The sequence below is a fragment of the Primulina eburnea genome, chromosome 6 (assembly GCF_022965805.1).
Source record: "Primulina eburnea isolate SZY01 chromosome 6, ASM2296580v1, whole genome shotgun sequence".
Lineage (NCBI taxonomy): Eukaryota > Viridiplantae > Streptophyta > Magnoliopsida > Lamiales > Gesneriaceae > Primulina > Primulina eburnea.
The window spans coordinates 31630495-31702583 of NC_133106.1; the positions used below are offsets into that span (position 1 = coordinate 31630495).

General features: G+C 32.2%; 5 protein-coding genes and 1 long non-coding RNA gene across 6 annotated transcripts; 3 read left to right on the plus strand and 3 right to left on the minus strand.

Moving 5' to 3' along the window:
- The first annotated feature begins 4130 nt into the window (after positions 1-4130).
- LOC140833476 (reticulon-like protein B14) lies at positions 4131-6132 on the plus strand. The gene is made up of 5 exons (XM_073197817.1): positions 4131-4298; positions 4992-5172; positions 5252-5381; positions 5598-5667; positions 5769-6132. Exons 1-5 carry the CDS (start codon positions 4199-4201, stop codon positions 5936-5938), a joined length of 651 nt encoding a protein of 216 aa, XP_073053918.1. The 5' UTR covers positions 4131-4198; the 3' UTR covers positions 5939-6132.
- Positions 6133-26768: 20636 nt separating this feature from the next.
- On the plus strand, positions 26769-29811 carry LOC140834271 (receptor protein kinase-like protein ZAR1). Its single transcript, XM_073199027.1, has 2 exons — positions 26769-28649; positions 28771-29811. The coding sequence occupies exons 1-2, from the start codon at positions 27176-27178 to the stop codon at positions 29442-29444; spliced, it is 2148 nt and encodes a 715-aa protein (XP_073055128.1). The 5' UTR covers positions 26769-27175; the 3' UTR covers positions 29445-29811.
- A 1943-nt stretch (positions 29812-31754) lies between these two features.
- LOC140834273 (auxin-responsive protein IAA32-like) lies at positions 31755-34398 on the minus strand. Its single transcript, XM_073199029.1, has 4 exons — positions 33259-34398; positions 32339-32584; positions 32142-32250; positions 31755-32013 (listed from the first exon to the last, which is right to left on the minus strand). Exons 1-4 carry the CDS (start codon positions 33473-33475, stop codon positions 31917-31919), a joined length of 669 nt encoding a protein of 222 aa, XP_073055130.1. The 5' UTR covers positions 33476-34398; the 3' UTR covers positions 31755-31916.
- A 137-nt stretch (positions 34399-34535) lies between these two features.
- LOC140834272 (uncharacterized) lies at positions 34536-39687 on the minus strand. Its single transcript, XM_073199028.1, has 10 exons — positions 39322-39687; positions 38905-38982; positions 37717-38370; positions 37455-37557; positions 36343-36443; positions 36069-36243; positions 35464-35634; positions 35273-35373; positions 34984-35182; positions 34536-34879 (listed from the first exon to the last, which is right to left on the minus strand). Exons 1-9 carry the CDS (start codon positions 39643-39645, stop codon positions 35108-35110), a joined length of 1782 nt encoding a protein of 593 aa, XP_073055129.1. The 5' UTR covers positions 39646-39687; the 3' UTR covers positions 34536-34879; positions 34984-35107.
- A 2564-nt stretch (positions 39688-42251) lies between these two features.
- On the plus strand, positions 42252-43928 carry LOC140833477 (uncharacterized). Its single transcript, XR_012118490.1, has 3 exons — positions 42252-42482; positions 43023-43201; positions 43324-43928. It is a non-coding gene; the product is annotated as an uncharacterized lncRNA (long non-coding RNA).
- A 3486-nt stretch (positions 43929-47414) lies between these two features.
- LOC140834274 (uncharacterized) lies at positions 47415-49698 on the minus strand. Its single transcript, XM_073199030.1, has 2 exons — positions 48442-49698; positions 47415-48317 (listed from the first exon to the last, which is right to left on the minus strand). The coding sequence occupies exons 1-2, from the start codon at positions 49635-49637 to the stop codon at positions 47573-47575; spliced, it is 1941 nt and encodes a 646-aa protein (XP_073055131.1). The 5' UTR covers positions 49638-49698; the 3' UTR covers positions 47415-47572.
- Between the last annotated feature and the right edge of the window lie 22391 nt (positions 49699-72089).

Genomic DNA, 72089 nt, shown 5'->3' on the forward strand with positions numbered 1-72089 from the left:
TAGATAAATATCATCGGTGATGTATTAACACATGTTGTAGTCGTTTTTGTTCACCTCAAACTGCAATGGGGGGGCTTTGTCCTTTGATAAGATTAAGAACAAATTGGATATCTCTAGCACGTTAATTTCGTATTTGCATCCCGTTACGTCGAAATATGCATGTCAAACTCGTAAATCTCTCGATGCAACCGCCTTTAGTATGATTGAAGGTTATTTTTAGTGTCCACTTTGAAATTGTTAGACGATTATTCCAAGCCCGGTGTATGCAACCAATGCTTCCAAGCGTCCCGGGAAATCCTCTTTCTGCATTTTCGGCAGTTGTTCGAGCAACGTCCGCATGTATTGATTGTCTTAAATATTGCTCAGTAAATATATCATACACCCCCTACAAAATCTTTTCAAACATTCTAAGGTGTCAGATGCACCCATCCTATGATCATCAACTGCATCACCTACAATATCATATGCAAGTAGCCGGATCACAACCGAAACCTTTTGAATTGATGATAACCAAAGCTTCCTGGTAGCGTTCCTCCGTTGGACAAAGTAAAAACGTGGGACGTTTGTAAAGTTTTCACAATTTTTAAAAACAAAGATCTCCTAATTCGGAATTCATCTTCGAATTTTTTATCCTCAGTAACACGTTCTCAAATATATATATATTTTTTCTATTTGTAACCACAAACATGGCTTGACTCCTCTACTTCAAGTGATACATTAACACGTGTCAATAATTTTTGGGTTGGTCATCTTGATGACATTAATAATCGATCCATCACAGAATATGATACATTTTCATCGTTTGATGATGAAGAATCCCTGTTTGACATGAGAAATATTGAAGAATGCTTGTTACAAAAAGCATCGAGATTGTGTATGTGGAAGAAAATACAGATTATGTGAAAATAAAATCAAAATAGAGGTTTATTTATAGTTTTTTTTTAATTTTATCAAACTTTAATTTTTAAATAAAATTTAAAAAAAACAATAAAATGGGTAAATTATCACGTGAAGAGTTTCCGCGCAGAACCCACCTTAGGCCTTAGCCATCACACGCAGAAGAATATGTGTGCTTCTTCCTCACCTCTGGAAGGTTCGATCCTGGGTGTGTGGGCAGTGCCTACACTCTATATCAATGGTTGAGATTCCATCTCATGGGAAATAAATTTTTTTTTTTAAAAAAAATTGGGCTAGAAAAAATTCCGGCCCTTGGATGTACCCCTACAGACAGTGCCTGCAGGGGTAGGATAGAATAATCCCTCACCCCTGAAGCTAGGCGATGACGCGTGTCTTTCGTGTCCATTGCACATGCTCTCGGGATGGTCACTACAATTTTTTGAATGTTGGAAAATAAATAAAGTATATAAAATCCGAAATTATTACATTGTCTAGTCCCTTTTTCATATAGAAATTTGTTAAATGATAATCTAACTTCAGAATTACAATTTAATTAACAATTAACCCCTCAGATTCAATACTAAAGCATTTAGTAATATTAAAAAACACACTTTATGAACCCAAGGAAAATTCTAAGTAGTTTTAGCGTACAACACTTGAATCTCATGTGATCGGTAAAATATCCAACTTCGTTTAGTGATGAAAAATCCACGCAGAGTCACCTGCTACTCAATTGTGCTAACAATTAGAATATTTTTATTTGTGATGAAGTCTTCGGTTCATGACATAATGTAACAATATCTCTCCCCGAATTCAAAAAATATATATTTGTCAGATTTTGCGCAAAAACTTGTGTGAGACGGTGTCACGGGTCGTATTTGTGAGACATTTTCCTATTATTTGGGTCATCCATGAAAAAGTATTACCTTTTATGCTAAGAGTGTTACTTTTTATTGTGAATATTGGTAGGGTTGACATGTCTTACAGATTAAGGTCCGTGAGACGATTTCACATGAGACATATATAAACCATGCTTTAGATGGCCAACTAGTATTCAGAATTGGAAGTTCTGCAATACAAAAATATCAAGTAGTTAATTAATAAATTACAATCATTGAAAGATTAAACAGTTGAGTCTCCTATAGTCCTATATTAGGGACGAAAGTAGGATCCTAAGGTCAAAAAGTGATTTTGAAAGATCTTTAAAAAAGTGATTCGATATTTTCATCTAGTCCTTTCGGATGATAACCAAGGGTGACTATGAAATGCACATTTTTTTAAATTACTTGATATATATGATGTCTTCGTTATTATTCAGTATGTACTGAGCAAATTTTAAGACTGATGTGCAAATAAGCTAATCATGTAAACTATACTGGATAATTCGTGTACGATAAGCTCGTCTAAAAAAATATTGATATGAGAAATCAAACTACGATCATTGATCATATATTCACCTATTTCAACACCTCGTGCACCCTAAAACGACTTTCTTCGTAAGCAACATAGCATTGATATTAATTACTACAATAATTGTTATTAGTTCTATTTTTTTAAAATTTATTTTTATCATTTATCCAAGCGCATGCATTTTCATTTTGAGTTTTAATTTTTTGTAGTGGTCCTCAAAATATTTCATTTCAAATATTGTAGAAGTTTGAATTCATTATCAAGATTTTGTGTGAGAATTCAATCATATATGCATCATCCATCAACGATCTCATTTGACTTTTTGTCTGCTCAATAATTGGATCTGTGCCTTTCGGTGGTTAGATGCGGCATTAATTGTCTGCTCCATAATTGGATTTTTGTTGTTTTATTTCTATTTTTTTTCATATATCTTTCACTGTTTTTGTCTTCATAACGTAAGATTCTAACAATATGTCTATTTTTTAAAAATTCTTTTGTATAACCGATTTTTTGGACCGAAATAATAATTATATTCTATGTTATATCGAGAGGTCGAGAAACTTCTTTCAATGTATTTATTATTTTTATGTCACAGATAAATATTCGTGAGACCGTCTATAAGAGACCAACTCTATTATGATTATGTATCTATTTAAGACATCATCTTAAATTTGAAATCTCACTTGGAGATATACTCTAAAATATGAGATCTCGGTGTAAGATATATTATAAAATATTGGTTATTTTTATTATTGGAAAAAGGGTCTATGCCGGTCCAATTTTTATTTTTATTTTTATTTTTAAAAGGAGTGATTTATTTTTTAAAAATAAGCTGTTCACTTTTAGTTTTTAAAAATATTTCTTATATTTTTTTAAAATATTCGGTGGAGAAAAGTTGTGTGTACAATAGATCTGACACAAAATACATTAATTTATTAATTAATTTTAGAATTCTAATATTTATACCATCAAATCATATGAATTGAGTTATGTCAAATTATAATAATAGTTTTTGTGAAATTTAATTTTATGCTCAGCATCCCCAACCTTCCGAATAATAAAATAAAGCAAAAATTTGTGTGAGACGGTCTCACGGGTATTATTTGTGAGACAGATCTTTTTTTGGGTCACACATGAAAAAGTATCACTTTTTATGCTAAGAGTATTACTTTTTATTGTGAATATGGGTAGGGTTGACCCGTCTCACAGATTATGATCCGTGAGACGGTCTCACATGAGACTCACTCATAAAATACATTCTAATCTCCTTGATTTAATGGTTTACTTATTTTAAAATTATTATATTTGTGTCAAATCAATTATAGAGAGAACAATTATTCGGTCACCAAATATTTAAGAAAATAAAGTGTTTCCAAGATAAATTTGAAAAAAAAAATGAACAAAAATACACCATTTTTTCGATAATATAAAATAAGATCATGACTTTTTTATCCATAAAAAATTTGTTAATCGGGAGAAACCCAGCAAATTTAAATTATATCTAAAATTTAGTTCAATTTAAAAATAGTAAAACCAACTATTCTAATTAGATCTAAAAAATTTCAAATTTATATTTAAAGAAATTAAAATTAAAATTTATGAAGGTTCTTAATTTATTGTTCTTGCTCTCTATCAGGTTACGGGCCTTTATTTTAAATGGTCCAATTGCCTCTGTGTAGACGCAGAATCGAATTGTTGATGCAATCTTTTTAGTGATGCCAAAGCTATTCCTTTCCTTCCAGAGTCATTACAAAGTTACTTGGCATCAAATTAAAGTCTGCTATTCCCAACATGTATTAGCTTATTATATAAACGTCGATGCATCTATATTTTCCGAGATACAAACAGCTATCTTTGTTCTTTCAAGAGTTCCAAAAACATCAAAGGAAAAATGCCCGTTTATTCGTCGGATTCCGATGACGCTTCGGCCCCTCAAAGAAGATTGTTTGGTCGGGAAAAGCCCTTGCATGCCATTCTTGGTGGAGGAAAAGGTCAAATTTCAACTCCTTTTATATCAGTTTTAACTCTTAAGGCTGAATATATAGTTGCATGATTCTACAGGGAAAAATAAGAAGATTAATTCCAAAGATGTAAATTGCTAGTGTAGTTTAAAGATTATTTAATTAATTGATAAAATAAATTAATAAATCATAAAGGAAAATGGTTGCTAATTAAATTTGATATGGATTGTATTTTTCGTCAACTTATATTTTAATTTATTTTTCACTATTCTCCGCAGAGAATTAACAAAAAGGCAGTAGATGGTAGGTTTTATGATTCTAAATTTAATTCGTTTCGGGAAATTGTAGTTTTAATTCTGTATGCTTGTCTATTTGTTATTTTATTCATCTGTATTGTCGAATTTCATTTTTTTTTGTTCTTACAATTTTATTCTTTTTTTATGTGACGTTGTTGTATGTAATGTCACTTCAACACTCTAAGAAAATAGATTAAAATTGTCATAAATTGAAATATAAATTAAGACTTAAATTTGACAATATAAATTATCGAAATCGTGAAAAAACAAACATACATGACTACATTTAGAATTCTCCCTTTTATTTCAACGATTATTGATATTAAAAAATTCTTTATTCTAATATTATGTAAGTAAATGAATACAATTATTTGCGATTTATTATAAATGAAATAAAATTTGTATGTGTTCTTGTTTTTTGCTGCAGTTGCTGACATACTACTGTGGAGAAACAAGAATTTATCAGCAGCAATACTCGTCGGATGCACAACTATATGGTTTCTATTTGAAGTGCTGGAATATAATTTCGTCACACTTCTATGTTACATCTCCATGATTTTGATGATACTCAGCTTCATCTGGTCTTCTGGAGCTGGACTAGTTCACAAGTAATATATTATATGCAAATCTCTGAATTGCAACAAATTTTTTTTTGTTTGATAGTTTTCCGATATCGTCTATATCCAGAAATCCTTCGGAGCTACGAGCAATCACAATACCAGAGTCCACATTCCGATGGTTTTACGCCAAAATCAACACGACAATATTAAAACTGTACGATGTTTCGTCGGGGAAAGATTTGAAGACCTTTTTAATGGTACATTATTATCTAAATAATCTTTCTGCATATATTCCCTGTGACCTATCATTTTCATAACATGGCTCAAGTTTTACAATTATTATAGTAAACAAATCTATGTTATCCTCATCTTTTCAATTTATTATATATAATATCTTCATCTCACGAGCCAACCAGTCTATTCAAACAAAAACATGAATATATGAGTAATGTGATGGTTTATATAATATTTAGGCAATGGCATTCCTATGGATACTGTCAGGAATTGGAAACTACTTCAGCTCCTTAAATCTTTTATACACCGGTAAGATGATTTAGACGCCACCCGAAATATGTCGCTAAAACTGCTAATTACTCGCGAAAATTCTTCTCACCATCTTCATTGTTTTCTTGTTAAATTTACAGGATTTATTTGCTTGTTAGCTCTACCGGCATTATATGAAAGATACCAAGATGAGGTGGATTATGTAGCAAGCAAGGGGAATAAGGATATGAAGAAATTGTTCAAGAAATTTGATTCCAAAGTTCTTAACAAGATTCCAAGAGGACCTGTCAAAGAAAAGAAGAGATTCTGAATTTATTTCACCAGGTTTCAGTATCATAATTGGCTCGATCGGATTTGCCATCTATACATTGTCCAATTTACTTGAAGTAAATCACTGTACATAAATGTTCATTTCCAAACATGGTAATATTTGATTAAATTTGTTGTTGGATTAGTTTAAAAATTATGATATCAACTTTATAAAATCCTCTTTTCGGTCATGTATGTTTGTCTTTTTGCACTTTTGGTCTTCTATTTTATAATCGTAACGTGCTGTTATAATATTACACACGCTGCATAACATCAACGTTGTATGAGTGCTACATCGAAAAAATGAATAAAATTGACAAAACAAAGATAACATATTGAAACTGAAATTTGATAATATAGATAAAAAAAATCGTAAAATAAAAAAAAAATACAAGACCAACAATGCAAATTTTCCAATTCTAAATCTATGCTCTTGTTAGTAACTGTCGGAGTGCAAGAATTGTCTCATCTGAGAGAGCGATCGAACCATGGTTCTGAGTTGTGTTGTTTTCACTAGCTATAACTTTTGACAAGAATAAGACATGTCTTCTCGGGAGTTCTTTTCTTCTAATCGTTGTGCATACTTATTACCTTTAATTGTAAGCATGAACTCTTCAGTAAAAAATAAATAAAAATTCAAAAGGCGAGAATATAAACATAAACGACATTTTCTATGCATTAAACCTTATGAATATACACTTCCTAATCATGCCAAAAATAAACCCAAATGAAGCCTTAAACTTTTGGGACCTCTCCAATTTTATTTCATTTTTTCAAATTTATCATTTTGTATGACCTAATTACTTTTTCCTCTAACAAAATATTCATTTTCTCATTCTTCACCTATTTCATGAGCAGTGGTGTCGGCGTGGATTTGAAGCTTCAATTCGAAGTCTTTCACCTTCTTCAAAATCGTTCCGAGTTATGAATTTCTGCAAGTTAAACCATTGTTTACGAGCATATTTTAGTGAAATTCATAGAATGGCTGATTCTTTATTGAATCTTTTTTTTTTTTGATACGAGGATGAGTTATTACTTATTAGGACATCCACGATGGGGTGTTAAATGTGTGTTATACCCTCTCCATTGTAAGTGGGCGTTATAACACCCACTCACAAGAGAGAGGGTATGGAGCGTTCAATTCTTTGAACGTCCATGTGTCAGTTTATTTTTTTTAAAAAAATTGGACAATAAGCGACGTTTTTTAAAAAACGTCGTTATTTAATACCCCTCTCCATTGTGAGTGGGTGTTATACGCCCACTCACAGGAGAGAGAGTATGGGGAGTTCAATTCTTTGAACGTCCCTGTGTCAGTTTATTTTTCAAAAAAATTGGATAATTAGCGACAATTTTTAAAAAACCGTCGTTATTAGCGGCTAATTTTTAGAAACCGTCGCTGATTTTCTGACACGCGGGCCCCGCGTGTTTTGAATTATTTTAATTATATTTTATATTTTATGAACGCCCCTCTGTCCGGTTATTTTTATGCAAGTGTTATTTATTATTATATGTTGTACCGTTTTATTTTAGATTTATAATAAATTTTTAATTTTAAAGAAGTGACACTCATAAAAGTAAATTATTTTACGTACTAAATATATAAAAACATATTATTATTAATATAAAATAATAATAATTTAAATTTCTTAAAAAAATTGAAATTGAATTTATTTAATTTAAAATAAGAATAAGATGAATGAGTGGACAGCGAGACAAATAATGAGTGTGAATGTTAAAATGAATATAGGAGAATAGATGTGTTAATATAATGTGTATGTGGCATGTGGACCCTACGATTTTTGATGAGGTGGTGGGTGTTATAACAATAACACCCACCAATGCGGGTGCTCTCAGTGTTCTCATGGGTGTGTGATGCAGTTGAAAAGTCAATATGGGTATTTAGGTCATTGAACAAATCATTCATACTTTTATCCTAAAGACGAAATCATGTAAAACAAAATATAATTTTATCTCAATTGCCACACATCTTTACGTAAAAATTACTTTATCACTCGAATTTGGGATATAAATATATAATACTAATCTCACCTCACCTATCAAACGGGCTCTAAATATACAATACAGAGTATAACAAAAATGGCATGTAACACAATTCCAAGAACGAGATGTGCATTAAGGTACATGGATTACATAGTAAGGGTAGCTTCAAACTTATGAATTTTAAAACGAATGGAAATGATTGAAGGATGAGCTAAATACCTGGTGATAATGTCAGACTAAATTGGGTGAGCTATGTGGACAATTTATTTAATTGAGTTATGTTCATTTCTTGCGAATACTGGCCGGTGACCGAGAAAAAGGGTTCTCGGGCTAGGTAATCTCTACCCATTAAAGTCAGTCGAGTATCCACGCAAAGGAAAATGTTGTGTAGAGAATATATAGCGGGCGCGCCTTGGTTTGTTTTACGCCATCGATCAGAATAATATATAAAAATTTAGTAATTCGTGAAAAATCATATTAGTTCAAAAATTAATTATAGATAAATAATAAATATTTTTTAAAAAATATATAAAATAATAAAATGTATTGTTATAATAATATCGCATAGATGTACTCCCTTCCAATTCCCACCGCCCCATTTATCCGACCACCTCGATTTTCTTTTCTTTTTCTGGCCATGAATGGGTGGTCCAACTTTATGCTTAAATTGTAACATATCTTACCAAAAAATCATATCATATATTACGGAAAATTGTTTTTATTTAAAATATGTATATCAATATTGTACCGAAATTTTTAGTATATCGAGATTTTCGATACATATAATTACCATATCGATTATACTGACATGTTGCGATATACCAATATTTCGATACGATATCGATATATACATACATTTTATATATACAAAACAAATATTTTATATTATTTAGTTATATAACAAAAATTTTAAAATTCAATATTGTTATCGTATCGAAAATTTCACTACCGATATCATACAACAACAAAAATTCAATAAATTCGGTATCTTTCGATATGATGACATCAATATACCAAAAATTCGATATTTTTTTTTCACTTTTGACTATTTGTAACAAAAGTTGCATAGGACTGCAAATTAATGAAGTCAGACATTTTAAAAATTACTAAATATGTATTTAAAACATTTACAATAGAAAAATTCACACTTGTATCAAATATTTTGTGTTGTTATATCAGTTGATAAACTACAATCAAACACTTTTATTTATAAAACAGAAATCCTGCAACCGATATATTTTAGTATGTCCAAGATAAATTCTCATGCTAATATAATATATTGCAAATCATGATAGCCAGATAAAACGCATTGAACAAAATCTTGCGTTACAAATTCGTCTAAAAATATATTAATAGAAAGAATCACAGGAGAGGGGAAAGAAGAAATCAAAAAGAAAAAAAAAAGACATGTAACATTATTTGAAGCCATGATGGGACAACTCAAACCGCCCTTAGCCAGTGACTCTCTCAAGGGCCAACTGTCGCCACACAATGAAATGCAGGGGGCCATGCACTGTGATATCAACTTACCCCCACATTCATATACGACGATATCTACGAATTTGCAAGAACGAAAAATATATATCGCACGTACCATAGATGAGTTAGACCATCTCCAACCCATTGCACTACATTCTGCACTATATTCTGCACTACAATAGTGTAACACTAAATTCATCTCCAACCTATCTACACTACATTCTACACTAAAAAAAATATTCTCAGAATATTCTTATAATATTAATTTTAATTCAATAATAACTATTTATAATTTCATTACACAATTATACATAATAAATGTAATTATATTATTTCATTATTTATTAGAAAATCGATTAAAAAAAATAGAATTATACAATCTATTTAATTTTTAAAAAAATTTTAAAAAAATTTAAATTATTATTTATGTTTCAAGAATAAATTATTTTAAAAATTTAAAAATAAAAATATTAATTATATAATTAATATATAATAGAATATTAAATATTTATAATTATTAAAAAACAAAAAAAAAATTTAAAAAAAAAATAAAATAGATGTGAAAGTGCTGCGCCACATGTAGAGTTGCTTTTAGAGCAACTCTAGTCCAGCACCATTTTTGGTGTTGGATTGGAGTGAAAATCCTTGCTCCACAATGGAGCAACTCCATTGTGGAGCAAGGATTGGAGTTGCTCTTATACTCCATCTCGCACAAAGATTTCAAATTTGACATGACTCGACCACTAAAAAAACAAAATATATTCTTACCGTCCATAGGACGTGCAGACATATTGTTGCATCACTGCAATGAATACTACCATAGAAGATGTCGACTTCTTAAAATATCTTATGTTTGGTGGGGGAAGCATGCGCCATCCACATATATATGCACAAGCAAGCAAGACTTTTGCTGCAGTTTAAGACTCTTGCTGCAGTTTAATTGTCATTACATTAAATGAAATCATGCTAAAATAAATCTGGCATTTACTGTAATAATTGGTAAAAAAGCACAAAAAATTATGTGAGAAGATTATTTTATTTGGATCGTTCATGAAAAAATATTATTTTTTATGTCAAAATATTAAATTTTATTGTAGATATAGACAATGTTAACACGACGAAAAACTCAGTCGATAAAAATTCTCTCCAAAATCAAGGACTATATATTTTCCCAATAATTTGTAGCGTTACTGCGATGTAACTGTATATGAAAAACTAGGATCTTTGCTTTCATGGGTCAAATTCTGTATTATTTTTAGTGGGCTAAAACTCTCATCTAAAGTGGGAGGTCCCAACAGCGGGGGAGTAGGCATCGCCGCCACAGACTAGGACGGTGGAGTGGTCATGTTGTTGATGTGGGCAACTCTGCTCAGCCTGCTTGATTTCGTCGCCATCGGATTTTCATGTGCAAGCTGAGCGTCACGAGACGAATTATGTTCCCCAAACGCACACAACTGCATTTCATTGCATTAAATTTTTATGTTACATGCTTTTATTTGAAAATTAAAAATAATTATGTTATTATCACATCTTTATTTAAATATTATCCTATTGTTTTTCCACGACCCAATTATACACTGATCAAGCACTCAGGGGCGGAGCTACAAGGTAATATATCCCGAGCTTTAGCCCGGGTGGTCCGATTTTTTTTAAAAAAAATTTATATGTAAATTTGGTATAACTTTTAGAATAATATGATATTAGTCCAGATTGATCAATTTAAAATATTAGAAGATTCTAGAATTTAAAATTCTAGCACGGCATAGCCATATTTCTGGCTCCGCCCGTGCAAGCACTATTCGAAGATAATACTGGATCAAACTAAAACAGGGCTGGATACAGCAAAATTAGGTGAAGAGAGGATTGGGACAAATTAATTAATTTATTATATAAAATTTGTATAAATCTGATGTCCTCCCTTCGTTTTTCAGTTGGTAGTTGGAGTGGGGGTACCACCGACCAAACAATAATACTAAAGTTATCTGGAAAATATCTCAGGTTCATTAATTTATTTTTGTTTGACTACCCTATTTAGTGAAACAAAATAAAAGTGGAATTGGACCATTAACGGACACGTGTCAGACTTTGTATTTCTATATTTTATATTTTATTAATGGTTAAAATTTCATTTTAAATTCACCTGTAATTTTCACATCCCACCACATGAGGAAAAAACAAACAATATAGGTGTTATCCTTGCACGTACGCGATATGTGGATATAATAAATTTTAATATAAATTTATTATATTTTATTTTTTGGTGGATAATCATCAGTGATAACCGATAAGCAAAAGATGAAGCATTCATTCGGTCACTAACTTTCTGTAAAATACTTCCGAAGCATATCAAATATTCAGACACATGGCTAGAATCTCTTGGTCAAGTTAAAAGGGCGAGAGAGAACCCCAGACCCATGTGGTCCTATAATTCCACCTATGCAGATTAGATGGGAGATATCTCTCTCTCATTGCAACAAAAAAGGAAAAGTTTTGACACATTTTTTTTTACTATAATGGATACATTATTTGACCTTTTTAAATATAGTTTCAAAATATTTTTTAGTTGTTCCACGTCGATTGAATAAAATATCTGGGAGTTCCATATTTGAACAATCCTTTCATTTTGAGCTAGTTTTTGGGATTGAATTAGGTTCAAGTTTTAATTTTAACATGGTATCATTGGACTGCCTATAGTTAAGTCATTTACAAATTTTCACACTCCAACTGTTCATTTTTTAGCGTAATGTGGTGTGTTATTGTCCAACATTAGTTATATAAAATCTCTGGGAGTTGCATGTATAGACTTGGACAATCTTCTTAGTATCTATAAAAATATCCCAAAAGTCAAATATCTCATTCCCAGTTAGAGAACCAAAATGTATCCCATAAAGTAAGAATAAGCTATATTTTGATTATCAAAATATCAAAATCCTTATCAAAGTACCAAATATCAATCATCCATGTCGGCATGCCTACGCCTCTCTATATATATGTAGACTACCACTGTGAAAATATTCAACATAGTCACGTATTTACGTATAATACAAACGGAAGTGAGAACAAAAAATCCGCCGTGGCTGCATATCGAAGATGCGACAACTGAGAGATTTTAGCAGCTGGCACGGAGGCGCCGCCAGAGGATACGGCGGAGAGGTGTTGGTGCTGTGGGGAACTTTTCTCAGCCTCTTTCTCGTCATAGCCGTCCTATTTTCATGTGCAGGAGGGTCGTCACAAGACAAGGCGTCGAACAATGATGCTTACGGTGGTGCGACGTGCGCTGCCGCTTGCGGTGGCTGATCATGAATCTGTTTCTAATACAGCGGGCGGCATATCCATTCTTGTGGTTTGTTTAATGTTTGGATCGAGCAAGGTGCAGTTTGTGTAATCAATCTTTAATTTTACACAAACATGTGTCCTAGAAATGAACTCACTGCAAGTGTTATAATTTGTACATCATGTTTTGAGGAAAATATTTGCCAAGTCATTATTTTTCGAAGTTTAAGCTCAAGTTCATGATCGTATAAGTCGAAGAATTTTTCATATTTATATTTCAATTCTCGCTCGCCAATAAAATGATATGACACTCAACTATTAAATCTAATTAAGCATATCAAAATTATATATCTAATATCTGTGTAAACATAGATACCAAATACGTAGGTCACTTCGAAGAATATTACGAAGGAGTGTCTATTTAATTTTCTTTTGGTGAAAGGAGATTCCTTTTGTGAAAATGTCACCCAATGTCCCAATCCCTAGTGGATTCTTCGCATTATACAATTCTTTGGTTCTTTTATATTGCTGGGGCCGTTAGACTTTTATTTCAACTAATTTGAATTTTTAATACGCGATGCACATAATGGGATTTTCTGATATTCTTCTGGTTTATTTTGAGCAAATAAGTTTCGTGGAAATACTTCCAGAAAAACTATTAGTACGTTTATATTTTAAAAGAGCTTAAATATTACAAAATTGATAATATGATAATAAAGTACACTTTTGTTCTCATTCCTTCCACACTTTGTTGTCTCGGTTGCTACTCCTTGCTCGGACGGTTGTCCCTCTCTCCTCGTAATAAAGTTCAGATACCTTTCAATTCGATGCAGTGGTGTCTCGTTATAGGTTACTACTAGTTGTTCCGTTATATCCTGGAAAACAGACGTCCGAGTACGTCCTCGCTAGAAGCACATACCGAAGGAGACGAATCTGTTTTAAGGAGATTGTATTTTCATACAAGCACCGATTCGATTTATTTTAGGCTTTTCCCTACTGTTTTATTAACTGTATTGTTCGCTGGTTTTCTTTATTACAAACTTTCTGTACTGCAAACATTCGATATATTGATTAACATAAAGATCAAGTCGAAAATCAGGAACTCGCTTTCAGTGGAGAAAAATCTCACTAATCAGATCAGACATCGATTTATTTCCAGTAGATATTTATCCTTATCTAAATAATCTGAATCGAATTATGATACAAGCTGGAGACTTTCAGTTAAAAACAATCCCATCGAAAAGTGGAAGATCAGGAGGGAACCGATGAGCTTCTTTGCCTTGACTCGATTACCTACATTTATCAAGTATAAAATATTTAAGACCCCCGCAGCCTACTCCTGTAGAGGTGGCAGAAATATTTGCCTAACTTAGAGGAAGGTGTAAGTTCATCTTCTGAGAAGTGTGAACAAAATGTATTTAAGACTGCAATTATTGAACAACTTACTACAAGTCAAATGATTCAGTAAAGGATACAACAGTCAAGTTCATCACTAGCTATGAAAAGGTTTGATATAGGTCTTCCAATACTTGGGTTATTTTTGGATTCTTATCCTAAAGAACTCAGTCAATGAGAGTGGGAAACATATTCCTTCCTTTACATTCTTTCTTAATGGTACACACGTGCAATCTAAGGTGACAAATATCTGAATGATATGTCTCCTTCAATTGTGTTTGTTTCATGGACCATTTGCAGAAAACCAGGTGAGTCAACAAGAGTGTAACCAAGGGCAATGCTAAAACATTAGAGAGTTCCCATCTAGAATTGAAGAAAAGGGAGACGTACCGTGTAGGAATTGGCGACAGCCAAGAAGTCTACAATTTTTGACGAAAAATTGCGTACGCTAACTCAACTTCAGAAACTGAGATGCGTACACGATTATTCCTTTGAAAATAATGCTCTCATAATAAACTCGTTGATGGTATGAGTTTGCCTATAAATATCGAAGGCATTGAGGTCCCTAAATACACAATCTCATACAGAATAATAGACCATCTAAAGGAGTGTTGGAGTGTTTAGAAGGCTTCAATCGGAGGAAAACAGAAGACTTAAAGATGATTCAATGGCCGGAGGTAACGCTCGATTTAGCTTCCGCATATTTGATTTTCATGTTTATATACGTGCAAAAACATGATTTTTAGAGAAAATCTCTAACATTTGGTATCATTAAGGGCATTTATGAAGCATAATAAAATAAAATTGTCTAGTGATCCGTATAATTTTAAATAATTAAGGTTTAGCCACAGTACCCTTAATTATGAGAAATTATACATTAAGTCGGTTAACGATCACATAAAGAACATTTATCTAGTGATCCGTATAATTTTAAATAATTAAGGTTTAATCACAGTACCCTTAATTATGAGAAATTATACATTAAGTCTGTTAAGGATCACATAAAGGATATTTATAAAATCAAAATTTATGTCTAGTGAACCGTCTAATTTTAAATAATTAAGGTTTGGCCACAGCACCCTTAATTATGCAAAATTATACATTAAGTGGGCTGGGGATCACATAAAAGACATATATTAAGAGCATACATATTTAAAAAATTTGTAATTTAATTTCTTAGTGATTCGTAAAATTTCAATTTATTAAAGAGTATCTATAGAATCTTTAATTGAATTAAAATTATACATTAATTTTTAATCACATTTAGTTATAACAGACATAGATTACATAAAATTATTCATCATTTTGATAATATTTTGAGATGAATAATTATGAAGAATAAATATTTTATGCATAAAGAATTTAATATTCTAGTGATTCGTATGATTTTAATTAATTGAAGAATAGCCACATCATCTTTGATTAAATTAAAATTATACATATGAGGATCACATTTGGTTATAAGGGATATAAATTGTAATTAATTATATTTGAACATTGAAATTTATCCCACAAGAAATTTCGTTACGTTAAATATAATTAATTAGGATACAATATTGAATTATTTTCTTAATTTATCCACATGGATTAAGAATTGAATATAATTCAATAGTTATATCATTAAGTTGTATGAATCTAATTGAATTAAAAATTCAGTCCACAGACAATTTTTATGTCAGTGATTCATATGTAGATCATGATTTACATGGGTAAAACATGATATATGGTTTATTGCTTCATTTAATAACATTAGCATGTATTCATTAAATTTGCAGCATATTGCTATTACTCTGATATTAATTTCTTGAGAATGACTTGATTAGTAGGAACGATCAAATTCAGAATATTGATCATTATGATGCTCATTCATCCACACAAGTTATATGTATTGATTGCTATTCACAACATCCTCCAATTAATAGGTGTATTGTGAAACCAATCATATAAATTCCATAGAAAGTTGGTTCAATTGCTATTCATTTTTTTAAATGAATTTTTGAAACAATAAAGTTTCATTAGGCAATATCGAACAACATAAAGAATTCTTCTCTAGTGATGATGAATATTTAATATTTCAACATTAAGAAAATGATATGGATTGAAACATGTCTCATATTAGTGGTATTTCAGGTTTTACAATGTTATCTCTTCATTAAGTTTTGTTGAGAATATTGTGGGCCATTATGAATACCAGAAGGTTAGTGAGAGCTTCATTATTATCAGGGTAATATAAGTATTTGACCACTAAAAAGCTGCAAAATGTTTTGGGATACCTTTATGGTATTAAAGTTTTACATGCTTATGCGAGACGAATTGACAATTTGGAAAGTGATTTACTACTTCCACTGTTGAGTCAAAATTCGTCATTGAAGCACTATTGTGTGGTGTATTTTAAGGAGTTTCATTATGGGCTTAGAATTATGAATTCTATGTCTAAGCCATTAAGATTATATTACTGCAATTCAGTTATGGTTATTGTGACTAAAGCGGTGGTCGAATTAAGTATATCGACATAATGTATTTTAAACCGTTGGAGAACGTGTTAATAAAGTGGTCATTAAACACGTTAGCACTGAATTGATGATCTGTTAACCTAAAGGCATGCAAATTTCAGATGTTAAAGGATCATATGGTAATTACTGATGGATTTGATTCCATAATAAATTTATGTTATATACATTTGGTTTTGATAATGAAACGCATTCAGTTATGATATTTCTCATATTCATTTATGTACATATTCAGTTATCTTGAGAAAAATATCAATAAAGTTGGACCTCGAATAAACATTGGGTTTATTCATTAAGTTATACAGATTTGAGAGACATAATGCATTGTAATACATGGAAGATAATATTCGTTTTAAGATGACCTATCGCCATGATTCATGTATTTTGTTTTCTCCTATGGTAAATGATATATATGAGCCAAGTGGGAGAATGTAAGTAAAATGGCTCATATCAGAAAGGAAGACGTACCGTGTAGGAATTGGCGATGACCAAGAAGCCTACAATTTTTGACGAAAAATTGCGTACGCTGACTCAACTTCAGAAACTGAGATGCGTACACGATTATTCCTTTGAAAATAATGCTCCCATAATAAACTCGTTGATGGTATGAGTTTGCCTATAAATATCGAAGGCATTGAGGTCCCTAAATACACAATCTCATACAGAATAATAGACCATCTAAAGGAGTGTTGGAGTGTTTAGAAGGCTTCAATCGGAGGAAAACAGAAGACTTAAAGATGATTCAATGGCCGGAGGTAACGCTCAATTTAGCTTCCGTATATTTGTTTCATATTTATATAAGTGTGCAAAAACATGATTTTAGAGAAAATCTCTAACAGTTCTTTGATTTGATATACTGTAAGTGGGGGTTGGTTTGCGTTCACAGCAGATAACTCAAAGCATGGATATCCATCACCGAGAACACTGCATAAGAATATTAGTATCAATTCTTCGTAAACAAAGTATTTAATGCAGTCACAGCCTTACGCTTGGATTTCAACATTCATGACCATGCTCTAAGCCTGTAAGCAGTTTCTCTCAGAATTAATCCACTAGAGGATGATATCTAAACGTATAAATTTCTCTACAAGTTGATAGAGAGGATTACAAAACTAGCCGAAGAAGATTTTAATGAGAAAACCGTACACTATATATGGAAGTACGTAACAATCTTAAGTGTACACTTTAAATATGGAAGATAACATTATATCTTACTGTATACAGAGCAAAAAACACGAGCTTTTAGCTACCTATTGCGCATACTAGAGATAAAATTGAGTCCACATATCGATAAGTAGCTGACATATTTTATGCTTTCAACATGTCCTTATTGTAATGAATATATCAAGTCTTACAAGGTTAAAGATAGCTCTGCATTGATCTGTCATAATAAACCTCACGTTCAAGTCGATGTCTATCACTTCTAGAGGACGTATTTCGAAAATGCCAATGTTATGGAGAAGTAAAAGGGGACATGAAACAAGTAAGGGTTCGGTTACACTCTTTCATGCACTTGTCAAAGTAATCATATATATACAGAAGATGAACTTGGATCGGTCTTTCAGAAACGGCAGAGTGTAGATAAAAGAAAAGTAAATGTGCCAGTGAAGAAAATATATTAATAAAGAACTGTAGTTCTTTTAATACCAAGGAGATGACGAAAAAAGAAGTCAATTATAAACAGATAAGCTAATGTAGATGTAAATCATAAATTTCATAAGTATCATTTTTAAGAGCATCAAGTTTATTAATCTCACGTCAGATTATAAGAGAATGAACGCATGAAGCACAAGAAGTGCAATTATAAGGCAGTTCTTATGAATCATAAAATTCCGAACGACCATGATGACGAATGGCGAAAACAGAGAAATTGGTGCTTGCAGCTTTGCTTCATCAAAGATTATACATCTGGAAACGTGATTCATGTACCTTCAGTTTGTGGGAAACAAGACCGTGTGACATAGAAGTTCATATGTGAGGTATATCGAGTCATCATGGGAATTGGATCAATGATCTGCTGTAATTTGATTTGATATGGAAGTAATAATATTTGACATGCCAAAACACAGAGATAAATAACAAGAAGTGTTGGCCCAAACAAGGAACACAGATTCCGTGTCCATTCAACCAAGCCCAGATCATTTAAGCCCATTCATACGAGAATACGAGATTAAGGAATTCAGAGGATTAATTCACAGTCGGTTGAAGAAATTATTTGTCGTATTTGATTTGGTCATTTGGTAGTACAGAAAAACAGAATTAAAGAGTTAATTTATTCCATTCAACTAGATTTGATTAGAGTTGTATTTCTTCCATCCAACATTTCTATTTGATAGGGGTGGATGGGACAAATCGATTCACTAACTTTTAGTTATATTTGAAAGGTCAGGACGAGCTGACGGGTTCGATCATTTGAGGACTCTAATTAGAGTAATAAAAATATATTTGGAGTTTGGAGAAATAATTTGTTATAATTAAATCTCAAACTCGATAGCAAACATGCTTGCTTTAAGTAATCCTTCTTTAATGTAGTATAAGATAATATAAACATTAAGATTTTATGAATGATGATTGTATTTATAATAAAAGTCATATTTTTTTTTATATAAAAAGTAATATTTTTTCATGATTGATCCAAATAGAATATACGTATCACAAAACTGATCCGCGCGAGTTTTTGTGAAATTTTATATAGCTACCCAAATAGTCATTAATTAATCACTACAAAGAAAGCAACTAAAGTGTTCCCAATATTATCTTTACTTTTTTTCACATTATATCGTTAGTAGAGAGGCATGTGGTGTGATCATGACATTAAATTTGATTTTGATATTATAATTTTCATTAAATTGCAATTGTCGAATACTTTGAAGACAACGTAGTGTGTCCAAATGCACTAACTTTTCATTTGCAAACATATATCTAAATTGTTTAAGAATAAAATCAAATAATTTATTTAATCTAAGTTGTCATGCCTCAACTTTTGGGGTTCTATACAAGCATTTCTGGAAGAAAAAAGATATTGTGCCTCCACACCTCCATTGTGAAAAAGAAAATGTATTTAATTTCGATTTTTTGTTTTCCTTTTTTTAAGGAAAAAATAAAAATATAAAGAAAATAAAATAAAAGAAAAGCGAAAACAATGTAACTTGATAACAGATATATCCAACTCTAAAAAATCTCATCAGTCAAAACAGTCAAATAATCATATGTATTACATGTTTTTTTGTGTAAAAAAAAATTCACTTGAGACGCGGATGCGATTTAATCATGTGTATTAATTACATCACCAGATAACTCAAACACGATATTTATACATTTTGGAATCTTGATGTCCTGTCAAATTATAAGGTAATATCATTAATCATACTAAATATAATAACTATAATTTTATGCCGACACATTCTAATTAAAGATTCAAGAAAATATATCTTTAACGAAGTATTCTAATTATATTGAACTTTGAATCAACTCCATCTAATGTTGATGAATCATTCATATTCAAGAATTTTTTTTATGGTGGTATGAGCAGAGTTGGACCTGTCATGAAGCCAACCAAGACATGGACTCAGGGCTCGACTCAATAAAGAGCTCAAATTTTTTTGATAGGCCAATTTTTTAGAAAATTAGTCAATATTTTTTTATATGACTAGAAAGTACACGTGCGTTGCACGTGAGTAATTAAATTGTTGGAAATATAAGTACGAAATTTCGATAATATTTAAATGAATTAAAATAAGACTAATAACATTCAGTAATTGAAACAAACCAAACCACAAAATCAAAAATCATTACTATAGACGATATATGAGTCGGAGAAGTTATCTTATCCACATGAAACACTGATCAATATACTTCTTGGTTGATTTTGATAACTTAACAACTCTTTGTCATAGTTTGTTATAATAAGCATATAACCATTTTGGTATACTCAGCAAGTATATATATTGTCACGCCCCGGGACGGGGGTTGGTTGACACCGGCGTTGCTCTCAAATATTCATTCGAAAACAACAAGCCTCAGAAGTACAGAATTTCAGAAACCCGTCTTTTATTCATAATAATCATTGTCTGTTACAACTCAATGACAAATGTTTTACAGCGGAAATGTAAAACCATAAAATTACATTGTCTGAACATATGCAGCGGAAAATAAAAACATAAATCAGAACTAAGAACAACGATCTTCATCACCAGCCCCAAAACTGACGTTGCTCCTTTTCTTCTATCAACTCTTCCTCGTTCTTATCTGAGATGGGTTTGGTGGGTGAGTGATATGATTGTCACTCAGTAAGCAGGGGGGGCGGGAATAACTCCCAGTTTTCGAAATCGTTTTCAACAGAAACACAAATACAATAATATACAGAGAACTCTTGTTTTCAGAACAGTAATCAGAATTCAAGAATTACAGAACAAAATTCAGAATTAGTAAGCACTGAGCACGTTAGTGAATTTCATGGCTAAACTGATATCAGTCCCCTATATGTTCTCTCCTCTAAGGGGTGAGGCCAGAATCAGAATCAGAATCAGAATTCAGAAATGTTCAGAATATATATTCCTACCATTAGTTCACTAGGGAGTTTCAGTGCTTCAAAATCATATATCAGAAATCATACAGAAACTGAACTTTAAAACAGAATTATCAAACGGATTTCAAGATATTTACATATAAGCCCACTTACTGTAATTTGCTTAAAGTTTCGGTTGAAGTCTACTGGAATTTGGCTGTTCTCGCTACTGGATTTTGCTGCTTGACAAATGCACTCTTTCTTAACTCGAAATTTAAGTGATAATCTCAAAGCTTGTGTAACTCATTTCAGAGACTTGAGGGTGTTATTTATAGGCCACAATCTGATTGTTACGTTTCTAATTAATGGCCATAATCTGACATTAACAGCCTTTATTCCATGTTAATGCTTCAGTTACAAGTCTGAGCTGAATCAGTAACTGACTGCTGCTTCTTTCTCGCTCTTCTGCTGCTGCTGATTTTTCGTTCTTCTTCTACTGCTGCTGCTGGAAAATACATGTCTGCTGGAAAAGTACCAGCTTCTGAATATTATCTTCTGCTGGAAATTTTGCATTGCTTACTGAAATGCTTTTGCTGGAAATTCGGGTTCTCACATATATGATCGTCTTTAATATCTATTATGTTATTTAAAATCATCACTGTAATCTGACATGCTCGTAGTTTACTTCCCTATCAGAATGTTTTTTCGGTTTTCTACATTGTTTTATCTAGTAATCTTATTTTCCAAATATTTATTTTATTGTTGAAATTTTTTTCAGTTTTTGACAATCATCAACTATAACTCATAAGAATAAATATTATTTTTATATGTGATTGGTTTTTACTTGTGACTAAAAGTATGTATGACATATATATTCTTCAACAGCATAACCAATGAATGATACTGTAATTTCTTCTAACATTGTGATATTTGTAATATCATTTTTATATATTTAATATCAATATTATCAACATATAACTGTAAGTTTAATAAATTTTTAACAATTATTTCTCAATCAGTGTGAGAAAGACTTGAAAATATTTTTCAAATGACTATATCTTAGAACTGCGTCATCTTTTAATTTGACGCAATTCAGAAAAGTCATTTCGTTCGTCATTTTTTAGAAAATTTGGAACAATGATTGTGTGCATCATATCATGAGGATGATATAGCTTCAATCTCATGAACAAAACAAATTTTATTCTATCGAGTTTACATTTTGTTTTATAATATTTTATATATTGTGGAACGACATACAAAATTAATTATTGTATTTTAAAAATCTTGAGAAGGACACGGATAACGTAATTAAGATGTGATATGAGGTATCATTCAAATATATATCAAAGTATTTGTCTTATTAAATATCTCTTCTAATAATACAAATGTTTAGATTTCATGAGCATCTTATAATAGACAAAATTAATTTGATGAAAAATTGTATAATTCAATTTGAATTTCACTATTAGGCTAAGTGAATTTATTTGGCGAATAGTTTTTATATTACCATCATGTATCTCATGAATTAGTTTGTTAGCCACTAACTAAAAAAAATAGACAAAAACAACCTCTTAGACACCTCGAAATCTATCGAGATAATATTGGAAGAAATAAAGTGCAACCGGCTCAATGTCCCAATTTACAAAAATGCACAAATTTGATCTATAGTGTCCACAAAGCTTTAGAATTGTTCTCATACCATTAAAAATAGAATGAGAATTATAAACATTTTTTCCATGTATTTCTTTTTCTGAATGAAGAATTTTTCTTTTTGTTTATTCTTTGAAAAATATTGATATTTTATATAGCATCAATATGTTGCAAACCATGAAGTAGCAACATAATCACTATATAACCCTTAGGTTTACACATACAATTTTCTAATTTCTTCTTCATTGTGCTGCGTTGAAATTTAAATATGAATCATTCTTGATCTTAATATTTTCTTTAAATACGCTTTCAAATATATATATGTATATGTTTCATGTCACTTAGTTAGACTTAATTTCAAATATCTAAAAAATGTGTTTGAATTATATCATACAGTAATAAAGACATAGTAATACGCAACATTATTTTTTTTAGCATGTTTTTTTCATCCATTATGTTTGTCATACCTTTTTGTTCAAAATTTGATTCATTTTTTAACTATATGTATAAAGAACCAATAAATTATATAATTCACAGAAATCATATATTACACCCTTCGTAGAACATAAGACCCAAAATATGTGGCTTTGATTGTTGTACTCTCATACATATTTTCATATAAACAACAAGACAAATAATAGAATATCAGAAAATCAATTGCCGCCAACAATACTAAACAAAATGAATTTAAAAAATTCATGACACAAAAACCTCCATAAAAAAATGATAACTCAAAGTTCAAAAATAATTTATTTAGTACAATAACAAAGAAATTAAAGTATATATGAGCAACAAAAAACATAAATCATGCTCGAATTAAATACTAACTCATATTATTCAAAAATTTTATAAATTTTTCAATATTTTTTTCAAATAAAGAGAATGCGCCTTATTAACGTCATGGTTTCATAAATATTTTATTTTAAAAAAAAACACACAAAGGAAAAAATGATGCCTCAAAATCATCATGAAAAATCCTTTAACAAAACATTAAGAAATAAAAATATAATACAAAGTCACACAATTTTTCTTAAATCAAATAAAAATATTAGACCGTTGACAAAATATATCTGGCAACCACAAAAGATATGTTAGCTTGTGATACAATTAAAATTTAGAATCGTGCATAATCATTTAATTAGAACAAAATCGTATGCCAAAAATCTACTTGATATTATCTCTTTTAACAATTTATCCATGTTTGTCGTTCACCAGAGGGCTCATAGATCCACTTATTTTTTTAGTCCACCTATTAATTTCACAATGAATAATACTACAAAAAAATATAATCAAGCACATGAAAACTCAAATTCAAATACCTTCAATCAGTTTAAATAAAAAAATTGAATAGAGAATATAATAATGTTGTAAAAATTTTGAATACTGATTTATAGACAGAAGTCTGAAAATACATTTGTCCCAATAAATAAAAAAATATTATCTCTTTATATTCTGAGATATAAGCTAAAAACGAAGAAATATTTCATCATTTTTAATATTTTCTAAGTAGCTTCAAACTAAGTATTCTAAGCAAACTGAAAACATGCATTATGCGTTTATGAATTAAAAAAATATCTCAAGGAAAAAAAAATTAAAATGATCATTTTTGTGAGATATATGGTTTTGTTTTATATTTTCTTTCGGTGAATAAACAAATCACATAAGAAATCCAAACACAACATGATCAATACAAACGACATATAACACCAAAACATGTAATGATATGTTAAAAAATTCATCTCATTGCAAGAACACAAAATGATCAAATGAAGCATATTATTTAGTAATATTTATTTAGCAGCATATATTAAAAAAATTGACTAAATAACTTAAAAACAATGTTTGGAATAACTTACATACAAACATTTCTCTCAATCATATATCTCTAATGACACATAAAGAGTTTGAAAACATCTTTATTCTAAATGAGACAGAAGTTTTATGCAACCTTAACATTTATTAATAATGTATTTTTATTCAATCTGACTCATCTCCTTTCATCTGTCCATTATTACCTATCATCAATATGATAGATATTTTTCATGAACTTGACGGAAATGTATAAATTTAGTAATTAAAATTAAATTTAAAAGTAAATTAAAACAATAATTAGTTTGATTGAGTCAAGTACACTATTAAGGATATTATTAAACTAACATAAAAAATGTCTTAAATAAAATAATGAACATGACAAATTATAAAACAGAAAATGGTAAAACAGTAAGGTTACAAATGAAAATCATATTAATTATCATAATAAACTAATACGAGAAAATGACAATAAACAAAACGATAAAATAATATGACAATAAACAAAACGGTAAAATAATAAGTTTACAAATAAAAGTCACATATCTATAATAATAAAATAAAATAGATGTTAGTAATATTAGCAAATTGTTTAAATGTATAAAATTATGATAAATTTATAAGTAAAATCACAATAATAATTAACAAAATAATAATTAATTTGATTGAGTTAAGTACACTATTAATTATCATAATAAACTAATACGAAAAATGACAATAAACAAAACGATAAAATATTAAGTTTACAAAAAAAGTCACATATTTATAATAATAAAATAAAATAAAATAGATGTTAGTAATATTAGCAAAATTTTTAAATGTATAACATTATGATAAATTTATAATTAAAATAAAATAATAATTAATTTGATTAAGTTAAGTATACTATTAATTATCATATTAAACTAACATGAAAATGATTTAAAGAACCCCATGAACATGACAAAATATATAACAAATGAAAGGGTAAAAAAGAAAACTCACGAATGAAAGTTAAGTATACTATTAATCAACATATTAAACTAACATAGAAAATTACATAAAGAACCAAATGAACATGATAAAATATGAAATATATAAAAGGATAAAAAGGTAAGCTCACGATTCAAACTCATATATTTATAATAGTAGTAGATAGTAGATTAACTATGTCCTTCTGTTTCTTTTATTGATGGGTTAATTTTTTCATTTTTTTTTTTAAAATATATAGTATAGTGGATCAATTAAAAGAAGTCCAACAATTTGCTTCATGCATTTCTAGGACTGAGAAAGCGGAAATTTGAATTGGAACAATCGATCTCTTGTTTTTTTTTTTTTTTTTTGAATTTCATTTCTTTGGAAAGAAACCTACGGACGTAGCCACGTAAAATCCAGTCATTTAAGTGGTAGGCAGCTGCTGTTTTTCCTTCTATTTCACATCTGCAGCAGCTCTTCTCCATATCGCCAGTTGCCGCCCGCCGGCTCATTTTTCACTTTTATCTCAGGTCTCATTCAACAAAGTTACGGCTCTCGATACGAGCCATGGTACGTCATATTAATATTGATATTGATATTGATATTTAGGGGTGTCAATTCGGGTGGGTTGGGTCGGGTTGAGCAATAGTATTATTCAAAAATTGCTCAACCCGAACTTGAGCCAACCCGAAAACTCTCAACAGGAAACCCGAATCAACCCGTATAACCCGATTTTTTTTAAAGAAAATTAAATAAAATTCATAATAATAATAATAATATTTTAATTTAAACACATAATAACAAAATCTCTCTCATATATATGATTTAAATTTGAAAATCTAATCATAGAAAAATAAATTATATTTACTAAATCAAATAAATAATTATTTAAAAAATAAAAAATGTTCAAAATAAATATTTATTTATTTAAATTTATGATATAGCTATACAACAAAAATATTTTTTCAGACATAAAATATATAAAAAATGTAAGAAATATTTATTAATTATATAATTTTTTTAAAAAAATTAAATTTTCGGGTTCGAAGCCGATTATTTTTTTCGGGTAATTTATCGGGTCTAATTCGATCTGACCTGAACCTAAAAATCTTAAACTCAAACCCGGATTGAATGATATCGAGTTACGAGTAGTATCTGATTTTGACACCTCAATTTATATTGGAATATAATAAAGGAATCCCATGGTGACTCCAGTCCAAGAATGCGACTGACGCAACAGGCCTACTACTACTACTATTCTACAGTAAAATACTGTTTTCCTTTTCGTTTTCTTCCACTGTTTCCGTTTCTCCAATATATTAGTCTATTGTCCCAAAGCTCTAATCGCGTCGCTTTGCTGAGCTGAAAACAACTTTTCCTTTTCCCCGTAACGACCATTTTTTCCCTCTTCTCCACGCTCGCATTCCCACTGTTGAAGCTTTCTCTCATACACTCCCGCAGACTCTTTCAGTCTCCTCGTGTGTGTGTTTTCAAAGTAAAGCACCACTTCAATATCAAAGCTTTCTTTTTCTTTCTTTTTCTATTTGGTTTCAGCTGAAGGAAAGGTAAGTTCTAAAGAACCCATCTTTTCCTTTCTTTGTCTTTTTGGTGGCCACATTTCCAACGGTCACATATCTGGTTTAGCGAGATTTTCTTGGAAATGTCAGCTTTAGTAACTTTCTTGATCTTAATGTTATGCAACTGTGGTGATGTTTTTATTGTGAGTTCTTTAAATGACGAAGGCATAGCGCTGTTGACATTTAAGCGGTCCATTAAAGAAGATCCTGACGGTTCACTCAATAATTGGAATAATTCTGACGAAAACCCTTGTTCTTGGAATGGAATTACGTGTAGAGATCAGAGAGTTGTCTCTGTTAGCATACCGAATAAGAAACTCTATGGGTTTCTTTCTACATCACTTGGTTCTTTATCTGAGCTTAGGCATGTTAACTTAAGGAGTAATAGGTTTTTTGGGGCCTTAGGTTCTGATCTTCTCAAAGCTCAGGGACTGCAAAGTTTGGTGCTTTATGGTAATTCCTTTTCTGGGAATTTACCATTTGAGATTGGGAATCTTCAATATCTTCAAACTTTAGATTTATCACAAAATTTCTTTAATGAGTCCCTTCCCACTTCATTTATTCAGTGTAAAAGATTGAGAAATCTTGATGTTAGTCAGAATAATTTTAGTGGTTCTTTGCCGAATGGATTTGGGAAGAACTTGGTTTTGTTGGAAAAGCTTGATCTTTCATTCAATGAATTCGATGGCCCAATTCCTGGTGACTTGGGCTATCTGTCTAATTTACAAGGAACTCTAGATTTGTCTCATAATATGTTCAATGGTTCAATCCCATCCATTCTTGGCAATCTTCCTGAGAAAGTTTATATCGATCTCACATATAACAAATTAAGTGGCCCGATTCCACAAAGTGGTGCTCTGATCAACAGAGGACCAACTGCCTTCATTGGAAATCCTGGTCTTTGTGGTCCTCCATTGAAAAATCTTTGTTCTTCAGATAGTGAGACAGGATCGTCTTCCTCGATTCCTTACTTGCCTAGTAATTATCCTCCACAAGGTGGAGAAAATGTTGGAAAGGGACAGGGGCTGAGTAAACCCGCTATGATTGCTATAATCGTGGGTGATGTGATTGGAATTTGTGCTATTGGTTTGCTTTTCTCATATTGTTACTCGAGGCTTTGCCGTCGTGGCAAAAGAAACAATGAAAATTCTTATGGTTTTGAGAAGGGACGTAAGGCGAGAAAGGAATGTCTATGCTTCAAGAAAGATGAATCAGAGACTTTATCAGAAAACATAGAGCAGTATGATCTAGTGCCATTAGATGCACAAGTGGCATTTGATCTTGACGAGCTTTTGAAGGCATCTGCTTTTGTCCTTGGCAAAAGCGGTATTGGAATCGTTTACAAGGTTGTGCTGGAGGATGGACTTACCCTGGCTGTGAGAAGATTGGGTGAAGGAGGTTCACAAAGATTCAAAGAATTTCAGAGTGAAGTTGAAGCAATTGGAAAGTTGAGACATCCAAAGCTCGTTAATCTTCGAGCTTATTATTGGTCAGTGGACGAAAAGCTGCTGATATATGATTTCATACCGAATGGGAACCTTGCTACTGCTATACATGGTTAGTTTTATGACTGGTAGCTATATTAATATATATCTTGTTTATATAGTCACAAAAATGGGATATCTTTCTTATATTAATAGGAAATAACCTGAAATATTTTGTATGCAATTTTCCTCAGGAAAGCCAGGGCTGGTGACATTTGCGCCTATATCATGGTCTACACGATTGAAAATAATGAAAGGAGTTGCAAAAGGCATGGTTTATCTACATGAATATAGTCCCAAGAAATACGTTCATGGCAATTTGAAGCCATCGAATATATTGCTCGGACCCGATATGGAGCCCAAAATCTCTGATTTTGGCCTTGGACGACTCGCCAGCATAGCTGGTGCATCCCCAACTATGCAATCCAGCCGAATGGCCTCTGAGAAACCACAGCAAAGACAACAAACCAGTAGTACTGCTTCAGAAGCTGCAACCTTTGTCTCGACTTCTTCTTTTGGCTTGTACTATCAAGTTCCCGAGGCTGTGAAAATGGTGAAACCATCTCAAAAATGGGATATCTACTCGTATGGCGTGATTTTACTTGAGATGATCACCGGGAGAGGGCCACTAGTCCTAGTTGGAAACACAGAAATGGATCTTGTTCATTGGATGCAACAATCTATTGAAGAGAAGAAACCATTATCCCATGTCTTGGATCCACACTTGGCTCAAGATGTTGATAAAGAGGAAGAGATGATTTCCGTTCTGAAAATCGCAGTGGCATGCACACAAGGCAGCCCCGAGAGGAGACCTTCCACGAGGCACGTTTCGGATGCAATGGAAAGAATTCCCATTTCCTCTGATTGAAAAAAAGAAAAGAAAAATGACACTCCATTCTAAGAATTCGATACCATATTGGATCGACGTTGATGTTGAACTGTTCTTTCTTGAACGCGAGAGGAGACGTGCAAGAGGGAAGACTCTGGACCAATGTTGACTTGAACTGAATGAACATATGAATTCCCTTTTCTTCATGCCAAAAATGTCTAGTGAAATGTGGGGTTTTTCCTTTAAAAGTGTGGTTTAGGGTGCGGCTTCATTGTTGATGTGTACATGCAGAAGCTTTGTCATCTTGTTGTTACCATTCCTTTTTTGTTTTTTTGGTGCTTTTTTTGACAGTTTGCCATTTGTGTGTTTGTACTATTTGCTTTGTTTATCTCTATATCTTTGTTGATAGTGGTATGTCATTTAAAGCATTTCAGTTATAATCTATTTATTTTGAAAGAATTGTTGGATTTTGGAAAAAAATTCATCAAGTATTTGGAATTATTCATCCATAACAAAAGGACTACTGAATGGAAGAGGACTGAGTTTAAGATTTGTAATCTTTTAGTGGTCAATTCAACAATATTCTGAAAGAAGTAGACTAAGTTGCAAGTTTTCAATATCGAGATTGTTCCCTCTTCAATTCTAGATATTCTTGGATAAGAGCACAATAAATTCCTAGCTTTGAATTATCATCCGGTGGCCCATCCAATGTTCAGATATTATTCAACAACAAATTTCTTTCTTGTAAATTTTTTAGATTTTTTTTTTTAAATCTAAAAATGTGTGGAAGATAGTTTGAGATTTATGGTAGTAGGGCATGCACAATGCATGACTTTGGGCTTGGGGGCCAGTTTTTTGCACCAAACAATTCTTGATTCGCTTGGCCACAAACTAGTAACAAAACTTCTTGTCTGGATTGGTTTGTCAATAATTTCCTCAAGGAACCAATATTTACACACTGTTTTTCAACATTTGTATCTTTGATTTGGAATCATTGGCCCCGTCAATCAAGCAAGTTGAGGTGGAGAGCCACGAGGAAGTTTCAAGGGAACACAAATTGATTGTGGACTGATGGGTGGGCTTAAAATTCTGACCATACCAAAAAATAAGTGGTGTTTGTTAGTTGTTGGCTCGGCTAGGCTCGAACCACACAAATTTAATTCTGTTTCGGTTGTATGTTAGAAATATATGATTTGATATCTGAACTATTTTATTTTGGTTTTATTACATTTATTGCTAAAAAGGTTCTATTTATTATACACTTCTAAATTAAAGTCTAACTGAATTAAACAAATGATAATCAATTAAAATTAACAAAAATATACTCAAGTTACTAAATGTTATTTTACAAAATGTATAATCTAAATTTAATTATTAATGTACTTAAACTTTGATTTTACGGTTGGTTCAGTTTTGAAATATATAATAAGAAAATTGGACCGTATAAATTTCGATTTTCTATTTTGTGGTACTTGAAAATTGAAATTCTATTTATACTGTATGTCACTAGTAATATTATTTACCGGAAGTGTGATTATATTCATAGCCTTCGTGAAATATATATAAAAAAAAAAAAAACCATAAAACCTCCTTGTAAAATTTAAAACCTTTTAAAACTTTGTTTTTCTAAAATGAAAATTATTTGTCCCACGAGGTTCTCAGTCTCATTTTTCACAACAAGAGGTTTTAAAAGAGACATGTCTCTTGTGAGACGGTCTCATGAATCTTTATCTGTGAGACGGGTCAATCCTACCGATATTCACAATAAAAAGTAATACTTTCTTATGGATGACCCAACTAAGATATATGTATCACAAAATACGACCCGCGAGACCGTCTCACACAAATTTTTACCTTTAAAAAAACATTCATTTCATAGGAGGGGAATTTTTTTTTACAGGGTGTTATATATCCTACATTTCTCTTACTAATTATCAAACGTTGACTTGACTCAAAAGTCAAAAGAGCTAAATTTTCATGGTTTTGAATGAATTACATCGGGGGCAAAGTCTAAACTAAAATGTCAAAATGTTTTACTGTTGGCTGAATCAAAAATCATTTGCATTTTTTAACTGAACAATTTAAGAAAATGTGACATTTTTATTTTGTAAGAGCTTAAAAGTTTCGTGTATGTTGAATTTTTATTTTATTTTTTTAAAAAAATAAACTTATAATGTTTAGGATAAGTTTATATCAGAAAATATTTAAACCAAATTTTCTTTACAAACATCTCAAATTTTCATGTTTCAGACAACTTTTTATCCAAATATTTCAAAAAACCAATTTTATAAAACCAACTTTAATCTAAATCAAATTATTTAAAATTAGATATTAATCAATGTAAGAAAGTAAGACATCAAAAGAGGTATCCAAATCATTTTCCTGTAGAATGAAGTCATTGGATTCAACATAGAACCAACGTACATATGTAATATGCTACCAAACTGAAACAAAAAAACCACACATATCTTGGATTCCTTTCGTTCGAAGTTTCTTGCTCACAATGAGTTGTCAAATTGAATTAACCAAAGCCGAAGAAGAGACAATGTGATTTGCTTCGTCGTTATAGCACGCGATTCTCAGCCTTTGAACACGCTCCACAAACTCCCTAATCATGAACAAAGATCAAGTATAGACTTATCAGATCTCCATAGAAGAACAATCGGTTTATATATTCTAGGTAAAAATTGAATTACTATGCTTCACTTGCAATAGGTCAGTAAAAGTAAAACGTACTTCCAAGGAACATCTGCAATAGTCCTCCATTGCTCATCAATATCCTTGTAAAATAAGGAGAATTGTGACCCAACTTCGAACAATCTCAGACCTGATATCGTATATTTTCCTAATACACATTTACAGGACAACCTTTTGATTAGTTCAGTGAAAGTTATAAGACAAATCAACTTATTGTCCTACAATATGTACCATACCAAACATGTCCTCTAGTTGAAGTGCAAGACTCAAATAATCCATATGATCAAGAATGCACACTTTTCTTCCTACAATGACACCGTCCATGCTCACTTTCACATAAGAAGTCCAACATTGTTTGTTTTGAGTTCTCTCCGATGATTCTTCATTGAGACTTTCTTTAATGATATGTGTGTTAAAATCGGTAGCCCGTTTCATATGTGGCTGGAGCTGGTGCCAATCTACCAAGATTTGATCATAGTTTTCTGCAATTAAAAACATGAGGAAATGTGGCATTGAACCTTTATTTTAGCACAAGTGTATTCAAGTAAAACCCAGATAATGATTCTATCGATTTATCTTTTAATATATATAGTATCGAGGACAGACAGCGGAAAGATAGGACGTCGAATACATATTTGAGTGTTGATGTATACGAGCCAAGAAAAAGAAACTAGGTCCCAATCTCATGTCGAATGCTAAAAATTGATGGCAATGTATAAGATTAGACTAAGTAATTCAGTGCACAAATAATATTGTATGTCTGATTTTGGGCACTGAGGGCTGAATTTCAAGAATTCTGAGACGACCCCGCATATTTTTTTTAAGCCAGATGGTACTATCAGTGTCGAAATTCCCATAAGATATGTATTTGGATTTGGAGATACTTCAACATATCACATTTATGATGAAAACTAGAAGTTCTTTACTGTCTGATGTAAAATCGAACAAGTAATACACTTCGGATGATTTAACCATTTTGACGATGGGGTATCTATTTTTCAGGAGTTGATACAGGTGGGTTCTGATTATACCAGCAAAGTTTCGAGGAAAGTATCACATTTAATAGATTCATGTATTGTCTGAGACGTTACGCAGAGACTAGTGTTTACGTAAACTGTATGAAGATGATTATGTTGAAGAAAATGAATGATATTACCATGAGCACAAGGATAACCAGCATCCGGCTGCAATGCTCTAAGGCTGAGCCCCAAGTCAATGAGCTTAGAATCCTCTTTGTTTACACAATATGCAGTGGGAAGAATATAGCTTGATGCATTTGAATCCATAACTGTAATAATAAGAAGTAAATATATCGACTTTGTTATGAAATATACGTCTACATTCATGTTCCATACACCTATATATACACACATATTCTAAGTCCAAATATTTCAGACTCCTGTGACAGAATTGAAGTTGGGATCAGAAATGGTAAGAAGACGAGGGGACAAAGCAGACAATAACTTTATCCCATTATCATTCATAGAAAATTATGAATGGCGGTTATGAATTCTGTCATTTAAGGGATGTGTTTTAACGTGGGGTGGCAAAGGAACACAAGGACAAGGTATGGGCTCGAGTGATCGCAACAGAAGTGGGTTCCGAGTTCTTGCAACCATATGTTGCCACAAATATCAATTATTTTTCACCTCAAATCTGACATTCATTAGAAGCGCAGGCCATGCTAGCCTGTGGTGTTTGTCGTGGACATGGAAAATGTTTTCATAAAAATCCATTGTTGGTCGATACATGAACCTCTTTATATTTATCACATTAAGTACTTGTTAGGTTTCCGCTGCTATAATAGTAATAATACTCAACCAACATTCTCCCCCTGCTTGACATTTGAACTTTTGGTAAAATGAAAAGAAACAAGCCGCTGTGGAATTCATTCAGGATAGTTTGTAGTTAGTTTCTCAAAAATAGAGAAGAATGGTATAACCATCATAGTTGCCTTTCGCTTTTCGTTTCTCAACATCACTTATCACTTGTGTGTGATCCGTGATTAAGACTACCATCAAGGTTGATCCAACGACATACAATAAGACATATATGATTTTTTATATGAGGTCATGCATGGAGCAACATAACCCAGATTTGTACCATTGGATCGAAACATAGGACAGTGCCCCTATGTGCAGGATCAAATAAATCCTCGTAGCCTTGTATTATGCAGACAAGCATCTAACAGCAAGCACTCAACCTCCACGTCCAGTAACACATCAATTTTAATTCGTAATGATTTCTAAAAATTCTCAGTTATACTTGTTTTCCCCAATAAATCAACATCATTGTTGGTTCACCTTAAAATGTGCTGTTGAGCTGGCCTTGACAGAGCATGTTAAAGAACACAGCATTCACCAAACAAAAATCTCAGGCAACAAGAAATATGTTCAATACATAAAGGCAAAAAAAAAGGACAAGAAAAGAGTCTTGCACAACAATAGGAATACTCCTTTTTTCAAGGTTGATAGACAAGTTGCCTCATTAGTTCTTCCACTGACAACATAGCTTAAACAGAACACATCTCAATAAACTACACTTACATGGATACGTGTTTTCTATATTCAAATGTCAGAAAACATGTATAACCAAACTTATGCATGGTCTTCTCAGGACTCCATACAATTGCCAGTTAAAAGAGGCTAGACACACCAACAGTTTCCTACAAAATCTTGAATGATACGTTACCAAACACATGACAAGTTTGTGTATTACTTTTGAGCATGGTCAGTCAAGGATCGATCCCTTGAGAAGAAACAACACTCATACACACCCTAAATTAAAAAGGAAATTGTTAGAAGGAACACAATCAAATGATTCTGACAATATTTTGTATGATTCTAATAATGGAAATAGGGTGGGTGTAAGAATATCTTACCAGTACATTCACGCTGGTTCATGGGATAATCAATGAATTCCCCCAAAGATGAAGGGAAATTTTAAGAAAATGAGGGGTAAATAAGTCACGTGGATGTAACTTTTCTGGTTGAAGCTAAATCAAGTTATGCCTCATATTCTTGAACTGAGTCGTGACGTGTTAGAAATTCGATTATACAAGGGTACAATTGTTCCGCAGCCTGCAGTATCAGTGAGCGTCAAAAACCAAGGACAAGACTTTATAAAAAAGATGAGTAAATTTCAAAAGGCGACATATAAAATTTTCATACCATCCGTCCTCCAACCAAGTCGTAATGGGCATAATGTGGACCACCAGGCTCTCCAAATACTTTATACGTGACCAAATGCTCGGGAATGAGCTTCACAGTTTCTGATTGACATAATTGGATTGGGAAGACGAATTAAAATTTGTGAAAGTTGGTCTAACAGATATTATTTTGAGCTGCAATAGAAAGCAAACCATGCACAGCTTCTGGTGGACAAATCAAGTCATGATCTCCGGCAAGAGCCAAGACAGGGACATTGCTTTCATGAAGATGATCCTTGTAGAAAAATTTACCGCTTCTGTCCCTGAGTCCCCCTTCTCGAAAAGCTGTAGTCAGCTGCAATAACAGTTTAGCAGGAATGGTGCCTACCAAAAGTAAAGTTTCCATTAATCAGTGAATCAATGCATAACATACAACAGAAATTAATATATACCTGCTGATAATGTGATACATAAATAAATTTGGAGCTTGAAAATGCATAGCCATTTCTAGCACTTCATTTGATGCACTAAACAAAGATGACTACTGTGTCAAGAACGGACTGATACCCCCTAGTTTTTATTTTCGTTAAATCATTCTAAACGAACTAATTAATAGATACTGCTTGCAAAATTATCAGATTACAGCTAGGAATTATAGGAATGGTGAAATATGCTATCGCTTATCGTATAACTTCTTCGCTTAAGATAGCACTCAGACTCTCTAAAACAAGGAAACAACAGTACCAGATTGCCATGGCATTACCCATCTGTGGTTAAGGACAAGTGGATACCAAAAAGAGGAACATGTCTCAACTTACAAAAGTTGCTTAAAACAAGTTTCTTCAAAAGATCTGGATGCATCATATCCTGTGCTGATATCAGGTCATTCAGCCATGATAAGACATACGGTGGCTGGGAAGAAAGAGGGTAAGCTGCAGATAACAATGCTCCCAAAGGAACAATCGGCACATTGAGAGCTTGTGCGGGATCAGCCTGAAGGAAGGAAACTTATATTAAATACAACGTAGCATAGGAAAATAAGAATTTTGCCATTGACCTGAAGGGGATCAAGAGAAAAGAAATGCAACTTACAAGGGGTAAGAGCAATTTGAGTGATGATTTAGATGACGTGTAGTCAAGTGATGATGCCAATGTAACAACAGCTGCTAATCCAGGATCTCTTCCTTGAGCACCTTTAAGAAACAGTACATAGAAGATGGAAAAAAACGCTGCTTGAGAACAGAGACTTCATGCGTCAATCAAAACATTTAATAAAATAGACAAATATGAAACTTCTATAACAGATATTACAAAGATAAATACTTTGACAGTCAAACATCAAACAAGAATTCTAGCAACATCAAATCAAAACAGCATAAGAGCATATATAATATAATGATGAAATGGAATCATGGTAAAAAAAAAAACATCAGAAAAATGCTAAAAGCAAAACAAAAAATGAAAGCACCAGTCATTTTTTGATGGAATGATAAAAAAATCTACAATTAGAGAGGCAGGAAAATTGAGGAGTTAAAGGATAAGAACGAAAATAAAATGACCATAACTCCATAAAGTACTGTGTGAGAAAAGACTTTGAGCAGTTCCGTAGGAAGGGACTGTAAACGGGTGAGAAGGATTTGCAGAATACAGTTAGTCTGAAACAGAGAAGGGAGACACAAAAAGCTATTTACAATCCAGAAACGAACTTGACTATTCATTACTCTTGCGCCTTTGCAAAGCTTATTTGTGATATTCAAACTGCATACGAATCCAAAAAATCAAGTCAAAATTGCCTCAAGAGACCGTCAACTACTATTCTTTAGTGAATCATTCATCTCAGGATCCTCCGTCATTTCTTTTAATGGTAAAGAAGCAAGAAGCTCATAACTCCCCAATCGAACCAAAGCCAACAATACATGACCAACCAAACAGCTCAATGGTAGAGCAGGTGGTTTTCCAAGATATGTGTCATGGGTTCAAGTCACAGTGGGTTAGCGTGGAAAAAACATTCACCAACCGAATACCTTTGTATCCAGCAGATTTGAAAAACAAACAAAGCAAAGAAAATTCCAGGTAAATACCCTACTTAAAACATGTCTGCGAGAAATTTCTCCATCACAGAAATATGATTAATAGATTGTTATATGGTGACAAGAAGAAGAATCAATAACACAGTTACCGAGCATAATAGGGAATCAACTCACTGTATCGTGATAACAAGGCATATAACAAGATACCCCCCATGGAGTGCCCTATAGCAAGTATTCGACCATCCTCTGGTTTGCTCTGGGACCTTATGTATTCCATCTAGAAGACATGGTAAAGGTAAATGACTGGGACTATCAATATCGATAAAAACAATATAACATAAAAGTATACAAGGGGAGAAGGAATTAATTTCTATTTTCAACAGAACTACAAAAGTTAGAAATAAGTGTAGTTACTCCAAAGAGAATGTCACCTCACCGCGGAAGGAACATCCTCTTCCAGATAATGATCGAAGTCCCAGTCATATTTGACTATCAAGTCTAACTGTTTCTGGAAATCATCTACTGTAGTCGTCACACGCTCTTGAAGATCAAAGAGTTGAGGTGAGAGAGAGCGCTGACCTTCTTCCACAATATCTACTAATCTTTGACTCAGATCCCTAATCTGGCCTGCTATACCAGAGTTTTGCCTCGTTTCTAGCAAACTTGAAAACTTTTCTCTTATGTCAATAAAGCGTTCGAAGATAAAGGAATCCTCTAATAACTTTGATATCTGATCAAACAATTTAGCAAACATAATGTTCGACTGAGTTTCACTGAGGAAACCAGAAAGTCTTTCTGATAGTCGCATAAAAGTTTCCGTCAACTCTGTCACCAATCTAGAATCATCCACTGCCATTGGCGGTTCATTATTGACCACAGCTATCTCAGATTTTTCCAAGGTAGACTGCTGCTCCACAGGGAGAACCCCATTGGTTGCATTCTCCACAGCAATTTCCATTCTTGCAGATATCTCACCAGCTGACTTCTCAACATCCTTGAGACCTGACTCTTGCATACTCAACCCAGCTCCTCGAACTTCTAGAACCCAAGTATCAAATCCTTGCCCACACATATAACGGGCAAATGAAGACTGCAAGATCAATTCATCGAGACAAAAAACAAAAATTAATTTTGCATATTACTTCTTTCTCCTTTTTCGTGATTGAAGGGTAATGCCAAACGATTGTATAGCATAAAACCATGAATCCTATCCCATTCTTGTCAATAAGAATTGCAAAAATGGTACTCGTTCTGCTGCTAGGTTGCATAAACTAATTGACTAGGTTTTAATGTATTAAACACCAATGGCACAACATTTAAGAGTTGGCATTTAATACAGATGGAAACTTTTTGCATCAAGAAGCTCCCAGCATTTCAAGAAACTCTTTACTATGTCAAGCACATAATCAAAGAATCTTTGGTACCAGGCTTGTAGCTTAAAAATGTGATTAATACCTTACTAAGCATATGACCCATGAAATCAACATCGTCCGACAAATAATGGCATAACCAGTACGAAAATTATTCCCACCAAAGGTCACATTCTTCAAATAAGAGAATTCACATTGTTACAAAGATGACAAGCATAGTAGGTAGAGCGGGAGAGAGAAAGAAGTAAACTAACTCCATGTGAGAGATCATATCCTACGGCATTTGTTCCCACGCCCGACAGCAGCAGTAGTGGATGTTTTCTTCTTGGAGCCTATTCTCAGAAGAAGAAAAAAATCATACATCAAATTCATTCTAATTTTCGAAAAAATGGCAACTTTCGAGCTACAATGTTTAGATGCATAGATTTTTTCAACATAAATACACGCACAATCTCTTTATTTTATTAATTGTATTCATACAAATCTAAAAGTCACAATGTATCTTAGCAAGATTTGAAATTTGTAGCACAAAACATTCAATATATATTTAACCGGCAGGATAAGTGCAGTGCACTCAGCTTCTTGCATGATTCGTTCAATACGGCGTCGCATGTAACACTACAAGCATACATTTTTACGCGTCTAAACATAAAAAGAGGTAGGAACAATACCCCTGGCAAGGGGTTGTAGCGCCAGAGAGCGAGGCTCCATTTGGAATTATCAACCGCGACATAGTGGAGCTCGTCGGCAGTGCATATCGGTGGTTTGTTAGGAAGCTTCTTCGCCGCCGGGTCTGCAGCTATCTGAGACCCTGTCTCATCTGTTGAAAAAGCTCTGATTTTGAAATTGTCGACAACCAGATGGCGAAAGGAGGCAGGACGGGAAAAGAGGATCCGGTGGTTCTGTAAGAAGCTGAAGTGGAGACGATGGTCACGGCAGAGAGTGGCCGCGGCGATGTGAATCACCGGGTTAATATTGGATTGCGTGATCGCCATATTTGATTAAATTAAATTCTCTGGTTTTTTCAAACAAATTGATATATAATGTGTGAAATATAAACTATATATATATATATTTTTTTATTTTTTATTTTTTATGATAGATATAGTTTGAATGATGTGTATAAACTCTTTGACTTTCAATTATATCACTTTCTTCCTATTATTATTACACCACAGCAACAACACATGGTATTTTTTTTGGCTATCAAAATAGACACCAATTTTTTCTTTTAACTTTATCCTCTGTATCTAATATCAATATTACACTTTTATTTTTATTTTTTTATGTTAACAAATACTTTTATTTTTATTTTTAACAATTCAAATAACACTTTAATCCTTCGATAATTATAAAAAAAATTATACATATGCATCGTGTTTATAGAATAACTAGTGTTTGATAAGAAGATATAGTCGGGCCACTACGAATTATAAATGATACATTTCAGTTTTGAGTGAGTCTCATGTGAGACCGTCTCACGTATTATATCCGTGAAATGGGGTCAACCCTACTCATATTCACAATAAAAAATAATATTCTTAGCATAAAAAATAATATTTTTTTATGGGTGGCCCAAATAAAAGATACAGCATATTAGAGATTGCAAATTTATCATGTGGTCAATTTGGAGTCTTAGCTTTTGACATAGGACTATATAAATGTTTTAGGGTGAATATGATTAATGGATTAGGATTTTAGATTTTTAGGCTGTGCTTGGTAGGCCCGATTAGGTATGATTGTCTAATTTTATCCAGCCTAATCCATTGCTTGGTTCAATTATAAATAAACCAACCCAATCTGTTGTGCAATGGACAAAGTTGTACAAGCCTGGTTAATTTTAACCCATGTCCAAGCCCATTATTATTAGTCCTGGTTTATATCACACGTGTACTTTACTATACTACCCTTCATTATCGATGCCAAAATCAAATTAGCGACGGTTTCTCAAAAAAGATCGGCGACGGTTTCTCAAAACAAGATCGGCGACGGTTTCTCAAGATCAGCGACGGTTTCATGCACTAATAAACCGTCGCTAAATGTCAAATTAGCGACGGTTTCATAAGATCGGCGACGGTTTCTCAAAAAACGTCTCTATTAGCGACGGGTTTTCAGAAGCCGTCACGAAAGGGAAGGCATGATTCCCTCTCCGACCTTTTCCGGCAGCCCATTTCCGACCGGCCGCCTGTCGCCGCCGCCACTATCGCCGTCGCGAAAGGGAAAGGCAATTTCGTCTTTTCATCAAAAAATTCAAAATTATCCTACACTTAAAAATCGTACCAAACATAATATTATTTTACACCATATATTACAATCCTACCACAATCATTTTCTTTATCATTTACGTATTAATCATTAGTTTATCCTATTCTTCCAACCAAACATAGCCTTAGTAATAATTCTTTAAAGCTATTTTTTTAACTAACTACTGTAGATTTCAATCTAAATTCATTATTTTTAAATTTTTTAATCATTTTCTGACATTGCATATATGTGTCATATCGATTGAAATTAACAAAAACTAGAAAAATACAATAATAACTAAAATGTAACATATATATAATCAAAATTATAAATTTTTTTAAATAATAATGTTTCAATATATATATATATATATATATGTAATATATAATTATTGTGAGACAAATATCTTATTTAAGTCATATATAATAAAAAAAATTATTTTATGCCAAAAATATGTTTTATTATTATAAACACGAACATAATTAATTTGTTTCACGGATAAAGACATGTGATACCGTTTCACAACTCATAAGAGACCTACTGAAATTGTGTGTGTGTATAAATATATATATTGATGACATGGGCATGTTTCAAAATATTTTGTTAATATATGATACACAAATCTACATCTACATAAATAAATATGCCTATATGATTATTTAAAAAATTGGGTATTTGATTACATGAATATAATGAATTTTAGAATTATCATTATTTTATAAGTAAAACAGTAAAACACAAACGAGATGGACCACTGCCGGCCTATAAGCAGTCAAAAAACTAGCCCACTTTAAAACCCCGCCACCCTCTTCCGCCTCTCCCAGATGGCTTTCGGTGGTGGCTTGACGCAAGTTGGAGTGCACAAAGTATTTACGGGAGCTGGTTGCAACAGAATAGTCAACAACGTCTCGTGGGGTGCCTGTAATTTGGTCTCTTTGGGTGCTCAAAACGCTGTGTTGCCATTTTTTGTCCCGAGGTTTGAAATTTTGTTTTACTGTGTTAATATTACTGAATATCCATCAGCAAATGCTGGTTTATTTGATTTGTGTATGATAAAATGTTAACAATTTATTTTTTCTTAACTGTTTTCTTAAGAAAAACATATTAGCATGGTATTTTATGTCCTGTTCGGTTTTTCCATTTTCTTAATGACTATGCATGATCAACATCACGTCATGAATTATGTGTATAAATAACATCTAGCATTTATGTTGTCTAGTGTTGCTACTTTTCCAGTGTAACCAATAAAGTATTTATGAATATAATTTATCCGTTTGTAAGATTATTTCTTGGTGTTATCTAGAAAATCTTCAAACTTTAAATCACCGGCAATTAAACCTTTCCCCTTTTACAGCATCACTTGATTCAACAGAGAGAAATAGAACCGAAGGCATTGATACCCTTGAAACTATTCCAGAAGCTGTTCCAATGGAATTGACAGAACCACCAATTGAGGAGCAACTTGCATGGCAAACGCTATGGCCGGTATATGGTAATGGGAATCACACAAGCTATATGGTCATGGGAATGAACTATTTTCTTTATGTTGTGACCACGAGGGGAAGCTAGTTGCTTCATCCTGTGTAAGGTAAATTGTGTATTGTCCATCTCAAAAAAAAAATTATGTGTTTTCCCATTGATATGGTGTTTAATGTTTTACATTGTAGTATAGATGTTCAGTCTTTAGGAGTCTGTTCATTTTCTGTTTCACCTTGATAAGGCAAAAATGATGTGAGATCTATGAACTGTGAAGCTATAAAAAAAATTCAAGAACTAAAAGTAATTTGAACGAAATTCCCCGGGCTTTTCAATAGTGGATGCCCTTTTAAATCTTGTCAAAAGCAAAGCCCGTGAAATTAACAATTGACAAATTTGGTTCATGGCACTACTTCGAGAGAAATTCACTTTTCACCATTTTATTCCAATTTATATGACAACATGAGAGGAGCAAAACCACAACAAATGACATTCCATACATTTAGGAACACATATATTCCTATAACCTTTGTATTCTACCATTATTACAGTTGTTGGCAGTAAAACTTATTTCTCACATAAATATTTTGTATTCCTGACGAGTGTAAGTCATGTCATTGTTCAACAAGTAAACAAGTTCTTAATCTTGCAGGCACAATCTGCATCCGTGGCAGAAATATGGCTATGGCAAGTCCGCACCTGGAAGTCTGTAGGTCGCTTGCAATCTCACAGTTTAACAGTGACACAACTGGAGTTCTCTCATGATGACTATTTTCATTTGGCTGTCTCAAGGGATCGTCATTTCTCTGTTTTTTTCAATAAAGCACACAGGTATGTTATATTTGCTTTCATTTTTCTATTTAGTATATTCTTAATATAGTTCTTATAAAGAGTGAATTATACCTGTTTTGATGAAGGTAAAGAAATCATCAAGATATTTTTCTATGATGCAGGAGTTGATGAAATTAGACATCAACTTATGGTCAATCAAGAAGCGCATAAAAGAATTATATGGGCGTGCTCTTGGAACCCATATTGTCATGAATTTGCCACTGGTTCAAGGGATAAGACTGTAAAGATCTGGCAAGTGGAGGAAGAGTCATCTGTGAAGCTACTCACGTGTCTTCCAATGTTCAAGAGTAGTGTCACCGCCTTATCTCGGCTGGGCGTTGACAGGCAAAGGAATCACTGCCTTCTTGCTGTGGGGATGGAAAATGACATCATAGAACTGTGGAGTTATTCAAATACCGGGGTTGAAAATAGAAGCATGGAAGTGCCAAAAGTTGCTGTTTTTGTTCGGTTTGATCCATTTATATGTCACGTTTCTTTGGTTCGTCGGTTAAGGTGGAAAAATGGTTAGAAAACTTGCGATCCAAGGAGCACTAAGCTTGCATCCTGTGGAGATGATCATTGTGTGAGGATATTTCAAGTCGATGTTCTTTAGTCTTAGCAGAGATGTTCGTTTACAGGAATGTAGAATTCAAATTGAATATAATGACATTCTTCAAATCTCTTTTGATTTTGTGTGAAAGAGTTGATTTATCATATCATTCGTTGTAAAAGGTGTTGAAATTTTGGTGCTTAATGAATAAAAATTAAGCAAATAAATCAATGTGTTTGATTTAGAAAAATTCGAAACGAATAACGAAACTTAATGAACGAATATTAAGTTCGGTGGTTCTGAATTAAACTCGAAAAAAGTTCATCAAATGTTGAAAGAATTTAAAACGAGTAGTCGGAACATGTAAGGGACAAAAATCGAGGGAAAAAAAAAAAAAAAATCGGCATGAACAGTAGCCGGCGCGCACCTGCGCGCGGGTCTGCGCGCATGTGCGCGCGCATGGCAGTGTCATGCGCGCCCATGCGCGCGTGCCTGCGCGCATGTGCGCGCACCTGCCGAGTGCTCTCGGCAGGCACTGCCGAGAGCTCTCGGCAGGCGCTGCCGAGCGCTGCTCGGCAGCGTGCGAGCGGGCGTGCGCCCCTGCGCGCACAGACGCGTCCCTTCGGGTTTTTTCGAATTTTCTGATGTTTTTTCATCTCCTTGGCATTGTTTGATGGTTTTGATCAGTTACAATGGCCAAGGGACACTCCCTATGAATGAAAGATCATGTCTTTTGCATGAAAAACATAAAATGCATGATTATTTGAAAATCAAAAACACATTCAAACACATACAAGCATAAGCATATTCTCCTTCTTCCTTTCTTCAACAAGAGAGAGTTCATCCATTTCTTTGTGATAGAACTTGAATATTTGAGTGCTCATTATTCAAGTGTTGTAGTTGTATCTTGGGAGAAGATTGCCACAAACTCTAGCACATTGTGAGGGCAAATTCTTCTTAAGGAGAAAGTGTTCAACACTTGCCTCTACAAAGTTTTATTATTTGATTTCTTCTTGCATTTCTCTCACTTTTGAATACCCCAAACAACAAAAGGGAGATGAATATATATATGTATAAAATTATCTTTAACTTATAAATTTAAGCAAACAGGGACATAAATTAGCAATCAACAAAGCAACATAGCTGGGAATCACATGAGATATCAGTGATTAATTTAATAGAAAGAAATACTCCGCATGATGACAGTTAACCCCCCTTTCAAACTAGATTTGGACAAATATACAAGAAAAGCTGTTGCTAATCACCTGTGATAATTGTACGTGATAAATTATATTTCCTTTGTTCGATTTGATAGGTTTATTTATGTTTTTACACGGATTGAAAACATTATTGAAAAATAAGTTTCACAAATAAATTGTATATTTTATTTTTATTTAATGAATATTTTAATAAGAGAACGTATTTAATGATAGATTGATGAAATAATAGAAAAAAATTAATACTATGTATGATAGTTGTATTATATATTTGACATGGATGGGAAAAAAAAAGTAGTCTTAATATTTGGGATGGATGGAACATTTTAAGCTCAAAAAAAAAATCGTATATTCATAATAATATATTTTGTTAATAAACCAAAGCCAAAAAAATCATTTGTATTAACTTTTTAGAGATAATATTGATTTACGTTTCTGTTTATCCTTATCATACCTAGTAATAATAAAATATTAAATAATTTATCATTGACATTTTCAAACATGCATATTTTGGTGCATTCTCCAACAAGAAAAATCCAAATAATTTTGGAACAATACCGCTGTTCTACTCATGAGATGAGATAGATAAACGATGCGTGATAGGTATATAGATGGATAACATAATGATTTTCAACTCTAATCATTAGTAAAACTTAAGCAAGACATTGGATAAAACAAAAATATATAATTAACTAATATCTTTATGGTTAGTGATGCGATCCGGGTGAAATGGACGAGCCGGGTCGGGTGTTCCACCGGATCTGCTATCGATAATGTTGTTTAGGAAAATGAGCAAGATATATGGCTTCAGTTGTATCCTGCACACAAGAAGATGAACTCGTGAATGAGCGCCGGAGGGGTGTCCGGCGTGGCCACTCCGATGCTTAAGTCAACAGGTGACAAAAGATAGAAAACCAATGTACCTCCCCCAGAAGAGAGGTGAATGCTATTGGTATATATATGTGTGAATGAATGTAAATGTAAAGAGAACTTGGTATTTATATGAGAAAAGGTAGTAGGTACCTTGTTTCCAGCGCCACCTATTAAATATGTTAGGTCGGCTACCCATGCTTATAGATTTGATGTTGACTTCCTGTCACGCGGCCCTACTCTTTCATCATGTCATATCAATAGGATTTTGTCAGGTGCGCTTATCGAGACAATATCTTATCTTCTGAACCACTCGAGTGCGGCACTATTATCGAGGTGCCCGGGTAGAATGCCTCCCGGGAGATTTATACAAGAGCCCGGGCCTATGACTGCCCGGAGATTAGAGCATGGGCCTTCACCTGCCCGGCCCCAGGAGAATCCATCTGCAGACTCACTCGGATTTAGGAATCCATTTGATATTCCGGGTCATTCATGACCCGGGCTCTTACAGGGGTATCATCACACATCCCTTAAATAGTCGGGCTAGAGTCATACTCGCTGTCCCGATCAGTCATGCTTGGATTCCCAAAGAGACAATCAATTTTGTTGTACAAAAGCATCGGGGGCTTCATGTCTCCCAGAAATGTGATGAAATGCCGGAGTCTCGTGTCTTATGGACTTGAGATAAGATGTCGGGGCCTCGTGCCTCCCGGTCTTTGCATAAGATGTCGGGACCTCATATCTCCCGGACTTTAAAATAGATTGTCGGGGCCTCATCTCTCCCGGACTTAAGAATGGTCGAGGTGTGGAGCCTAGAGCCAGGTTTGAGAACCCTGAGCTTATAAATAACCAATGTGCGGAGCCCTGGCCTTCATGAATGGTCGAGCTTTCTTCCAAACCACCAATTATTACAAGATGGAATATGCAAAGTGCAGTGGCATAAGGAATCAGGGAGAGAGCGGTCAACAATGAATCCCAAAAGCCATTATGCTGGAATATCAGTAAAGTAGATAAAGTTTACTTCTACGCAAGTTGAATTCCATTTTAAGAATCTACGGAGAAATGATAGGGAATCAAATTCATCCTTGGTTTCGCTAAGAAATATGTGTTCTACAAGATAAGAACATAAAGTCCTCAGGGAACTTGTATATACCTTTGTGTAAAAGTTGAAGATTGGTATAAAGATCTCAGCAAATATAAAGGGAACTTTATGGAATGAATAGCAAAATACAGCTGGGTGGGGAGGGAACTTTATGGAATGAATAGCAAAAGACAGCTGGGTTGGGGGGGGGGGGGGGATGGTTCTGTCATCTTCCACGAATCATTCACATTTAATCGTCTGTTGAACGAATCTTTAAACACACCAGAACCAAGAGTGATCACGAGCATGCAACGCAGTATCTCAAAGGTATTTAACAAAACCAAGAAAATAAGTAACAGCACAGCAGAGAGATTTTACTCCGAATATCACATAGTGCTATTTCATATTTCATAATAATTCGGAAAAGGATTTATACACAGTCAATGAAACATTGCCTACATTCACTTAACACCAATATGAAGTACACAAGTGACAGAAGAGAGAAGGGTAGAGTTTCTTATTACTTGATATAATAACATATCAGAAGCCAACACAGAAAGATACATTGTAATATAACTTCAAAGACAAACAAAACCCACTGCTTCAAAATTGTGTATATTTCATTAAGCCTAGCTCACCTATCATATTGTAAGTCAATGCTTTATGTTCTCCAACTGAGCAGAAGATTCAGGTAACATAGCTGCAGGGCCTGATGCCATGGTTTGATATTGAGCAGCCAACTGAGGCGGCAAAGGTTGAGTATAATATATCTGAGCGCGTGTCGGATCAGTAAATTCATATGTATAATTAGCATTGGCTGCTGGAGCGGGCACCCTAGACTGAGATGGATGATGGATTTGAGTATAGCCAACATACAGTTGTTGATGCTGCGCAGGAGGAGCCTGGACAAATTGGGTGGCAGGAGCATTTCTAGACGCCTGGGGATGGCCAGAAGCAGGATTTGGTGCCATTTCACCATAATTTGTCTGCTGAAGTGGTAAGTTGTAAGCTTGGGGTGGCCTAGCAGTCATGTAGTAAACGGGATACTGCTGGTCAAGCTCAGTTTGGTGCGTATGAAGTTGTTGCTGCGGAGGATACATAGGGTAATAAGAAGCAATTGGCACAGCATTAGCAGGAAAATATTGAGTACCACCATGAATAAATTGTTGTGGTTGATGCAACTGAGAATGGTTTTGGTCGCATGGGTTTGGTGACAAGTAAACAGAGTCTTGAACTTGGGGTTGCGTCTGAACCACGCTATTACTTTGATTCTCCATTTTCTGATCAATCGAGTTAGCAGTAGCCATAGCCCTATAGTTTGAAGATAGAATCTGTGCAATTGGTTCTTGATAAATAGCTTGTCTCTGCCTAGATAATGGATTTGTGACACTTCCCTCACTGGACAAATTGAAACATTGCTATCAACTCAGGTTATTTCCAGACATCAAATTAACACAAAGAACAGAAAAGTACACAAAAAAATTCTTTGAAATTTTTTAAATCAAAATTTTGAAGAGCGTACCTTGAGATTGAATCAGGAGAAGGAAAATCGTTAGCACCACCCTGTTTCTGCTGAAATTGAGCAATCTGCTGAGGCTGTACCAGCGGCTGAATTTGCTGTGCCTTTCGATATCCACCATGATCTGATCTCTCGTCATCAGAAAAAGCCCTGTTTCCATACTCTACACCCGCCGCAGCCGCAGCCGCAGCCGCCGGAAAACCAGAAACCACTGTCCCCGCCGGAAAAACCCCAACCTCTTCCTGCTTCTGGGGAGGCGTCGGAAAACTAACATTGGCCGTAACTCCGACACCAGTCTGCTGGAATTGTTCCTCAATTCCCAACCCTCCCGCTTTTGGATTCTCCTCCCCGATCACCTTTATCGGCGGTATATTAGCCGAAGGGGAACTAGAAGCAGACCCGAAGGAGGACGTCGTTCCCAATATCGGAGAGTCTGGAATCGAGTGAACTTCGTGAATATTAACAATATTTCCGTTTCCATTTCCACCATTCTTATATCCAAATTCAACCTGCGCTTCAGCTCCTTTCCCTGCCGCCGCGGTCTTTCCGACGAAATCATCATCCAGCCCAATCAGACAATTAACAGAAGAAGATTCGGAAAACTCACGATCACAAGCAACCGCAGATAAAGTAGCAGCCTTCCCATTCAGCGCATTAAAAAACCAATCTCCCGATTGAGTCGACGCACTCTCAACAAGAAGCTGCTCGATATTTGAAGCTGATTTCGGAAACAAGAAAAGGCGAAGGCGACCATGTTTCGATCGCCCACCAACAAGGGCATTATTAAGCCGGTCATACTCTTCCACCAAGATTTCAAGATCTTCATCCGAAGCAACAGAAATCAACGCATCCAAGTCCTCGTTGGGCAGCTGATACTTGAGCAAAAACGGCTGGTTCTTCAGGAGGGTTTTAGAGATTCGTTGGTGAAAGTCCGACAGAGACGTATGGCGGTCTACGACAATGATCCGGGTGTCCCCACCGATGTAGCAGAGAGACTTGTCGTGTGGACGGGGGATTATGTGTCCTCCATAGCTACACATGAATCGAAGCTTTTGTGGTAGAATTGGCGGAGGTTCAGCGTCCCAAGAATCCGTATGTCGTGAACGGGGGGATGAGTCTATGGATTCTGCATAGAAAGCCGCGGCGGCGGCAAGGTTTAGGATTGGCGGAGCAGAAGATAGTGGCGGTGTTGCCTCCATGAGAATCGAGGGAGAAATGGTCGGATTTTGGCTTGTAACGCTTGTGATGTACTCTTACCTTTCCCCAAATTTATTGATGAATTTTTTTTAAATTATTTTTACAATGCAAGATTATTATTGTAATATTCTTTTCATCTCAAACAAATATAATGAAATTTTTGTAATTATTTTTACAATGCAAAAATTATTATTGTAATATTCTTTTCATCTCAAACAAATATATAGATATATATATATGTGCTAATTTATTATCTCAAATATACATTTTTCATATAAATGTATATATATATATATAAATTATTAGAAAACAAATTTATATACAAATTTCGTATTTTATCTCTATTTAATTTATTCAAAAATTAGTTTACTAAGTTAATATGAATTTATAAGTAAAACCAATAAAAATGAAATTAATATAAAAAGTGGACTATATATTTAGAACAAACAAAACAAATTATGTGATTATAACGAAAGTAGTATAATTCTTTAATTTATCATCAAGACTCCAATTATTAAAAGCAAATAATAAAATATATTTTTTTAATCTCTCAAGCTAGTTAATTTGGATTGAATCTTTTATTATATCCTCGGCAATGTTTCTAAATCATTACATTATTGTATTAATTTTTCTATTAGTTTTGAGTTACTGCAGTTTTTTTTTAAAAATATATTTTTAATTATATATTACGTGTCTAATTAAATAGATTTTTTAAAATGTAGATTTTTTGTATTAGAAATAAAATGAAGACCATGCATAGGCGTATACGGTGACGTGTCTTATATTTATCAAATGCCAGCCACAGGTCTAGATATTATCAAGTCTAGATATTAGACTTTACACGGAAAATATTATATTTAAATATCAAATATTTCATTATAATCTACGGAAAATTGACTTTCAGTCTCCAATCATCGATTTTTTTGTGTTCAGTCTCTGGGTATTTTTTTAGTACCATATTTCCACATTAAGTGTACTACATTTTGTATGACATAGTACCACAATTTTATGGGTAGAGAGTGAACCCAAAAAAATATTTTGATAGAGAATTTTTCACCAACTTCCCCTATAATCTCTAACTATGTCATATTTACTAAGCTCCTTGTAAGATGTTAGAAAATTTAAGTGTTTTAAGAGTTATTTGAATGGGTAGAATATGTGAATATTTTATCTATTGTTATTGGCTCAATTTTCAAATAAATACTTTTCGGACGAGCTTATCATAAGATTTGTGTTGTATTTTTAAATAAGGTAGTTTGGTTTTCAAGCTATTGTGATATTTCTGAATATTACTTAATATATATCGAATAAAAACATTTGCGAATTATATAATAGAGAATTATGTAGCTTTTATTGTATTTATTGTGCGACATATGTATCAATATGGTGGATGTATATTTAACTTTATTTTTATTTCAAAATAATATTTTATTGGATTTTGTACTCCAAACAGCATGATGGACACCATAAGGCAATAAGACATTAGAAAAATAAATAAATAATAATTAATAAATAAATAAGACATTAGAAAAAATGGGTGTAAAGTGCAATTTATGTTGAGGAAAAGTAGGGAGCGTCGTTGTAAAGAAATTGTGGGTTCTTGGACAGCTAGTGGGTGTGGGCAATGAAGGAAATTTTAATGAAAATTAAGGAAAAAGTTTTGTTTTTGAGACAGTTGGAGGTGGGGTGAGAAAAATATATTTTTTTAAAAAAATCTCATTTGTAATTTTATTATGATAATTTAAATTTTAAAACCATACAGCAACTTAGATATAAAAAAATTAGATGAAAAAATAAATAAATATTAGGCCACATTAATATACATATATGATAAGAAAGAATATTTTATGTCACTCTTGCAGTATTCTTCTTTTATGATGTGGTCAAATATTAATCTTTGGATCATCAAAATATATGCCGACTTTTATAAAATGTTGAGGGAGTCACACGATCTAATGTTGTTGAAATATGAGGAAAAACAATCCCAATATATCATAAACTAACCCTAATAAGAAATACACGAGTTACTCCATGATAATCGTATTTTAATATTTGCATCAATCAACAATGTCGATAATTTTTTGTAACGTTGACTATCTTGAGTTCAATCTACTATGATGATATTACTTTTGGATGGATTTAATTGTCACGGTTATCCTAATCTCTTGTTTATGAGATCAATGATGTTCATCAGGTTTTTGGTATGTCTCATTGACCTATTAATGAACTTAACATCCTTGATTAAGTGTCCAAGTTAATTGAGTAAATGAACATTTGATTAATGGTGAAATGTTCGAACGAGCAAATCGCATATGTTTTGTCCAGTTTGGTTTATCTGACTGACGTGATTTACATATTATCGCGTTAATCAGAGCTAACTTAGTGTACACCAAAAGACAACGACTGTCAGTTCTATTTTCATACAAAAAATCAATGAACCAACTATTTACTACTATATATAAAGTTCTGTTAATGGTGATGATACTGTTATAATCTCTTAAATGATACATGCATTCAAATGTTATATTTGGATGGTTCTATCATAAATGATTGCACATTATAAATCGAGTAATTATTAATCACTATGACAAATAATTATTGTCTATATATCAATGGGGTGAATTGAATTGGATTTTAATTTAGGGTGGGTTCGGATGGATTTAGATCCTCTACTGTGTTAAAAACACAGTACCAAGTGCTGTACACTTTTTACACGAGATGATCATGTGATCATCTCGTTTAATATGACAATTTTTTAAATTTACCTCATATGGTGTGATGTCCACAAGATGATCACATGATTATCTCGTGTAAAAAATGCACATCATCAAATGCTGTGTTTTCAACACAGTAGAGGATCCAAATCCGGGTTCGAATCGGGACTTGTTCCATAATTTTCTTACTCAATTTTCGTTCCGTTAAGAATTATGTCAAGTATGGATATGATATCCCAAAATTTCGGGATCCCCTCGGGTAGATTGAGTTATATAGAGGTGAGAACAATAATATGATCTTTTTACTCTTTCAAGTTTAGGTTGAAGAGAAAAAATAACGCTAAATTATTTTTTTTTATAATTTTATTTGAATTATTATATTTATCTTTATGTGTTTTTTTATTTGGATGAAATAGTTAACAATTTGATTTAAACTTTAAAATCATCATCTACCAGATAACCCTTTTAAATATGTTAGTTAATTTCCATATGGGCTTATATTATTTTATTTAAAATGACAATCTTCCAACTCAATATATTAATAATATTTTGTTAAAAAATTAAAATAATCGGGTCGGGTCGAGAATCCTATCGAGAATATATTAATTTCTCGATCCCTCTCCTGAAATTGATCGGGACATGAAAAATCCCGACAATTCGAGTCGGGCAGAGGGGTCGGAATTTTTTCGGATTGAGAGTGGGACAAGATTCAGATTAGGTTGAATTTTTCAGTTTTTTTCCAACATTAATTTTAAATCGTATAAAAACCCAAAATACCACGTATCAATTTATATAACAAACATTAATAATTATTACATTCAACTTTTCATCATAAAAAAATTAATAGAAAATTTTTTGAAATAAAAATAAAATGGAATTTGGCTGGGTAATTCATTGCTGACAGGGAATGTTTTTGTGCGTTGTATTTGGTCAATTGCCGTCAGGCGAGTCATTAGGCAGAGACATGGAGTATTCACCCACTATTCTTTTATTATTCCAAGTTGTAGTAAATTTACCAAACCTTCTTTTGTAAAGAAAATTGTTTGTTAAAAAAATATCGCCCTATTTTTTTAAAAAAATTAATGATCCAAATCCAAATTTTATATTATAAACAAAATATCATCATATATTTTAAAGAAATTATAATTTAGTAACTTATAATCACGATTTTCAAAATATTGTATCACTATTATGTGTGAAATAAGATATATGAATCAATTACACATTATTTTTTACTCCAATATTTAGCTCAAATTCTAAAAATATTACAATCATAAATCATTATAATATCCATAAATATGGATAAATCTTCCATATAGTATACATAATTAACCATCCCATCATTCGAACCAAAATACTTTTAGCACTTATTGATGGATTTCAAATTTATTTTTGTTGTTTAGAAAAGTATAACCGTAAACTTCAAATTCACGCTCAAATGTTTATATGATAATTCATATTCATTATAATGAATTTAAGTACATCTATAATGATGACATTTGAAATTCAGTATACTTTACTTAAGTAATGTGTAAATAAATAAGTCAAGAATTTAAGATTTGATATATCTATTATTTCATTATAAATTATAAATAATAAAAATATAATAAAAATCCATAGATTTCACTAGTACAAAATCATTTCTCAAAATATTAAAACTAAAGCCAAATATAGCACAAAAATACATACATCGACTTATTTAAAAAGTTGAATTTAATTGTATCCTAAGTTGTTCCAATGATCTTGGTTTCCAAGATTTTTAAATTCACTCCACATCAATTTATAATAACATTGTAATACTGTAATCAATCCAAAAAAATTGGTATTTTGTTATCTAACCTTAATCAATCATTATTTTTTAAAAAAGACTTTCTGCGGTATATTTCAAATACACTTGCGTATGTTATTTGTATAAATAAAAAAAAAAGATTGATCAGGTCTATTTTCCTAAATATAAAAAAATCGCAATTTAAAACTCATGCATATTTCATGATATTGCTCTCAAAATCTATGCAACCTAAAGTGTCTTCTCGATTCCAAACATCTATCCTACAAATTTTAACAAGTCTAGCTGGTCAAAATTTTATTACTTGGGTTTTGCTATAATATTTAGCCTAAATGAATACGACCCAAATAAATTATAATTTATCACATATTTTCGTCAAAAGCCAATTTAATAGATTATTTCTTACTTAGAAGTCGGCAAGTGGGATTATTGAAAAATTCAAGTGGTTGACAAATATCTCAATGTGTTGCCCAAAACGAATGAGTGCTTGATCATAATTGATATTCAAGACTTTCTTGAGTCGATTTAAATATAACGTATTTTTTTTTAATATTTTAAATAGTCTTGATTAATTCCAAGATATTTTAATATTGGAATTTCAACTTTTTAATTGATAAATACTATAAATCTTAAAATAAATTTGCGTTTAAAAAAGTGCTAATGCTAATGGAGGTTAATGTGGCTCGATTATACAACTAGTTCTTCGTGTAACTTGTGCTAGCTCATCTATATTTCGATATACATTAAGTAAAATCTCCGGTTAATTCAGTTTCGTGCAGTCAAATATGGTCTATAATGTATTCTTTTCAGGGATGGGACATGGTGACTGCTGCGATGGCCTAAGGAATCTATTGTGAAAGGGAAACGAAGTTTAAAATCATATAAAATCATATCATCTTCTTCTTTACCTTATTTTCTAAAGTATTATTCGTTTCCTAGGATAAGTTAAATAAATTGAAAATGTTGTTTTTGAAATGCAAGCGTGTCTCAGATGATGCTGATATAAAGTTGTTTGTCATATTATTATAGTTGACTACAAGTGGGTGTGTATATTTTAAAACTGAATACATTTAATTAAACTTCTTTTTTCCTAATTTTTTTTTTATATTTTAAACTAAATTAAGAATTATCATCACGATCTCAGTATCATCCAATTCTTCGTCGTCGTCGTCGTTTTATTTCTGCGGCTTGCCTTTGTATGTCGGGGTGGTGTAATTCAAAATTTTAAATTTCTCCCAAAAAAAAATGGATAGTTAATATACTTTAAAAACTTTATATACGTACATTAATAAAAAACAATTACTATACGAAAATATCACCATTATAATAAATTTTATTTTTCTCCTAAAAACAAATTCGTTAAGACAATATCATATACTAAATTATATTTAAAAAAAATCATTTTTCCCAAGCAAAAAATACAATATTAAGATCATGAAAAGAACATCACGCTAGAGAAAATCAATCAAACGCTAATAGTATGGAACCCCGTGTATTTGGGCTTTTCGTTTTTCAATTTTGAATGAAGTGTGTTTTTTATTTTATTTCGAGATGTGATTGGATAAATAGAATAAAGTTGCTTGAATGATGGTAAGGAATAGACACTAATTTGAAACTGGCAAAAGATGAGGCCCAACGAGAGCACAAGAATTTCGAGAGATGGGATTGAAAGAATTACAAGACAGAATATTGTTGTCGGCAAGGTTACTTTTGCAATAATACAAGGAAAAAAAATATAGTTTATGCACACGATTCACTACCGAAACTTGAACTTTATGCCAAGAAATCTGCAAATCCAACTACGAAAGATAAAACAAAAGCGTAGGCGAACAAGATTACCAGAGCTGCGACTGGGGTTCTATTGGGACATGATAATTATCATAAGATAAGAGGCGAAACAAAACAACAGATCAAACAGAGGATATGAAAGTAATTAATCAACTAACCAGAAGAAAAGTTTCGAGTAAATTCTTGTTAAATGATTCTTCAAGAACTGAACTTTTACTTCCCGGTACATAGTATGATAGCATCAGAATGGTTAGTACCTGAACGTTACATTGTTATAGCAAAAACGGCACAGGAAAAACTGAAAACAGAAGAGTCTTGGGAGTGCCACATTGAAAGAAGACATGCTCTCTTCCCAATTAAAAAACAAAGAACAGCCATCACAAAATGGCTGGGATTAATCAAATAGGAAACACATTGCACAGTGATACTTTTAAATAGAAATAAAAATGAAATGGCATGACCAAGTGCGAGCTAACAGCAGCAGACAATTTCTACTATCATATACGTCTCTAAGCCCAGAATAGAACCATATGGTACAAATATGTAGACGAAACGAAGGAAAGTTTCAACATTATAAACACAGCCTCGGGAACTTTAACTGCGTAAACATCATTTCTTTGAGTTATGATCACCACTATAATTATTGTAATGATCGATTTTCCTCGTTGGGGGTTATTTCATCATACCCATGTGGACATTATTGCTCTCATGATATGATGGATGACCAAGATTTGACCATGGATATATAGGACCCATTTTTTTTAAAAAAATTGTATTTGTGTCAAAATCTTACCCGTTGAAATGATGTGAGGGTAGTGTCCACATAGATAAGATCTCATCTACCTGTTGGGGGTATCATTGTAAATAGAGCTAAAGTTCTTGGTCTTAATTTGCACAGAATACAATTCATGCTCTCTTGCAGCAAATATGGATTGGTTACCAGAAGGTTGGTAGCCAGCACGAGAGAAACATATGCTAAGTTGCACTACACATAAATTTAAAACGATTTTCTGGTCAGAAACATTTAAAATTATGGATTTCTCTCCCTTCAAAAAGGAAATTGAGATGAAACCCAACATTTAAATTGGGCCTTGTTTATAAATGGATCAGGCCGATTGATAATGTATCATTATTCATTAAATGAAGTTTATAAAGAAAAAATCGATTTGTTGTTTTAATTTCATATATGAAATTCAATTATGTATTCTTGTGTTATTATTATTATATAAACGGTTTAGTGGAAAGTGCTAAATGACACTTAAAATTAAAAGAGCATATTTTATAATTCAACAATTTAATGGAATTACTCATCTACTTAGTTTTATAAAAATAAAGATTTTTTTCTTATAGTTTAATTTCAAACTTTTCAACCTATCTTATGAAGACTATTTTAGTTTGGTGGTCATGTTTCAAACAAATCCTCTTGTTCATGCCAAAAAAATTTCTGAAAATTGTGGAAAATATGTATATTATAAGTTTGGTTCTTTGTTAAAATTATGACAAAAACTTGTGTGAGACGATATCACAGATCGTATTTTTGTGATACAGATATCTTATTTAAGTCATCTATGAAAAAATATTAATTTTTATGCTGAGATTATTACTTTTTATTGTGAATATCGATAAAGTTGACCCGTCTCACAGATAAAATTTAATGAGACCGTCCCACAAAAAACCTACTATAAAATTATAGCTTAATTGATTTACAAATAATGTTCCATAAAATTATATTTCGATATCAAGATTTGCAAATATACAAGAATTGTGACCAAACTAATACTTTATATTTATATAAAATTAAAGTCAATAAAATCCTCCCAGTTGTATAAAAAAATGGAAAGAACTAAGCAAGTTTATTTTATTTGATAAAGCAGAAGGATGAGAAAGTAAAAAAAAGGAAAGAGTGGAACTTTTTTTCTAATATAAAATTCAAGATAAAAAAGCAAATACAATAGGGGTGTAAGAGATGCATGCCCAGCAGCACAACAAAATATCAATCAACCCCCCCCCCAACTTATCAGAAATTCCAAACCGACACCATAAAAACCAAAATATCACAATCCCATCCATTAAGCTACCTTGTATGCATCTCTTACATCCCATGTTTTATCTCATAAACAACAACAAAAAACAGGGAAAAATATATATGGAAACTAAAAATAAAATTTAAAGACAACCCAGGCTAAAAATGGAAATACACTACTAAATTTGACACAGATTCGGACCGCTACCCTCAATTCCCCGCAACGCAATGCAGCGCTCTTCCGATTCTGACCCTCTCCAGGGAGAGGGACAGAAGCTCGGGAGAGCGAAAATTGCAGAGCTGTGTTTGGTTGGTTGTTTCGTGGCCATCAGCTTGCGCATTCACATCTCCACCCTCCGCCGCCAACTCCACGGCAAACGCCGCCCAACCCCGCCGCCAGGTGAAGTACCGGACATGGGAATATTGCAGATGCTAAAAGAAGGAAGTATGAAGCTGGAGAAATACCTAGCCAAATTTTGGCTAAGTGAGAAAGCGAGACTATGATTACAGAGAAAAGTGAGTTTATAGGTGCTAGTTGTGGGGAAGTGGGAACCTTATATAAAGGCCAAGAATATATGTAGGTTTATTTTTTTATTTTATTTTCTATTTTAGTCGCTAATTTTTAATTTCAACCTAAAAATTACTGATCCACTATACAAATATATGTTATTTTATATTATATTTGTATTAAAGTCTATTTTAAAATAACTATTTTAGAGGACATCAAAATATTTAAGAATGTGTCTCATGTAAGACCGTCTCACGAATATTAATATGTGAGATGGATCAACCCTACCCATTTCAACATATCCATTTCACAATAAAAAATAATACTCCTAGGGTGTGTTTGGTTGAGTGGATTAAATAAGGATAGATTAATAGTCAAATATTTATCGTTAAAATTTTAAGTTGGTTTAATAATCATTTTGACCCGGTTTAAGATCCAATTTTATGGATAACTATTTGATTAATAAAATTTAATCTTAAACCGGATCAAAATGATTATTAAAACATCTTAAAATTTTAACGATAAATATTTGACTATTAATCTATCCTTATGTAATCCACTCAACCAAACACACCCTAAGTATAAAAAGTAATACTTTTTCATTGATGACACAAATAAGTGATTCGTCTCACAAATAAGACCCGTGAGACCGTCTCACACAAGTTTTTGCCAATATTTAATTTCATAATTATTCTTTTTAACCTACTAAAAACTTATAAATTCACTCCATATTTTACGTAGGAAAAAATCTAAGCAATTTTTTTTTTTTAAAATCGAACAACTCTTCGAAATTGAAAATAATTTCATGTTAAATGTTTAATATTATTTGATCAAATTAAAGATAATAACAAACATGTAACATGTGTACATCTTTTATTAGTATTATATAAAGAATTTGTCACACAAAGGACATTGTTTTTTGTTTCCCAAATTGTTCTTGCACCAACATTTTTTCTCAAAATTATCATTGCAACTTATTTTCAATATTACACATATCAGTTTGTATTATAACCCCTTACTAATTCCTATCAATTATTATTAAATTAAACATAAAATTTTAAAACTTATACCAGCATTTTTTCTCAAAATTTTCATTACAACTTATTTTCAATATTACATCTCTCGAATTGTACTGTGTTCCCTCGTTAACTTCTATCAAGTATTATTAAATTATACATAAAATTAAACATTTAATAAAATTTAAAAAATCTTATATAAATTATTATTATAATTTTACACACAATACGTATGCATAATCTATTAGTACATATAAACAGACGATAGTCGCCTTAGACACACTAGCAGATATAATGTATAGATATAGTTTCAATTTTCAAAGTAAAGTAAATTATTTTGTTTCTCAAATTAAAGAAAGTAATCAGTATCAGTATAATAACTTGGTTTTTTCATATTTTTTCTTTGTACCATCAAATATTTCTCGCTTCCAAACAAGATATTAACGGAAGAATCATGCTTCCAATGATATTTTTCCAATAATCACATCTTGGATTGCTTACAAGATGTAATAATTATTTGTCTATGATCATTTTATAATAATTAAAGTAAAAGAATGTATATACATATGGAAAGTTGGTGAAAAATCCTCAATCAAAACATTTCTTTGAATTCACTCTCTACCCACAAAATTGTGGTATTATGTCATACAAAATTTGGTACACTTCACGTAGAAATCTGGTACTAAAAAAGTATCCAGGGACTGAACACAAAAAAAATCGACGACTGAAGACTGAAGGTCAATTTCTCGTATACATATACATATATATATATATATATATATATATATATATATATATATATATATATATATATATATATATATATATATATGAGGGCATGTTTGTGGGAGAATGGGAAAAAAGTCCACTAGCAAGCTCGAAATCCAAGAAAAGGAGTAGTTAATTAATTCTCGTGTATAGTAAATATAAGGAAAAAAGCGTGACTTTGTGTTGTATGTGAACATGGGGGAGGGGAGGGGCTTTCACTTTTATGCAAATTTGTTGGCTGCGACTCTAATCCATCGCTCTCGATTCAAGACAAAAGTCTTCATCTTCATTACCAACTTTTCGGATTTATTACCTTATTATTGATTTTGTAGTATGTAATTATGATACCCCAAGCTTCTCATAATTTATTGAAAATAATTACTACTTTCTTATAAATATATTTAAAAAATAATAAGTTTATTTTATTTAGTGAGACTTTTGGTTGACTGGGTAATATTTTGGTATAAAAAAATAATAATTTTTTATGAATTAGATCGAGTTAGTGATATGTCTCATGATATTTATCTGTATAACAATTTCATTAGATTTTTTGTGTTGAAAAAATTAAATGTTTTGACGGTTGTTGATGGTGCATAAAATATATTTATTTTGTCAAAAAACATCAATTACTCTTTTAAAAACATAATCGAGTCTCGAAGTTAAGACCTCGTCACAAACATGAGATGTTAATAAGTTATAAGCCATTGTTGCAAGTTCTTAATATTAAAAGATACTCCTTTCTAGTGATGTTGGCTAATTTTTAGATACTATTTGTGTGTGTGTCTATATATATAGAGTGAATCTCATGTGAGACCGTCTCACGGATCATAATCTGTGAGACCGTCTCACGGATCATAATCTGTGACACGGGTCAACCATACTCATATTCACAATAAAAAGTAATATTCTTAGCATAAAAAGTAATACTTTTTCATAGGTGACCCAAATAAGAGATTCGTCTCACAAATACGACAGGGAAAGGTGAAAAGAACCCTATTTAGGGAGTGCAATAGAGAACCTGAGATCCGATTTTTTCTAATCCTACTGCCCTTTTACCAAGTTGCAGTCTTTGCTAGGGCAAAAGCAGGAATATTTGCTCCAGGCAATAAAAAGTAACCCATCCAATAGTATTTAACATCCAAAAAGCGGCCAAATAGCTCATAAGGAAGATCCTTTCCTCCTCGTAGGACTCGTCCAACTAATTCCAACAAATGAAAGGAAATCTTCCACATTTAAACCAACTGAGGGTCCGGGTTTTCTCTTCCCTCCAGAGTAAGGGATAATTCTCCTAGGCAAATACCAGGGCGCTTGTTCATGGCAGACTTTCCGTCTTACACAATTTTTTGCCATATATATATATATATATAAGAAAACCCTAGGTATATATCTTTTATTAAGATATTATTTGTCAACCCAGAGTTGTTGGTGCGTGGAAAAAACCCTTCCTTTTTCCGAACAATTGATTGATTTAATTAATGGAGCGCCAAAATCAAAAGGAATGGGTTGTTAAATTACTTTATTGTTGGATTTGTCGATCACAGAGAAATTATGTAGGAAAAATGCTGAGAAATAATTCATCCACAAGTAGAGAAATTATCCATCTCATGCATGGGTTGGGTACCCATGTGCTCCTAAGTCCTAAGCACCAACAATTAAAAATACAAAAAAAAAAATGTGAGACGAATATCTTATTCGAGTCATATATGAAAAATATTAATTTTTATTTATAATAATATTACATATTATTATAAATATAGGTATGATTGACCATCTTACAGATAAATGTCCGTGAGACCGTCTCACAAGAGACCTACTATTATAAAAACTTGGTGTATGTTTTTCAGTCACCCCCTTAATGTTAGCTTTTAATTTCACCCATATATGTTTTAGAAAAGTTTTATGATTTGCTCACGGTTCCGTTTGAACTAACTAAGCATGTCGTTCCGAAGTACATGCTAGATGAGAGAAAATGTTATAATTTTGGTCATATAACTTTATCATTTTTAATTTTTAGTCCTGTAAATTTTCAAGTGGTAGTTGTAGGCTTATATGTTGGTATTTATTATCAATTTTATTTATTTTTTACCGGAGTGCTGAAGTCGTACAGGAAATTGACATGGAATGGAAAATTGCTGGAGTGATATCAGAAATTGGTGATGTGCCTAATGTCACGACAGCGCTCCCGTAAAAATGACACTAAATATCAACTTATATGATTAAAACTACAACTTGAAAACTTATAGTCATATAAAACTAAAATAAAAATATTAAGTTATATGACCAAAATGATAATTTTTTTTATTAAAAAAATACTTCATTTGCTCCAAATATAAAAGTCACATTTCATTTTTCATTTATCTCAAATATATAATCCATCATATATATTTCGTTTTGTTTCTCTATTAAGTTACTAATCTACATATATTAATTATTAAATACATTAACTACAGACTTCAAACAATTTCTATATCATATTAAAACACAAAATAAAAAAGGTTAGTTGGAAAACTTCTTGGTCAAATTTTTTAAGTTCATCCTGATTTTTAATAGCAACTCATGCCAACGAATTTATTATATTTTAAAATATCTTAAAAAGAAAAGACTGACTAGTAAATTTTTTAAGTCCATCCTATCAGACATCAAAAGGTTATCAAAGTTGATTCTTAAGATAAGGAAGATCATTCATCAACGCTTACGCCTTTCGGTCACTAAAAGTCAGTCATGTTTGTAATCTATAAATGCAAAATTAGGGGCGGAATTAGACCAAGGGGAATCTCTATAGAGAATGTAATTATTATTACAACTTGGGCAAAGCCACGATTTTGGCATACCTTATAAACAGTAATGACAATACTACTTTCGAATAATAAACGGCGAACTAAATCTAAACCATAAATTTGAAGTAAGCGCACGAATGATATAGCACTTGTCACAAAGATTTTGATTTCTGTGGAGACAAGTTAGATTCCACATAACATCAATCCATGAGTATAGAATTCATTATTTCAATTTATTTTGATCGAAAAATAATATAAGTTCATTTGATTGGAATTTTTAATGGTGATCCGAAGAAAATCAAGCCAAATAAGATATTTATATATTTAAAAATACAGAAAACAACAATCTTGTGTAATTTCATCTTTAGCTACAAATTTACGATATACGTTATTTAGGAAAACGTAGCTATAAACGAATTGAATCAAGTCGAATATTGGTAAAAATTTAAGATTTGAATTCGACTCGAATTAAATATATTTAAGTTTGAGCTCGATTCAAAATTCAAAAAAAATTAATTTAACTTTTTTGCTCGAGTTCAGCTTAAAATGAAATTCGTGTTCGACTCGAAATATTCAAACATATTTGCGAGCTATTTGAACTATTACTTGAAATTAAGGTGAGAGAATAAAGGTTTGAATGATCGAAATGTAAATATATTTAAAATATAATTATATTATAATAATAAAATATTACGGCTCGTGATCAAACAAAATAATTTAGACTCAAATTTAGCTCAAAAAAGGTTCGAACATGTTTGATTTTGATAATTTTGAATATGAATCAAATATCTATCGTTTATACTCGAAAAACTCGCGAACCGCCTCGATTCGTTTACAGCCCTAAAGGAAAGTTATCGAAATTATTTTAGTCTTTGAGTGAAACTTTTTTTTTTTCAATTTCAAAACATAACTCAATTCCTTTACTTGTATGGTAGTATTGTTTAATTTGCTCTAGAAACGAAGAAAAATATAAAAATAATTTTGGGACGGTATGGATTATTTCGAGCCTTTTTTTTAGGATTGATACAATAGCTTTGAGGAAATATTTTGATAAATATGTTGTACCATAATTTTTATATTCGTGAAACGCCTGAACTCCCCCATAAAGATTCGGATCGTCATTACCCCGATTTATTCATTGGATAGCCGAGATCAAAGCCAATATACCGGGTACTTTTCTCACTACCCAGGTATTTTCCTCGCTCTCTTCCCGGGTAATCAATAACCCGGGCCCTCATACAAACACCCGGGGACCTCACTACCCGGGCTACCTCGAGAATTGCACCACACTCGAGTGTGATTGATACATGCTGTCTAATCTGTCAAAGTAATATCAGTTTGGAGTGTTTTAAAAGTCATCAGAAGTTATAGTATGGGCAGCTGACTTGCCATACTTAGTCGGTGGCATTGGAAACAAGGTATCTACCTCATTTTCTACTATAAATAGCAGGTATTAATGTCATTTACTTATTCTGAATCTTGAAACTCTCAAGCACTCACATATATTCTCACATATATTCACTTGTATTCGTCTTCAACCTGGTGACTTAAGCATCGGAATGGCTACGCCGGACACTCATTCGACGCTCATTCACGAGTTCCTTTCTTGTTTACAGGTGTTATCGAAGCCATTATCTTCACTCAAATTCTAAACACTAAATTATTGATTTGATCAGGTGGAGCCCTTTACCCGACTCATCCATTTCATCGAGATCACATCACTCTTCAATAATTTTGTGTCATGAATTTACATATTAGATATTGTTTATATTATTAATTAGAGTTAAATTTTTCTAGTAATCAAAATTGTATATATTGGTAAAGTGTTTTTTAAAAAATTCTTTCTAAATTTGTAACAAAATTTAATATCACACACGTCTTTTTAAATTCATACTCGAATAAAAACAACCACAATTATAATTTAGAATTTTATATTTCAAGTTTAAAACGAGTGTGTTTCGATTTCCAAGTATAAGAATAATAAAATTTAAACATAGCATGTTCCTGTCAAAATGTGGGCCACACTTGCTGTTTCCTGGGTTTTTTTTTTAAATATTACAAATTAATAAAGTAATTGTAAAAATATAGCAAAATTGGGGAGATTTGTAAAAATATAGCAATCCGGGACTTACTGTCCCGGATTCATATTTATTATTTTTTTTTTAAAAAAAAGAAAGTAGGGCACGGCTCTTTTAAAAAAATATATAAGGGAAATGGGCGACGGTTTATTCAAAACCGTCGTTATTGGCGACTTTTAAGGAAAACCCGTCGTTTTTTGCGACGTTTAAGCAAAAACCGTCGCTAAATTAAATCCGTGAATTCCTGCCACGGATTCTGAGAAGACGTGTCACGTGTGTTTTCTTTTTTCAAGTAGAAATGCGGGTATTCTTTCCATCATCGTCGAAAATAATTGTTCCTCATATTCATTCTCGCAACTTATTTTTTTCATTCGATTTATATGTGCAAAATCCATCTTTTCTACTTCGATCATATAATAATATTATTTGTTGAATTTATGGTCCATTTCATTTGAAGAGATACGAAGAGGTAATGTTTAATTTCATTGATAATATTATAATTATATATTAAGAAGTAATTTTAATATAAATAATTTAATTTAATATAAGAATGAGTTAATATTAGTGTACTTAATACTAATGAAATTATAAAGTATTATGTTACGTTTTTAAAGTATATTGAGAATAAGTTTTAAAATTTCACGTAATTTTAACCTCCGTAATTTATAATACAATTAATACTATAATTATACATATAATATACATAAAATTTCACGTAAATATAAAATCCGTAATTTATATACATATTCTAATTCCAATAAAAAATTAATATTATAATTATTGTAATTATTGTAATTGTTGTAGATACAATATTATATCACGTAAATTAAATATAACTATTGTAATTATTGTAATTATTGTAAATATAATATTATATCAAGTAAATATAATTATTGTAATTAATATAAGTATATTAATTAAATTTTTTAATTATTATAGATATAATATTATATCACGTAAATTAAATATAATTATTTTAGATATAATATTATATCAAACTATTTTTTAACATCGCGATTAATATTAAAAATATAATATTTAACTAAGTTATCTTTAATCATATAATGTTAGTGAACAAAATTATAATTACATTAATATAATATAAATAATACAAACAAAATATTAAAAAATTAATTAAATTATTTTCGCAAACGTAATTATACGGAACTTGTAATAATATCAACGGACGATGCTAATATATGAGATAAATGACAAGTATTATAAAAAAAATTACTTCTTAATGTATAATTATAATATTATCAACGAAATTAAACATTACATCTTCGTATCTCTTCAAATGAAATAGACGATAAAATCAACAAATAATATTAATATATGATCGAAGTAGAAAAGATTGATTTTGCACATATAAATCGAATGAAACAAATAAGTTGCGAGAATGAACATGATGAACAATTATTTTTGGCGATGACGAAAAGAATACCCGCATTTTTACTTGAAGAAAGAAAGCGGGACACTCCTTCTCAGAATCCGTGGCAGGAACTTACGGATTTACTCTAGCGACGGTTGTTGCTTAAACCGTCGCAAATAGCGACGGTGTTTTATAAACGGTCGCCAATAGAGACGGTTTAAGATAAACTGTCGCCGATTTCTCTTATATATTTTTTTAAAAGATACGTACCCTTCTTTCTTTTTTTTAAAAAAAAAATAAAAAAATATAAATCCGGGACAGTAAGTTTCGGATTGTTATATTTTTACAAATCTCTCCAATTTGCTATATTTTTACAATTACTTTATTAATTTGTAATATTTTTTTAAAAAAACCTCTCGTTTCCTGCGCGTGAGTAAAGATGTGAGGAAGGGATAAACAAAGGTCAATCATTGGATACTCGACGCCTAATCTACGGCCCATTGTTTAGCTGCAAAAAGCAAACTCTTTCAAAACTGTCTTTTCACTGTCGGCTCCTCCGTCGACATGTAGCGGCGCGTGAGCCTCGAGACGCTGCCTTCGTATCCAATCTAGACTACAAAATATCTCCAGGATTCACCACTCACTAGCTCTTTCTCTTTAACCAACCTACCGATTTTTACATCTTTAATGCATTTCTTAATCAGCCCATTAATCCTCTGAATATTTGATTGCTTCGAGGTTTTCTATAATTTAAATCTGTCAAATTCGTTTCTAAAAAATTCTTTTGTATTCATATATCCATTTTATAATTTGTCCTTATCGTTCTTTTCGATACACGTTGAATAAACTCCGAGTTAACACAAACACCACGGTATAACCTACAAATCACGTAACCAATTTGTATTTGTGAGACTGATCTCTTATTTAGGCTATCTTTGAAAAAGTATTATTTTTTATGCTAAGAATATTACTTTTTATTGTGAATATCGGTAGAATTGACGCATCTCACATATTAAGATCCGTGAGACGGTCTCACATGAGACACACTCTAAATATAAACATCATACTATATTTTCGGAAAAAAAAAGGCACGAGAAAGTACCATTTTCTAGTAAGATGGTGAATACTCTAATTCTTGTATCTGAAACATAAACTATTATTATTATTTTTATTATTATAATTAATTGAGTAACACAAAATAAACGAGTGGTGCAAAAAAATTAATAGATAATTTCGATTCTATGTAGAATAGAAGATATACATATTTTTATGAATTTTGGAATAATTTAATTAAAAAAAAACTCAGATTTCAAGAATGGTTGGCAACAACTAAGAGTGCATGCACGCCTAAGCATTTGATCCGGTAGGGAAGCATGGGACAAAAGTGTTTGGTTAGTGGTAACTTTTCCAACGTAGTTAAATTGTCATCAAAGAAAATTATGTTTCATTGATTAAATCAAACACAACCCGAACCAAAACTAAAAATTATTAGGGATAACAATGAAACCAGGAATCTTATCGATGGAATGAAACTAAAAATATTCAAAATTTTAAAATAGAAAAACATTTTTACCATATTATTGGGTATGCTTGCTTTGAAATACATGAAACATAACCATCGGATATTCGTAATCGAATGGACGCTAGTAATTATCGGATTTGGCTATGTTTCAACCCGTGATCTGCACTACGGTCCACAAAAGTCTGAAGAGATGGATGGAAATCGCGTCGTATATAGATCGACTTATGTCTCATAGAAAAATCCGAAAGAACCATATTTTAGGTGTAACATATAAAATAATAAGATTATCTTGTTTCATTCAAAATTTTGAGGTCAAAATACTCTCCGTTTAGTATACAGAAGCTGATTATATAATACAACTTCCATCATGCATAGCCTTGTCAAATGGTTAGTAGCAGTTCTTCGAGAAAATAGAGTACTATTCATTCATTGGTTTCCATTACATATTTTGTCGGTTGATACTGAAGTCTAACGGGGGCACCAGATAGCATAATGTACCACTCAGTGACAGGTAAATTAATATGAACTATGTCCTAATCCCACTTTCCAGGAGTACATATGATAAAGATCTGTCCCATGCAAGACAGAAGGTATTCCACAAAGAACTAGATAGCACGTACTGGGCAGATGCATGAGAAAGTATATTAAGTTATTCACCTGGATCAACTTGACTTCACATGCACTTCGATGATGTCATTTTCCTCCATTTTCTGAGGCTATCAGGCGTGGAGTACTTTGAACTAATTTTATCTCCATCGGACAGAAAAGACTAGGTTATTGGCATCAAGCTTTATCCTGTCTGCGTACATCTTGAAGAGTCGTTCCAATTTATCATCCTACAAAAAGGTGGCAATATGTATATATAATCAGTAGGCAAGAGTTGCTGGAGGATCGGACCAATAGATGGTTGATCATCACAAAGTTAGCAGTAGAAAGCAGTGGCAATCAGACTAAAATATTTACTACTTCTGCGTGCAATGTTGTGAAAAAGATTGAAATATTTAACACCTTTTTCAGATCTTTGTACAATTTTGAAGCCACCCAACATAGTTTTTGGCCTATTTAAACCGTAATTGTCAATATTGTGGCGAAAAGAGCAAGATGAAGTATAGCTTATGTTACATTCAACGTTTAAAGAAAAGAAAATTAGATATTAAACAACACATGCGCATACATCTCCTTAGGCATAAAATTCTTTTCACAGCCACTTACTAATCATGTTATCCTAATTTCCTAATGGCATACACCTCCCCGTTATCATCCTTTTCGCCCCAACTCTTTCAAGCCTAATCTCTCTTCCTCATATTTCCAACTTAATCTAATATTAAATATTAAACACCGCATGCAACAATTTTCACCATCCTCACAAACGTGAATTTGTTCCTAGGTCTCCAAACACCTCAACTACTTGTTTTTTTCAACTATCCATGCATCCTTTCTCCATGTCCAAACACCATTCACAACTTCAAACTTCTGAAATGGCAATCCAACCATCGGGTTGAAACGAAAATCGCTAAAATGAGGGTTTTGTTAGTTGAATTGGTTTCTTGGAAAAGTCAAACGCAAGCCCTGTATGATTTTCACTTGGGTTTCAAAACACTGGTGTAGTTGCACAAACTTTTTTATCAATGATTAAAAAAACAGCTTGATTTAAAACTATAAAGCACATACCATGTAAACCCGAAATTGCTGAAGCCCATCTTTGTCCTGGATGGATATAACAAGTTTGCTTCTCTCATGAGGAGGTTCCAGTGTCTCCTTGGTTGCACTTTGTGGAGAACATTGTAACAAAGCATGAAGGGTTTTCCTTACAGATTCTTCAACAGCTTGAACTAGTTCCTCAGCTGATTGGGCAAATATTACCAACTCTTTCTTTTTTAACCTAAGATAGATCAATCATCTATCAATAAAAAAGAGAATTTGATACCTTTAATGTTTCACGAATGATAATCCAAAATCTTAAACTAAAAGAAAATACAAATTGTCACTCTTTTTCCACGGAATTACAAGCAAAAGTATCATTATGATTAATAAAATGTGATATTAGTTCAGGATATACTAGTGAAAGACCATAATTGATTAGGAGAATAGCATAGCCTTGGAAACCTTTTCAGTGTCTTTAGGTCAATAAAGAACCAAAATTTCATAAAACTCCGTAGATCAAAGGAAAAAACGTGGCAATTACACAATTAGAAACTTGAGATGCAAATAAAAGAGATTCTGTACATATTTGTATCCTATTTTAGGGATACAAATGAGTAGACAAGAATATATCCACATTTGCTGAACATGAGGTTTCTCAAAAACTAGAACGAAGAACTTCATATAAACATCAAATATCCCATATTATTCATATATCTAAATTATATCATGAATTGTATGGCTGCTTTTACTTGGGTGATTGAAATGGGATAGACTATTAATCTATCCCATTTGGAGACCTGCACAAAAATGCCAACACTCATAAATTTTTGTTCTCCCGCATAAAACCCAAAACAAGCCGCGAGAATGCATCATCAATGATCGTGAAGACCAACATAGGTGCTGAATTTCAACCTCTTACTAGCATCATTTATACCTACATACATTACTTCAATCTTAGATTAACTCTCGAATTAGAATTGTCAAAATCTGACACTACCCGAAAAAAATTAACTTTGAGTTGAGATTCTCAAGTACGGGGCCATATCAGGTTGGATCCGAAATCTGACCCGAAAAAGTAATCAGGTGCAGAGTAAGTTCGGTCAACCTGAAAGTTTTAATTTTTATAATAAATAAATAATAATAATAAATATTGCCTAAATTTTTATATATTGTATGTTTGAAAAAATATATATTTATATCATAAATTTTCAATATTTAATATTTATTTTGTACATTTTTTATTTTTTTAAACAAATGTTTATTTGATTTAGTAAATATATTTTTAGTTTTATAAAATTAGACATTCAAATTTAAATCATATATGAGAAATTTAGTAACTATGTGTTTAAATAAAATAATATTATTATTTAATTTTTTTTTAAAAAAATAATAAATAACTAAAATCGGGTTGATTGGGTTGTGAGTCGCGTTGGGGTTCGGCTTGGTTCGGGTCGTGGGTTGAACAACTTTTAATCAGTGTTCTAAAAAGCCCGCTTAAGCGCGCTTAATCTTGAAGCTCGACAAAAACGCCCCGCTTCGGAAAAAAGCAAAAAAAAAAAAAAACGGTTAAATTATAATTTGATCGAATTAAACGTAATTAAAGCCTTTAATTAAGTGTATTTAAGCACAATTAATCACATCTATTTATTTTAAAAAAATTGTTTTGAAGGTATGTCTTTTTATTTTAAAATAATAAATTAGGTTTATAATTTAGATGTTTATTTTTTAATTTTAATTATGATTAAGCTGTCTGACAATGATTTGACAAATATTTAGCATTTTTTTAATGTGGTCTAGTTGCAAAAACAAATAAAGATTGGAATTTTGAGATTTGTATACTTTTATAAACATGATAATTAATGCGTCAGAATTAAATTTATCATATTTATGTATTATTTTATCTATTAATTGGTTTGAGATAATTACAATTACACTAAAATAAACGCTATTTCATGCTTAAATTTGGAGCTCGACATCCGCGCTTCGCGGCGCTTCATCCTTTTTAGAACCTTGCTTTTAATATTATCACGCATCAACCCAACCTACTCGAATTGACACTTCTAAATGTAGTGTCACAAGAGGTTAAAACCTACATCCACAAAGACTATTAAAAATTTATAATCTCATTCATAAAACAACGAGTCAAACTGGATTTAAATCTCTAGACACCAAATTCAAGCTCCCCGAAGCTTCAAATCAAAGCATACAACCATACATCAAGCTCTCAACAGTTGACACAAAAGACATCTTAGTGTAATCTATTTAACTACTCTTTCATTAGTGCATATTGGCTTGTCGATCGAGGGTAAAATACTCTCTAGAAATTTGTATAAAACCTTCTCTATGTACCTTAATTTTTACACAATTGACTATTTGATTTCATCAAACTCGTATGATTCTTAGCACGATCGAGAATACAACAGGTTCCCCCTAAACCCTTCGCTTCAAACTACTACAA

Excerpts from the sequence above, each read along its gene's own strand:
- LOC140834272 (XM_073199028.1), bottom strand. The coding sequence starts at position 39,645 with ATGGCGATCACGCAATCCAATATTAACCCGGTGATTCACATCGCCGCG. Across the intron at positions 36,244-36,342 it reads TCAAATTGCTCTTACCCCTT|GCTGATCCCGCACAAGCTCT; the intron begins GTAAGTTGCATT and ends TCCTTCCTTCAG. Across the intron at positions 35,183-35,272 it reads ACTTGGTTGGAGGACGGATG|GCTGCGGAACAATTGTACCC; the intron begins GTATGAAAATTT and ends CTGATACTGCAG.
- LOC140834273 (XM_073199029.1), bottom strand. The coding sequence starts at position 33,475 with ATGTGTGTATATATAGGTGTATGGAACATGAATGTAGACGTATATTTC. Across the intron at positions 32,251-32,338 it reads TCAACTAGAGGACATGTTTG|GAAAATATACGATATCAGGT; the intron begins GTATGGTACATA and ends AATGTGTATTAG. Across the intron at positions 32,014-32,141 it reads ATTGCAGATGTTCCTTGGAA|GGAGTTTGTGGAGCGTGTTC; the intron begins GTACGTTTTACT and ends GTTCATGATTAG.
- LOC140834274 (XM_073199030.1), bottom strand. The coding sequence starts at position 49,637 with ATGGAGGCAACACCGCCACTATCTTCTGCTCCGCCAATCCTAAACCTT. Across the intron at positions 48,318-48,441 it reads TCTCCTGATTCAATCTCAAG|TGAGGGAAGTGTCACAAATC; the intron begins GTACGCTCTTCA and ends CAATTTGTCCAG.
- LOC140834271 (XM_073199027.1), top strand. The coding sequence starts at position 27,176 with ATGTCAGCTTTAGTAACTTTCTTGATCTTAATGTTATGCAACTGTGGT. Across the intron at positions 28,650-28,770 it reads CCTTGCTACTGCTATACATG|GAAAGCCAGGGCTGGTGACA; the intron begins GTTAGTTTTATG and ends AATTTTCCTCAG.
- LOC140833476 (XM_073197817.1), top strand. The coding sequence starts at position 4,199 with ATGCCCGTTTATTCGTCGGATTCCGATGACGCTTCGGCCCCTCAAAGA. Across the intron at positions 4,299-4,991 it reads CATTCTTGGTGGAGGAAAAG|TTGCTGACATACTACTGTGG; the intron begins GTCAAATTTCAA and ends TTTTTGCTGCAG. Across the intron at positions 5,173-5,251 it reads GGAGCTGGACTAGTTCACAA|AAATCCTTCGGAGCTACGAG; the intron begins GTAATATATTAT and ends GTCTATATCCAG.